The sequence below is a fragment of the Carlito syrichta genome, unplaced genomic scaffold (assembly GCF_000164805.1).
Source record: "Carlito syrichta isolate Samal-C Ts95f unplaced genomic scaffold, Tarsius_syrichta-2.0.1 Scaffold312313, whole genome shotgun sequence".
NCBI classification, from domain to species: domain Eukaryota; kingdom Metazoa; phylum Chordata; class Mammalia; order Primates; family Tarsiidae; genus Carlito; species Carlito syrichta.
Genome location: NW_007256409.1, coordinates 196,138 through 268,226, shown reverse-complemented (window position 1 = coordinate 268,226; position 72,089 = coordinate 196,138). Strand labels below are relative to the sequence as shown.

Below are 72,089 nucleotides of genomic sequence, written 5' to 3'. Positions count from 1 at the left end.
TATAAATTTCCTAGCTCTATTCACTAGCACCAGCAACACACCAATGAGACTGTTTCTTGACTAATAAATTTGGTGTATATATACCATAAATATAATTGCTATTTTTCACTAGATGGAGCCATCATCCCTTGGAGAAATGACTGACTGATTGAGGGCTGGGGCATAGAAAAAATAAGATGTAGTCGGAATGTTTTGTTTCAGAAAGCAAAGAAGAGCTCAAAGAATGATGTGAGCCTGTTACAAGGACACAAGGTTAGCATGGGCTCCCAATGACCAAACTGAGGCCAATATGAACATCAAAATAAAGGATGATAGTAACAGATGATAACCTATTGAATAAAATAGGAAACCATAAATGCATATAAATTCACAGAGAGCTTGATGAGGAAAAAGATATCTATATAATTTGGCAATACCTCCCTCCAAGATAGTTACTAATTACAAAGGGAACTAGAGTAATTTTATAGGGAAAAAGTCGGGTAGACATCACTTTAACCAAAAGTAAACTGTGTGCCGTTTGATATGGTGCAATGAGAAGACTGTCGCATCACATCTAGGATTTCTCTGCCAAAGATGCATAACCTACATCAAATCATGAGAAAACATCAGATAAACTCAAATTGAGGAAAATCTATAAAATAACTGCAGTGGTTTAAATGGTGCTCCCTTACCACCCCCCCTCAACAGACACACACACACACCTCACACACACATAATTCATGTCCATCTAGAATCTCAGAATGTGACCTTATCTGGAAATAAGCCTTTGCGGAGGAAATTAATTAGGAACTCAAGAGGAGATCATATTAGAGTGGACCCTAAATACAAGTGGTGTCCTTATAAGAACAGAAGAGGGCATGGAAATATACACAGGGAAGATTTCCATGTGAAGACAGAAGCAGAGACTGGAGTGATGCTGCCACAGCCATGGAATGCCAAGGATTGCTGGCAGCCACAAGGAGCTGGGAGACAGGCATGGAGTAGATGGTCCTTCAGTGGCTCCACAAAAAAAACCCAAAAAAACCAAAAAACAATCCTACCAATACCTTGATTTTTGTACTTCTGGCTTCCAGAACCATGCGAATGTATTTTGGCTACTTTAAGCCATCTACTTTGTGGTATTTGCTGCGGCAGTCCTGGGAAGTTAATACAATAACAGATACACAATCTTTCAATTCCCAATGACATTAAGTCAAGGGAAGCCCATGAACATGGTCCAAACTGAAGGAAAGTAAAGAACCATTACAACTGAGTAGAACATGTGAGTCTGATCTAGATTCTTCTGTTGTAAAATACATTGTCGGAGCAACTAGCAAAACATGAATGAGATCTGAGGATTCAATTAATAATCAATGTTAATTTCTGGTTTTGATTATTATATTGTGCTCATGTAGGCGAATGTTCTTGTTTGTAGGAAATACACACAAAAGTACGAGGGTGTTGGTGCACCATAAGCTTGGGGAACTAACTCTCAAATGATTCAGGAAAACTGTTCTTACTGAGCATCCAATATTTACGATTGTTTTTAAAAAGTTTGTTATTGTTTTAAAAATGTTTGTCAGTTTAGTCTTCAGGGAAATGCTAATTGAAACAAAAATTAACTTAGCAAAAAAATTTAAATGTGAGGATATCAAGTGTATGTAAGTAAAAATGCAGGGTGATAAGAATTTTTATTCAGTAAATATGTGTGAAATGCTTGCATCAGTTTGGAGAGCAGTAAGGAGAGTAATGCAGTATCATCAGTTTAGAGAGAAGTGCAATATCTACTTAAGTTGAAGATATGTCTGATGTGTGACTATGCAGAAATTCCTCCCGTGCATATGAGAGGGGACCCCAAAAAACCTGGAACTTATTTATTAAAAAATGTGTATTTATTCTTACATGTTAAAACTTCAGTCAGCTTCTAAGTACTCTCCATTTGAAACAATACACCTACTGAGACACTTTTTCCACTGCTCAAAACAGTTTTTGAACTTTCCATTTTGAAGCCTTTTAGTGTTTCTGACGTTCTTGTTTCACCTCTTCCACATTTGCAAAAGGTTTCCCTTTGAGGACTTTTTCATTCTAAGGAAAAACAGTCACTTGGAGCGAGATGGAGTGAATAGGGAGGATGGGACATGGGTCACATGCCATTTTTTGGTCAAAAGCTGTTGAACACTCAGCGCACTGTGGTGTGGGCAGGTGTGTTGTCATGGTGGAAGAATCGGTTACCTTTTTGCCACAACACTGGATGCTTCTCCTGCAAATCGTAACACAACCTTTTCAAAACTTCCAGATAAAAACTTTGGTTGACCATTTGATCTGGAGGAACAAATTCCGACTATACTACAAGAGGCCTGCTCTCCAAAAGATAATTCCAGGAATTTTTTTAATACTCCAAGTATATCCTTGAGTTTTGTACACAAATTGCACAAGGAAACATGAATAAATGATGCATCGATATGAGAGTTGAAATGATTGAGTCTGATCTACGTGTATCAGCAAGGATCAATAATGAAACAAAAGGTCAAGTGAGAAAACTGGGTTATAAAAGGGTGCCCACTGAATAATAACATTGTTTACATTTTAAGCAGCACACAAAAATATCCTGTTTTATATATATGTATGCAAGTTTGTATGTATGTTAGATATGTGTGGAGATAGATGAAATTATCATGTATGTGTGTGTGTATATATAGATGACAATTTCAAAATATTTGTTACCTTTGAGAAAAAGAAGAAGGAGAGAACGAGAGAAGAGGAGCTTCAGCTCTAAAATTTCATATTTTGTGTATTTTTAAGTGTTTGAAGCAAGTATGCTCATTGTCAACAGCTAAATTAAGGCATGGAATGTGTGGTTGTCCCTTTTAATGTTTTATGTATTTTTCTTTCTCTAGTATTTAAAAATATTTTATAGTTACAAAGAACATCTTCAAAAAGACAGTCCCCTTTGATTGAATAAAACGAGAAAAGGGTGGTGTTGTATTTACAAAGATGTATGGGTATAGATGTCAATCTCTCTGTTACTCTGCTGTGAGCATTCCAGACAATTCTCACAATGAAAGACTTTTACATTTGTTATTATTAGTTTTACTATTATTCATAATTTTGCATCATCTGTGCCAAAAGCTTATTAAACTAGACCAAGAGAAGCTTCTAAAGATCAATCTCAACAGACCACCACCACTAGACAAAACAAAACTACTGTGTCAATATCTTTAATAACATCTTTAAAACGGCAGTCACTAATGGTTGTGCAAGTGTCATTCATATCAAAGCTATTGCATATATGCATTACAATTACAAAAAAACTATAACTTCCCATCAGACAGCAATAAATCTCTTGAGGAAATGGAGGTTTTATGAATTCATTCAAAGGTACCACTGAGAACCAGGGTAGCATTGATCTTAATACACATTTTCCAAGGCCATCCCTCTTTTTACTCTATTGCACAATATTCTATTTATTTTTGTAATTTAATACAACTCCATTTTTTAACCTTGTTTATTTACTCTTTTACTTGTTACTCTCTTCTCACCTAGTATGACAAATATTTCATGAAGCCAGGAACCTACTCTGTTCACGTCTACATCTCAAGTATCTAGCACACATCCTGGCACATAGTAAAGTCTCAATAAATATTAATGGAATTGACCAGAAAGCAATGATTAAACATCTCTGTTGGGTCCTTCTAATGCATAAACATATTCTGCAAATCACTGATATTTTGAAACGCACATTAAAACTACATTGGTACCCTCTCAATCTTCCTGGTTATAGTCAATACTTTAATGACACAATTTAAGATGATATGGAGGTCAACTAGTGAATTATGGCTGTGAAGCAAATGTGATAGATAAATATAGAACATAAATTGTAGAAAGATCTTTAAGAAAAGTACTTTAAAAAGTTGATTCAAACTCATATTCTAACTTCATATGCATTCATTTTTAACAGCGAGTTAATTATATTTTACTGACAGGGTTAGTGAACGCATTGTAAAATACAAAAAATACAATATAGTGTATATTGTTGCTATGCAAAATAACAACAAATCTAAAATAAATCAATTGCAGTTTTCCCTACTATTAGCCTGAAATACTAAATTGTTCAAGGATTAATCTAGCCAACTAATTTTAGATTCATTGCTGCAAGGTGACACCTATATAAGACATACAGTATTTACAGATTTCAGCTATATCTATTTAACTACCTGAAAATCTACAAGGTGGCTAAAAATAAAGACTTTTTTGTCTATATAATGAATAGATTAATGAGTTTCATCATGGAATTACTATCACCATATTAGTAACCTTATATAGATAAAATTTATAAACTAAGACATTTTTATTTATAGCTCTCTAATGGCAGGTAGTAAAATATTATATAAATATCAAACAATTGGGCTTCTGAATATAAATTATTTCTGTGAGATAATCTATAGCCCTAAAATTAAACATATCTAAGTCTTAATGCTAAGAGGAGAAAGAAAAAGGAAATTATTTCAAATACAGTACTGATTATTTTGCTATGCCATTTTTTTTCATTAAAAAAGCCTTTTAAAAAAATGAAATACCTTGGCATCTTCCTAACCTGAGATGTGAAAGACCTTTACAATGAAAACTACAAAACACTGCTCAAAGAAATCAAAGATGACACAAACAAGTGGAAAAATATTCCATGCTCATGGACTGGAAGAATCAGCATTGTGAAGATGCCCATCTTACCTAAGACAATCTACAAATTCAATGCAATATCCATCAAATTACTGGCAACATTCTTCTCAGACCTAAAAACAACAACACAAGAATTCATATGGAAACACAAACGTCCAAGAATAGCCAGAACAATCCTCAGCAAAAAAAAAAAACAAAGCAGGTGCTATCACATTACCAGACTTCAAACTTTACTCTAAAGCTACAATCATCAAAACAGCTTGGTATTGGTATAGGGACAGGCATATAGATCAATGGAATAGAATTGAGATTCCAGAAGCAAAACCTCAATTTCTCAATCAACTCATCTTCGACAAAGCCTCCACCACCTACCACTGGGGAGAGGAGAACCTATTTAGTAAATGGTGCTGGGAAAACTGGCTGACCACATGCAGAAGATTGAAACAGGACCCCTATCTATCCCCATGCACAAAGGTTAACTCCAAATGGATCAGAGACCTAAATGTAAAACCTCAAATCATAAGAACCTTAGAAAATGAAGGACATACCCTCATGGAAATCGGAACTGGCATCCAATTCCTGAACAAAACCCGAAACCCACAGGTCATAAGAGAGAAGATAGACAAGTGGGACCTTAATAAACTGACAAGCTTCTGCAAAGTCAGAGAAACCATCAAGAGAGCAGGAAGACAGCCTACAGACTGCGAAAAAGTATTTGCCAACTCCAGGTCTGACAAAGGCTTAACATCTTGGATCTACAAGGAACTCAAACGTGCTGAAAAGAAAAGAAAAAAAACCAACCCCATTATAAAATGGGCAAAAGATATGAACAGACACTCCACAAAGGAAGACATCTGAGCAGCCAACAGACACATGAAGAAATGTTCAACCTCACTAATTATCAGAGAGATGCAAATCAAAACCACACTGAGATACCACCTAACTCCAGTCAGAATGGCCATTATCAACAACTCAAAAAATAACAGCTGCTGGAGAGGGTGTGGCGAAAAGGGAACACTTCTACACTGTTGGAGGAAGTGTAAACTAGTGCAACCTCTGTGGAAAGCAGTGTGGCGATTCCTAAAAGCTCTAAATATCAACCTCCCATATGACCCCGCAATCCCCCTACTGGGAATATATCCTGAAGAACTCAAATCACTCTATAAAAAAGATACCTGTACACGTATGTTTATCGCAGCATTTTTCACAATAGCAAGAACCTGGAAGCAACCATCGGCCCATCAAAAGAGGACTGGATTAAAAAAATGTGGTACATATACACGATGGAATACTATGCAGCCATGAAAAAGAACAAAATCATGAATTTCGCAGCAACCTGGATGGAACTAGAGTCTATAATACTGAGTGACCTCTCACAGAAACAAAGATCCGAGTATCACATGTTCTCACTCATATAATGGACCTTGAACATTCAATGTAATACTATAAGAAAATGACTGACAGTAGTGGGAAACTATGGGGGGGGGCACGGAGATGGGATTAACGGTAGCAAATATCTGTCTGGGGTTGGGGAAACACCTCTTATCAACAGGGTGCCTGAGTGAAACGTATTTGTATACCTAACCCTTAACTGTACCCCACAATATCATAATAAAAAATATTGATTAAAAAAAACACCTTTTAAGATAGAAGGTGACTAAATCACCCTTTTAGGGCCTTGTAAGGTAGTTAAATCATAAGGATGCAGCCCTCATGACTGGAATTAGCATTCTTATAAAAGAGACCATGGAGAGTTAGACAGTCCCTCCCAATATATGAGGATACAGTGGGAATGTGCCATCTATGAAAAAGTCAGTCTTCATCAGACTCAGAACCTGCAAGTGTCACAATCTTGAACTTCCCTGCCTCTAATATGTGAGAAATTTCTGTTGTTTATAAACCACTTCGTTGATGGTATTTTGCGATAGCAGCACAAACAAACTGACATCCTACATCTAGTAATTCATGACAGTCTCATTTCATTATGCTTTCACCTATTTTCCATTAAGATTATTTTGAGACAATTCACATTTCATCTCAAATAATTCAGTATGTATCTCTGAAATATATTATTTTCCAAAAATTGTATTAGAGGTACATTTTTAATTATGTTTGTGTGGTTATATGGATTACTTGATTAATGTTAGTCTTCCCCACAGGACTGTAAACTTCAAGAGGACTGGGACTGTACCTGTCTTTAACTCTCCTTGTATCACATCATCTAATACAATTTTGAGCAAACTAGTGTTTTTTCCAGCCTATAAATAAATGTTTCTTGACTTCTTTTACCAAAAAAAAAAAAAAAAAAGCCTTTTAAACACAAATTGAGAATTTTAGTGTCTGTGATGTTCTAATTTGGGGTTAAAATGTTTCTAAATTGTAGATTGTTACCCATTCATGGTTGTGAAATTATTTTAGTATATCATGACAATTTTTAAAAATGGAATAAAAACATCAAAAAATTTCATATAATGAGAGTATTGTTTCATAAAATTATCTTCATTTATCTATACATAAATATATTTACATATATCATATGCATTTATGTAGAGACAAAATATGTTCATACATTTAATTGATTAGCTTATAAAATAGGTCACATTCAAGAAAATTTGGAATTCATTAAAAAAAATGGTGTACCAAACATCAGACTAAACTGCTGGCTATAATATGCAACCAAATACTATTATTTTGCTGGAAGAAAAATACTTTTCATAGAAATCAGTTCAAATTCATTCTTGAATTCAGTTCTTAGTATGCAAAGAGGGAAATTGCAAAGATACAAAGCTAACAACAACTCCATTGTGAAATATAAGGAGTGACAATATGGCAACCATATAATCTCTTTCAGCTCCTTCCCTCAGTTTCTGAGTATTAAACATGTCATATTCAAAGGAGAATTTTCTTGTTCTTTTACACCACACACAAGTTCTAGTGAAGAACCAGATTCCTTATTTGGAGACAAGTGATGATACTCCTTATTTAAGATGCATGGTGAATCTACATATCTGTAACTAACAGCCTAATTGATGCATCTTTGTGTTTCCTAACTTGTTTATGCTTACTTAGATCTCATTACCTCAAAGCAAGCACAACTGTGCTGTCCTTCACAGATTTTTTAAATATAAGAAACTAACAGAAACATAACTGCTAAGGCCTCACATACTTTTTTTTTTTTTTTTACCAGCAGGTATTTAAATAAAGTTGGCCCTTTATTTAATGCGGCGGTTAGGTGTGCTGACCTCCTTCCCCTCTGAATGTACCCTTTTGACTCTCCCAAAACTTAACTACTAATAGACTACTCTTGACCAGAAGCTTTACTCGTAACATAGTCAATTGACATGTATTTTTATGTTATATGTATTATATGCCATATTCTTAAAGTAAGATAGAGAAAAAATGTTTTTAAGATAATCATAAAAATGAGAAAATATACTTCTTATTCATTAATTGGAAGTCGCTCATCCTAAAGGTCTTCATACTTGTCTTCTCTCTGAGTAGGAGGCAGAGGAGGACAAGTTGGTCTTGCTGTCTTGGAGGTGGCAGAGACAGAAAAAAATCTGTGTATAAGCATACCCATGCAGTTCAAACACGTATTGTTCAAGGGTCAACTATACTTTAACCGTATCAAAGTGGATCATTCAATAGCAAATAATGGACACTGGTCATCTTAAGACACACAGAGAAGGTAAAGGAAGGATATGATATGAGGGGCTCCCATAATTGGTAGTGGCTAGGGAAGCAGGCTTCTAAAGTTTAGCTGTCTTGCATCAGGTTGACTATCCCAGGTCTCTGTGATTGCCACTGCTCCTATATGTTGACTTTGTTAGTTCATTCTGCCTTCCATGGTGGCTTCCCATTCAGCAACAGGTTAGGTGATCGGAGACCATTCTCCAGCACCATGATACAAAACTTTAGTCCTGAGGAATCTCTATCTTTGTTTCTGTCATATAAGCTTGCAGTGGTTTTCTATTAACCCTTCCATTAGTGCTGGTCATAGACTGAATGACCAAAGGAGTTGCCTCAATTTCATGCACATTCCATCTTACCCTCATTATATAGCAGCAAATCAACCTCTTATTGATAGGTACAATAATGTTACCCACTACCACAATTCTGTTCAATCAGTGAAAGGAGCAATCAGAAGTGATGAAGTAGAATAGATCTTTTTCCTTGTTGAGAGTGATTGGCGCCAGTAACCCCCTTGGATTTTGGAAATTGCCATCAGATACTTCTGGTTGAGGCTGATTCATACACTTCATTTCTTAGTTCCAGGAACTAAGTTTTGGGAGCATTGCAAAACGTCCCTAATGTTGAAATGCCCCCAATGTCAGTAAGCCAAGCAACCACTGCTTGGGCAAATTTTACCCTTTCCTAAAGTAACTTCAGGATTTGAACATGTATTATCCTGAGCCTCTTCTCCAAGAGTTCTTCTTGGAAGTGGTGGGTGTCCAGGTGAGTGATAGGTGAGGGGGTGATGTTGGAGCCTTGAGGAACAGACACCAACATATCTTGATGGTTTTTCCTCACATCAGGACAAAAGGAGAGACTACCAACCTGCTCCTTCCTCAAGCTTCCTGGACTTTTTTCATTGCTCTTGTGGTTTGAATTATCTCATGTGCTTGTTTTCTTGGTTGCTCAGGTAAGCTTTGTGAGGCAGGGACCCATATGAGTATTCCTGTAGACTCTTTGTGTGGTTTCAGTCCAGTATCCTAAAGGAGAGTTATGAGTCAGGGACTCACCTGCAGGGGTGTGAGCTTGGCCGTAGTTGGAAAGACATAGGGCAAAGCCATTGAACCCATCAGGAGAGGACTAATATTACTCGATTGGCTGGAACTGTGGGGCATTCCACAAGGGGTAGAATACCAACATGCACTTTACTTGGTCTGCCACAAAAGTGAATTTGACTATAAAAAGGTTAAACAGCACTTGTAGACATGATGAAATCAAGCATGAAGTAAATGTTTCTTCATCTCTGCATAGTTAAAACATACATGCCTGTTTTTTCATGTTTTAGGTATGGACACATGCATACATATATGTGTATGCTTATTCATATTCACGTTTTTGACAAACAAGTTATCTTATATTAAGTTGGACATAATATTACTGTGAGTTGTACATGACTGCATATTCAGAAATGTTTTCCAGTAGTAACTAGCAGTATGGAACAAATTAAATCATATTTTCCCCTCTTTAAGTCAGTCAAAATATAACAAAATATATGTGTTAGCATTAAGTAAGCAAAACTTTGAGTTTGTCACGAGAAGCAAAATGAAGGGCAGAGCTGAGCAATTACATGGTGAATTCAGTCTAAGTAAACTGTCAATTTATAAATAAGAATAATAATAGTTGTTTTTAAATCTGTCCACTTTTCCTGAACTGCAATAATTACTTTCTCTCCTTTGACTTATGTAGATAATTACTTTAATTTTTGATTTTATTTGCTATTGTGTAGATAAAGTTTAGGCAAGAAAACTCTTGAAACACTAAAGTTCCATAATGGTTTCTTAGCTGTAAATGTAATAGACTCTATCTAAAAAATTGTATGACTAATATTTGTAAATATAAAAAAGTTTCTATATAATTATATTTATCTGTTTTAATTATCTGAAAAAAGTTAAAGGCAGAATCATTGAAATCTGTGCATGCTCATGCTTGTTTAGAATCATAATCCAATGCCCAGAGCTCCATGACTATTTCTTTGCAAGCTCCTAGTTCCCCCAATAATTTGAAGCCAGAATGCAACAGAGTTTTTTCTTTCTTTCTCCCTTTTTAAAAAAAAAATGTATGGCTTGCTCCTTTAGCATTATTTAGCTTCAAAACCAAATCCATTTTCTCTAATTGTCAATGGAAGCAGTGGGTTACCATAGTTACAAAGTAAGGAGTGTTATTGAAAAGAAGGGAAGACTAATGAAATTTTTAATGACAGATTCAAAGATATAAGGAAATTGCCCCAATAGGGAATTGGGAATTTATCAAGCTGCCAATCACAGTAATTACCCTGCAAACATATCAGTATCGGGGTCAGAAAGTCTTTTCAGACTTTCTATATACCAGTTCACAATCCCTCAAAATTTTGATCCCAATTGTGAGGCAGATCCTGTCGTGAATGCCTGTTTTCAATTAGTATGGATGCATGAGAACACACTTCAACAAAGATAAGCAGAGCATGCTTGGTGACTTGCCTTATATGAGAATTTGGTGTGGCTCCCTGGAGAAGGCCTGGTGTACATCAACTATGTGTTTCATTACATCACCATTTTCCCCTTATGTTAGAGAGTTGCTGCAGATTCATCTGTCAATGGTCCTACGGTATACTTTAAGAAAAGTATCATCCACCCACATGTTCAAAGACATATGTAGATACAAAATACTTGAAAAAAAGTTTAATACAGTAAGATTTGTGTTTACTGGGGGTGCATCAATAAAGAAGATATTGAAATACAGTGTATCATACAGATAGAATATTCACATAAAATAATAAAAGGAGGAGGTAAGGTGAAAAATCTTAGGCAAAATTGGAAATTTATCTAGCGAATAAAGGGACACAACAATGAATTGAGAATCCATCCACCTCATGTCACTTATTAAGATTTAACTACATGTTTGCTAGAGTAGGAAAAGTATATACCCCAAGGACCATCACTATTCTAGAGAGGGTCTGTACAGAACTCCTAATAGGCCATAATTGCTAAAAACTGTATTTTAGGCTTTTGAGAACCATAAAATTGATTTAAAGAATGGTTTCAAAGGGTAAAAAGAGAAATGCATGACAATTAAAGACATGCAATTAAATTAGTTTGTCTCTAACTGCCTCTTAATAATTAAGAGTTCATGCTTGGCAAACTCCCATAAAAATAGATTTAAATTTAAGACAGTGTGAGTAAACTAGTAGAAACCCACACATAAGTCCTCAAAATGATGGACAACCATTCAAAAAGTGGAAGACCCAGGATCAGTGAAACCTAATTCTAAATGATAAGTGTATGATTATTCTGGATTTAATTTATATTTGCTGGGTTACTTGGTTTTTCCCATTTAGTAGTATTTTAAGAGTATTCTATTTATTTAAGTTCCTAGAGTAGCTATAGTATATCCAGTATATAGACCAATAGTTAAACACTCCTAGAGGTAATAAAGCCTTGTATGAATGGAGAGGGAGAAAAAAAAAAAAGGAGCAACAGCTCAGGTCAGGTTTTGGAACAAGAATTCATCAATAGAGCCTAATAATCCCCCATGCTGGCAGGTGGGGTTTAGGGGAGGAAGATGAGAAGGGAATAAGCCTCTATAGATGGATAAGAAAAACATATCTAGTTTCAAAACTTCCTGGGCTTCTTGATATTCAACTCCTGCTGCACCAGGAGCATTGCATATACCTGCGGAAAGCAAACCGTTGTTCCTCTGGTTCTGGTCAAAAGTCTTTAAGCATAATGCTGCCTATTCCTACAGATCCTTCCTCTCCCAAACTGTGGACCTGATCAGCCTAAGAGACGGGTTCTTTCAGTGCTAGAACTGCGGGAACATGGCCAAGTCATGGAAAACACCCACGCTTTATGTCAAAATCATGCCACACATTCTCCACAGCACCTAATTGGTGGCCCTGATTTTCAGCATTCCGCAGTTTACACAAAAAATCCATTTTCCTACATTTACCAAAGGGCATGACTGTTCTTTAAAAATGATTCCTAGCCGGGCTCGGTGGCTCAGCCTGTAATCCCGTGCCTTTGGGAAGCTGAAGTGAATGCACTGCCGGAGCCCGCGGGTTCGAGACCCGCCTGGGCAGCGAGACCTCATCTCTACAATAAATCAAAAAATCAGCCGGGCGTGGTAGCGCATGCCTGTAATTCCGGCTACTTGGAAGGCTGAGGCGGAAGGATCGCCGGAACCCAGCAGGTCGAGGCTGCGGTAGCCGGGAGTGGCCACTGCACTCCAGTCTGGGTGATAGAGTGAGACTCCAACTCAAAAAAAAAAAAAAAAAAGATTCCTTATCACATCAGTGTATCCATAATGACATCGCCAAATTATAATAAAATGCCTGTTATTTCTTTGAACTAAATAATAATTTAAATATTAAAAATAAACATAAATATTACAAAGAGTAATAATAAAATTGACAGAGTCCTGATAGATCTTAAAAAAATAATAATTTAATTGGAAGCCTCCATCACAACTGTCTGAAATTTGTTTTTGCATTATAAACTTGTAAGCATTTTACTCAAACCAATTTTCTTTACGTAAAAACTTAATAGTGTCATCAAAACCACATTGATACAGGGATTCCATTTTTCTCTTGCTTGGGGGAAAAAGGGCTTGGTTAAGCCTCACCAGGTTTGCCAGAGACAACTAGAATAGAAAGACAGAAATTTAAGCTGTAGGATATTACCATACTGGTAAATGTATGCTATTTTTATAATCTAAGTTTTCTTATCATAGACACAATTAGTAAGAACAACAAAAAATCAGTAGAAAAATGTAAACTTAAGAAGTTACTTCTGCCGGGCTCGGTGGCTCAGCCTGTAATCCCGTGCCTTTGGGAGGCTGAGGTGAGTGGATTGCCTGAGCCTGTGGGTTCAAGACCCGTCTGGGCAACTCGGCGAGACCTCATCTCTACAATAAATCAAAAATCAGCCGGGCATGGTAGCACACGCCTGTAGTTCCAGTTGCTTGGAAGGCTGAGGCGGAAGGATCGCCAGAGCCTGGCAGGTTGAGGTTGCGGTGGCCAGGAGTGGTCACTGCACTCCAGTCTGGGTGATAGAGTGAGACTTCAACTCAAAAAAAAAAAAAAAAGTTACTTCTACCCATAGACTATAGAAGGGTTTCTCCGTCTTGGTTCTATTGATATTTTGGACTATTACTTTTCTGTCATGGAACTGTCTTGTGTATTGCAGGACATTTAACAGTATCCCTGGATATGCCAGTAAAATCCCCAAGATATGACAACCAAAAATGTCTGTGTACAATACTGCCCCATATTGAGAACTATTAGACTAGATTAGAGGAATCAATATTTTTATGTTAATTATTCATTTGAGTCTAAGTTTTCCTTCAATATTTTAAATATTTTGCTACTCCACATTTCTGAACAAATAAATGATCTAGTTTAAAATCACTCTGATAGTCTATCAAGTTTATTATTGTGAAAAATAAGTGAAGACAAAGAAAATATTACACAAATTGACAGTTAATCAGCAGCAAAAGGAATTTATACTGACTGTCCATAGGCACCCAGGCCTCTATGCATGATAAATGTTGTAAAGTATAAAAAACATGCTATTGAGAAGATGTAGTCATACACACAATTACCAATGAGCTTCCAGTGTTTGGAAAACATGTTGAATTCCACGGTATTTTTAGTAGATTAAGACTCTACGAATATCACTAAACATAATTACTCACCATTATATCCTGTTTGGCAATATTAACATACAGATCCAGCTGCCCTTTCTCCTGTGGGGAGATGTCCAGTCGTCCGCTGAAGGGGGAGATGGTCACTGTCCGGCCAACAGGCAGGATGGGAAGGCTATTGGTGAGGCCCCCATCCACCCACTTCTGTGGGAAGAAACACCCCAATTACACACATAAATGACATGTCCCACACGAAGAAAAGGAGTGTGGCTTTCTCAACAGGACTTTCCTTCTAATAAGAGCCATGCCTTGGATATGCTCTTAAATTACTATTTCTGAGGACTAATCTGACTGGGAGTCTGTTCTGGGGGCAAAACAAGCCCTCGTACACAGATCATGTACAAATACAAGAACAAATCTTGATATAATAAGGATATTGCCCAAATAAAAAACAAAAATTAAAAATAAAAGCTTTAACTAGATTATTATACATAAGATGTGCCTAAATTCTTACTGATTACAGTGCATGTCTAAGAAATGATTTATAATTAGGTTGTGGCTCATTATTTAATCAAAGTGGAAAGTCAAGTTTACTGTAGGCACTGAACAAAACATCCACAATTAGAAGTAGTTCCATTTTTAGTGTAAGAATTGAAAATTGGCAAACTTAAAAATAAATACAACAACCAGAAACCTTTCCAGTTCCAAAGTGGCTCCCATCCATGCCCATGACACAAGGGGAATATGCTGAAGCCAGAGAGAATGGGAGTGCTGTATGAAAAACAAACATTCCTCAGAAGGGATTTGGTGCTCTCAAACCCACCCCCAAAGGAGAGTGATGGAAGGAGAGAAGAGGAAAGAAGCCTCCCCAGGAAGAAAATACAACAAGGTCTTGGGGCAGTGAGGAGGAATGATGAGACATTCAAGGTGTGTGCAGCCTCGACCCCATACTCTAGAGAACTATATGCTGAGAGATGTTGACAGAAGAACCACAAAGACAATATCCCTTCAGCTATCTATTCCAAGGCAAAAAAATCTCAACATATCCAAGAGCCTATGTAGCCACACGATTAGCTGTAGCAAACAAAAAACACACACACAGAAGTGAAGTCCAAATTCTCTAAGTTATAGCTGTTACTAAAAATAGTCTTCAAATAAAGTATTTTTTTAAAAATGTCTGGTAATGGTTGAGAATCTCTCATGCAAGAGTCTTTAGTAGAGATGTTTGTAAACTGAGTTTCACTTGAATATGTGAAGTACAAAGTAGGTAAAGTTTTGCTCTTCAATGTGAAGGTGGAGTGAGTAGGGAGAAACAGGTCAGTATAAAGTACTCTCAACTCAGTTAAAAATAATTCATTCATTTCTTCTAAGGCATCTCTTTTCATGTCATTCTTTCTTGTTTTTAATGTCTAAAACTGCTAATGAAATGATTGGAATAACATTATTTACAAAGGCCTTGGCCAGCCATCAACTCCTCCAAAGGAAATAAAAGGTAAATTCATAAAAAATAAAAATGAGTCGAAAATTTCTTTTAAGGGAATTACATTTTGGTGGAGGAGAAAGTAGATTGGATTAAAATAAAACTGACCTGGATAAATTGTATATTGTCATTATTTTTCAAGGAATATAACATAATTATAATATATTATATATATTATATGGACATATACTTATTCATATTTATATCTGTGTATACATATATACATGTTTGTGTACATATATGTTTCTACATGTATGTATATACACACACAAATACACATGCATAGCAGATTATATATAAGTGTAATCTAAAAGAGGGAGATTTGCAAAAAGAAGGCCTCAAAATATTTTATTCTGTCCCAGAACTTGTTTTCTTTGACTTGATTGCTTTATATATAATACCAAATTCTGGGATAGGATAATACCCAGAGGAAAAGAAAGACACCTTTCAAAATTATCACATAATGTCAATAAGAACCTGTTATCAATGATGTGAAAATTCACATAGGTTTCATCAAGGAGAATTAAACATATGTCATATAACTTTAAATAATAGCTCATCTGACTTATTCAAATTAATGAAAAGAAGGGCAATCTGCCTCATTAAATTGAAAAGTGTTCTAATTTACTATGGTGTTAATGACTGCTGTTTCAGGGAATCAAAAATTCTTTCTCCAAATTCTGTTCACTCTTGTTAGCTTATTCTGATTGGATAAATGATGAGAGAAAATATATAACTTATCAAATGACTTGATTAAATTTGCAATGATACTGGCTCCTCTACAATCCATGATGCTGTAACCCCACCAGCTCAGATAATCTAAACGTGGTATATCTTAACTCTTGATTTATGCTGTCATGAGCTGTATCATGCAGAACAACCACACATTCATTCAGGCATGCAGATTCTAGCAAAATTTCTGCAAACGACAATCACTGCAACAAATATTCCTCAACTTCCAAATTAAAAGTAGAAACATTTTAGATCTTGTGTTCTACTGATAGTTTAAAATCTTGCTTATTAAATATACTGTCCATGAATTTTCTGGCTGTTGGCATCTAGCGTTGCAAGTCATTTCCACATTATAGCCTCATGGGCAGCATTCTATGTGCAGGTAGCTACTGTGAACAAGCTTCTATGATTCCAAAATTGTCCTTGAGAGAAATAATGCTGCCCTACCCTGATAGAGTTTTGCTATGTATTTGCTAGTTTTCATCACATAACACCACCATCCTCAAAGGAAAGGGGGAGGCAAGGCACATCAAAATTCCAGGGCAAAATGTGTTTCAAAATCAAATTGGCTGCTGATCCTACCGCTACCATCTATCAATCCCACTGCTTGTCCTACCATCTTTTCTTCAATCTCTGGCCATATTCTAAGCATGCTCCACATTAGAGTTAACACCCGAGTCCAAAGAGTTATAAATAAACAGCTGCTCAATAGAAAAAGAAACTCATGCCAAATTTTGAGGCAGATGTCCACTGTGACTCTGTCTAAAAATTACAGCAATGAAAACCCCGATTCAGGGAATTACTTCTAAAGAGACAAGGGTAACTGTTATACCTAAACAAGGTAGATTATTCATCTGTCTGTACTTGTTAAATTTTGGTTTATACACTGATGTATTTTGGGTACCTATTAAGAACATGCTTTATGAATTCAAGCAACTATTACTATATAATTTAAACAAAAAACAACTTTAAAAACCTGAGTAGTTAATCTGTAGGCAATGGGCCTACTTTTTCATTTGGCAAGTACTCCCTAAGTATCCAGCATGTGCCTGGATGTGTGTTAAGACACTGTGGATGTGTTCATGATAGAACCTCAATGCACGACTCAACATCCTTGAGGTGTATTTTATTCAAAAAACAAGTGAATAGAAATTACTTTGTTTAAATAATGAATAAGACATTGTTATCTATAATTATAAATACCATGGCATAGGGCCTGATGATTTATAAAGCAATTTCTCATCTATCATTTAATTTGATGTCTTAAAGAGCCCTGTAAGTTAGGAAGGTCGTGCTGGTTTATTCAGTTCCCTCATTTTACAGAAGAGGAAATTGGGACGTGCAGAATTACTTGCTGTAGGTCAGATGTTGGTAAACTATGGTCTGCCATCTGCTTCTGTAAACAAAGTTTTACTGGCACACAGCCATGACCTTTTGTTTATGTATTGCCTAAGGTTGCTTTCCTTCTACAGTAGCACACATGAGTAGGTATGTAATGCTGAAGGTATTTAGTATCTGATGTTTTATAGGTAAATTACAGAAAATACATTATTTACTGTGGTACAGCATACCATTCAATTCATATTCGTTCAATTCATATTTGTTTTCACATACAGTAAAATGTAGTAATGCTCTCTGAGGGCAGAAAAAGTCTGAGTTGTTTTCTAAGGGTTGAAGGAGAGGTGAATGTGGTTTGAAAACCAGTTGTATATTTGTAAACATATCTTTGTTGCTTTCGTGATATAGGCTACAAATAGTCATGGCTAACAGAACATTCTTGATTAGCAATTCTTAAAACAGAGGGGAGAGTGAGAAAGAAATAAGAAAATACCCACCTACCAGGACATAGGTGAGAATCTCTCATAAATGGTGGGGAGAAGACACAGCTGAGATTTTATAATCATAAGGAGACAAGCTAACATATAATTCTAAAAAAGAAGTTGAAAAATCCTGCCATACTAACCTCTAATAAATACTGATTCTCGGTACATTGCTGGTTTTCTTGCTTTTTGAATATCTGTAGGTTGATCCAAAGCAATGACTCTTGATACCCAATTTTGAGAAGACTCTAAAGAGTGATTTGGCAGCTGACAATCTATAATCACTGCAGAGAAATTATTCCCTGAAAGTCTCACATGTTGTTTTAAAAAAATTAAATAGATAATAAAAAAAAGTATAAAAAGTCACTAAAAAGTAAGAGCTTCTATTTCATAGTAACTATAAATTGATACCCAGCTTTTCATCTAGCCAAATCTAGCTGGTAGTGAGGCCAGCAACCACTGCTTCTATGACAGCAATGGAGCTAGGTTTCCATGTGAAAAGTTTGAGCCACAAAGAAAAATGGAGCCAAAGGACCACAGTAATAACTTTATATAAAAACACAATTACACAGAGTATTCCACAATTCTCTTCCCTATAGATATGTAAGTAATGAAAGGATTAAAAATCCATAATACCAAAGCTTCAATGGACTAGGATAATACAATGAAAATTTTCTGTATACGTTCTTGTAACAATATAGAGTTAAAATATTACTTGAATTCTAACTCAGACAAAAGAAAACAACACAAAATCTTGCAACTTTTCTTTTGATCTGCATATATCAGTTCTGGAGATGATTCTAATATTTTAGTCACCTGCCAATGCTAATAGTGTCTCTTAACAAAATTAAGTAAGAATTCCTCTTGAAAATGTTCTTTCTTGTTCCAAATTGATGACAAGAACCTGTGAAAACATGGCCTAAATGTGTGAACATTCCTATGGCTCATTCTATCAGTTGAAAGAGTTCATATGGACTGAAAAATATTCATTAGTGAAAAATATAAGACTTCATTTTATTTCCATTCATTCATTGATTCAGCTATTAATGAGTATCCACTACAAGTAAGGTGCTAAAATAGTTATAAGATAAATACAGAGAAAGCTATAAAAACTTTAAAATCTGGTAACACCAGATGTGGAAACATGGAGGTCTGTGTTAAATACAAATGTCACAAGAGAGGAGAGTGGACTCTGCTCCTCTTGGCCATGGCCCAGTGTCTCTGCCTTTTGTGACTCTGTCCAGAAAAATAAGTAACACCAAGCCTCTCTCTCCCTCTCTGTCATCTTGACCTTCCTTGCTTTAGAAAAAAAACCAAAGCCAACAAACAAATCAAAACCTGAGCTCCATGAAAACATTAAAATCTAGAAAATGAGAGGTTCTCAGCATGACTGAAATTTTTACATAATTTAAATCATATAAAAAGCTTATACTCACAGCAAAACATTGCATTTAAAGCAAAGTTCGCATTTCCCTGAAAATGGAAAGGAAAGATTCTAGAAAACAACTCGGCGTGGAAACTCTATTAGACTGTGGGAGGTGATAAGGCTTATAGAGAGTCAGCAGAGAATGGCACTTGTAACTGGTCATTTTCTGGCATTATAAATGATGCAAGTTCTCTGTGGCTCTCTGTCACTCATTATGTGCATGGAGCCCTCTTATTGCAGATTCTATTGAACAACAAAGGAAAACGGAATGCTTTCAGGAGACATAAAGTTTAATTCAACAAGTAATTATGATGTGCCTTTTATACACAGACACCAAATGATCAGCAAGACATTGTCCAAGGATACTGTCCAGGGTCAAGGGACATTAGTGGGATGGTTTTCATCTTTGTCACAGCTCCGGGCTCATGTATTCCCTTGTTTAATTATGGCCATCACTCTATGTTCATGTCCAAAGTATTCAATTACATAATAGAAAACTTCACAGAAATTTCTGATTCCTCCTCTCACTTGACCATTTTAACCACTGCTAATCTTCCTGTTACATATCCAAGACATGGAGGGTGGGGTTGAATAAAAGGAAACGAGGAACGGATTTTTTGAAAAGAACAGACAGCAAAGTAGAGCAAAAAGCACAGCAGAGATAAAAAACAATAGAGATCATCCTAGGGAAGTTCCTAGTTGAGTGACTTCAGTGAAATAGATTAATGCCTCCATATCTCAATTCTTTCATCTGTAAAGTTGAGAGTAACAATATTTACAGCAGATAGATTGGATCCTGGTACGTGAAATAAATGTTTTATTGCATATTTTTGTGGTAAGAAGATATTACTGGAGAGCAGACTGCTAAGGCAGACTCTTCCCCACAAAATCATTCAGGACCCAAGTCTTTCCAGCTCACTATTTAGCACCTCTAGGGTGTGATCCTTGACCTGATCATCCATAATAGTTGCTGGGGCTCCAGTCATTACATAAGAGTTTTAGGCAACTGGAGAGAAGGAAAGATATACAACTTTCCTTGTACTGTAAGTCCCACAGTATTCAGGTTACAGTACATTGTCAAACAGTTAAATAAATGGCCATATATAGCTTCAAGGGAAGTTGGGAAATATAACCTTCCAGCAACACAATAGATCCAGCAAAAAAATTAGGATTCTGTGACTAAGGAAGCAGAGAAAAGTATACACTGAAAGAAAACTTGGAGCCTCCACCACCTGCCCCCCCATCATAACATTGTTATTAGTATTTTAAAAAAGGAAAATGCTTAACATAGTCTTAGGTCATAATGGCTTCTGGGATTCAGCTATGTTCTTTTATTCCATTCTCCCTGCTCCCATATCACACCTCCTTACTATCATTTAAATATCATACTACACCCCAACTTCTTGGTCACTACCTCTTAATTTATTAATCACATCAGCAATTCTTATGACTTTTGACCTCCAAGCCCCCCTTTCATGATAATATATAATATCATAAAATGCACCAGGAATTTTTTTACCATTCTGCCATTTTGGTTATGACTAGAGTATATTATAAAGCAATAGTTTAAAGTAAAAGTTATTTTTGATTTCAGATCATTACTAAATTTAAGTTCTTAACATAAAATTGATTTTGATAGCATTTTTAACCCTATTCAACATTTACATGTAAAGACAAATGTTGACTTTCCTCATGTAACAAGAGAGAAAATGATACTTACTTTCAAATAATTAGGAGTAAAAGTGTGATACATTTCAAATATAATTTTAAATAAGAAAATAAATCAGAGATAGGGAAGATTGTGGCAAAGCCAGTCGGACTGTGGGAGTACTGGTGGGAGTGAGTGTATGGAAAATTTTGTGTACGTGCTGGTGAGTGAGTGGGCATGTGAGTGGCTGAGAGAGTGAGGGCTAGGGAGCTAGCGGCCAGGGTTCTCCTGGTGCAGCGGCTAGTGTCGCAGGTGTTGGACTTGGACCCTTGCGATTCCTGGGATGCAGAAGCTGAGCACCATTTTTTAAAAATGAACAAAACCCTCCCTGGGAAGAAAATGCTGGGAGAGAATGACTAAGTGGGGGCTCATGAACAAGTGGCCAGGGCCCTCATGCAACAGCTGGTGCTGCAACTTTTCTGCTTGGTCCCTGGCTCTTCCCAGGTCGTAGAAGCCAAGCACCATGTTTTAAAGCAGGATTTATTGAGAGGACAGAAAAAAATCCCAGAGTGGGAAGGGACCTGGGGGGGTTGCCCCTTTTTTTTTGAGTTGGAGTCTCACTCTGTTGCCCAGACTGGAGTGCAGTAGCCGCTCCAGGCTACCGCAGCCTCAACCTGCTGAACTCCGGCGATCCTTCCGCCTCAGCCTTCCAAGTAGCCGGAATTACAGGCATGCACTACCACGCCCGGCTGATTTTTTTTTTTTTTATTTATTGTAGAGATGAGGTCTCGCTGCCCAGGCGGGTCTCGAACCCACGGGCTCAGGCAATCCACTCACCTCAGCCTCCCAAAGACGCGGGATTACAGGCTGAGCCATCAAGCCCAGCACCCCATTTTTTCTTAACAGACAAAAGTTTTCCTGTGAAGAAGCGGCAAGAAGAGACTACCACCCCAGACTCCCAAACCACTGCAGCAGGAGAGACTGCTGACCCCAGGTTTTGCCTCACCACTTCAGTGCCTGGCTGGGCACTGGCAGCAGGGGCAGAGGAGGGAGCCTAGAAGCAGAGTCCCATTGCAGAGGACTAGAGAGGCACCCTACCACCATCTTGAAGGCGGGGAAGGAAAGTGCTTCAACTTGCTCACCACAGAGCAACAGACCCGATCTCTGCAACTGGCGGATAAACTACTCATGGGTTGACTGTGACCCAGAGGGAATATCCTGGAAGCACAAACTTCAGAGGGACCTGACGAGTAGCTGAGTCCCAGGAGCCCCACATTCTACCCTGATCCAGCTACAGGACAAAGGGTGTGGACAGAAAGGATGAGGAAGAACACCAAAGGGATCAGTGGTGAGTCTGGGGCTGACCCAAACCCCCTCCTCCCCAGCAATCCTCTGAACGTCAGACCTACACAGCTGGGCCACAACTGAGAGGAACAAATTCAGGCAGAGCCGGGACATCAGTCGCAATAGGAGAACTCTGTTCCAGGATAGGCCTGGTGGGGGCTCCCACTGCAAGTATATACCTGGGGAAGAGTCAATCCCACACCTCCCCACTGGAGGAGATTGCTCTGACCATAAGAGAGTGGGAGGGGAGGATTGCAGCCCCACCTACCTCAACTGCCCCTCCTCCTTCCCTGCTCCAGGCACTGGGGAGAGAGTGAAAGAGGTGGAAGCTCTGCAGGAGAAACCAGATTAGAGGAACAATTACAGAGCCTGCCACAGGAGGGCAGGTTTTTTATTAATTTTAAAAATTTTTTGCCTGTTTGTTCATTAATACACCTATTTTAAAAATATTTTTCCTTTGTGCATGAATGCATATGTGAGGGCTTGATCTGCTTTCTCACATTTTTAATCCTTTTTTCTTTTCATTTTCTGTTTCTTCTTTTCTTTGTTGTTTTTCCTTTATGCGTGTATGTGAATGATTGAGTATTCATCTTTCAATTTTGTTATTGTTGTTAATTTGTTTTTGCTCTTATGTTCTTCTGAGTTTTTTATTCTTATTTTTTACAGTTTAAGGTGTGTGTCAATATATGTGTGAGGATTCAATCTGAATTCCTTTTTTTTCCCCTGGTCTTTCTGTTTTTCTTCACCATTCACTTTGTGCTAGGCGTGTGTGTGTGTGTGTGTGTGTGTGTGTGTGTGTGTTCAGTTTTCTTGTTTTTATTGTTGCTGTTGTTTGTTTGGTTTCATTTTGTTGTTATTCTAGTTGTGTGTGTGTGTGTGTGTGTGTGTGTGTGTGTGTGTGTGTGTGTGTGTCTGTTCAACTGTTTTTTGCATTTGTTTCTGCTTTGCGTAATCATATAGAGTGGTGGTGGGGAGTGGGTCTCAGGGAACACATACCACAATCAGTGAACATTGTATTTTGCAAGTAGTTTCTGAATCCTAGAGCCCCATCCTCTAACTTATTCAACTTTCAAAAACTAAAAGAGACAGCAAAGCTTCCCACCCATAGTTCTATTGCAAAACAGAACAAATCCAGAGCTTGGATCAGGGAAGAACAGAGGGCTGAGCAAACATCAGAAAGGAAAACCTCTCCCACTGACACTGAATGACAGAACTAAAGAGAAAAACAAGAGATCTGTCACAAATGAGGAAAAACCAAAGGAAGACCACAGGTAATTTCAAGTGTAACAAAGAGAAAACTCCTGAAAAAAATCAGACCTTGGCGCCCAAACAATGGAAGTCACCAATGACTGGCCCCAGAATATGACAGGAATTAGGGATTGGATGTAAAGAGTCAATAAGACTCAAGAAAGACAAGATGCAACACTGAAAGAACTTGTAACACAGATTTTGGCAATAAAAAATTTCATCCAGGAAATAAATAACAAGATGACAAGCATGGAAAGCAGAATTAATCTAGCTGAAGAAAGAATCTCAGAATTTGAAGACCAGAACATGGAATTAATGCAATCTGTAAAAAACAAACAAACAAACAAACAAACAAACAAAACACACACATAGAAAGGAGACTCAGAAAGAAAGAACAAAGCCTATAAGAGAAGTGCAATTATATCAAGAGACAAAACCAATGCCTGATTTGTATCCCAGAAGAAGAAAGAGAAATGGAGAACAACTTGGAGCAAGTATTCCAGGAGGTAATCCAAGAAAACTTGCCCCATCTCAGAGATGTGACCAGGCGAGCACAAGCGATACAGAAAACCCCCACAAGACATCAAATGAGAAGACCAACAACTAGATACACAGTAATTTGCCCACACAAAGTAGGCACAATGGAAAAAACCCCAAAGGCAGCAAGAAAGAAAGGTCAGACTACCTACTGGGGAAAACTAACCAGAATAGCAGGAGATCTATCGGCAGAAACACTACAAGCAAGAAGGGATTGGAGCCCTATGGTCAAAGTCCTCAAAGATAAAAATTTCAACCAAGAATTTCCTATTCAGGCAAGCTCAGTTTCATCAGTGATGGAGAATTAAAATCCTTCCCAGACATCCAATCCCTAACACATTATGCAGATTCCAGACCAGCTCTAGAGGAGATACTTAAAAAGGTATTAAGCACAGAATAAAGAAAAAAAAATGAATGACCACACACTTCCCAAGAAAATAGCAGAGCACAGAATCAACAGAGAATACATCACAAAAAGAAACTTGAAAACACACACACCCATCTACCCCAAAGCCAAAAGACAACAAGCAAAGAAAAAAGTTTATAAGAACCTCATGACAGGGATAAACAATCACATTTCAATAATCACCCTGAATGTGAATGGACTATATGCACCACTGAAATGACACAGAATGGCAAACTGGATAAGAAACCATGACCTAGTGATTTCCTGCATCCAGGAAACTCATTTCACCACAAGGGATGCACACAGACTCAAAGTTAAAGATGGAAAACAAGTTTCCAGGTAAATGGATCATAAAAGAAGGCAAGAGTCACAATCTTAATATCACACAAAACAATCATCAAGCTATCAAAAATATCATAATAAAAAATATTGATTTAAAAAAAAGATACAAAAGGACACCACATAATGATAAAAGTTTCAATCCATCAACAAGAAATATCCATCCTAAACATATACGCACACAACACAGGAGCACCAGCATTTATAAAGCAACTAAATAAACTAAAAAAAGACAATGACATTAACACTATTATAGCAGGGCACTTGAATACCCTACTAACAGTCCTAGATAGATCATCAAGGCAAAAAAATCAACCAGGAGATCCAGAACCTAAACTTGACACTCGACCAAATGGACTTAATAGATACCTACAGATTCTTCCACCCAACAACCACAGAATATACATTCTACTCATCATCACATGGAACATACTCCAAGATCGATAACATCCTTGGCCATAAATCAAGCATAAACAAATTCCATAAAGTTGAAATCTTGCCATGCACCTTCCCAGACCACAGTAGAATAAAAATGAAATAGCAACACCAACAAACTTCCCCCAAAGCCCACAAAGACATAGACACTAAACAGAATGATGTGAAACAACTACTGGGTCAACACTGAAATCAAAGCAGAAATTTAAAGATTCCTGGAAACAAATGAAAATGAAGAAACATCTTACCAAAGCCTCTGGGACGCCATGAAAACAGTTCTAAGAGGGGAATTTATATCTCTACAAGGAGACATCAAGAAAATGGAAAGTTCACAAGTGAAGAGCCTAACAAATCACCTAAGGGAGCTGGAAAGATAAGACAACGAAAACCCAAACTTTAGCAGAAGAATCCAAATCAACAAAATAAAAAGAAACCAAATACAGGACATAGAAGACAAAAATATCTTAGAAAACATCAACAAAACAAAAAGCTGGTTCTTTGAAATAATTAACAAGATTGATGGACTCCTAGCCAGAATGACCAAGAAAAAGAGAGAAAAGGTCTAAATAAACCAGAAATATAAAAGATCAAATCACAAATGACTCCGAAGAAACACAAAAGATGATCAGAGATGATTATGTACATCCATATGGAAACAAACTTGAAAACCTAAATGAAATGGAGGACTTTCTGACATCACCCAACCTCCCCAGGTTGAAACAAGAAGGCATTGAGACACTAAATAGACCAGTAATAACCCAGGAAATTGACTCTGTCATACAAATACTACCTACAAAAAAAAGGCCCTGGACGAGATGGCTTTCTAGCAGAATTCTATAAAATGTACAAGAAGGAACTGATACCAATCCTATTGAAAGTACCCCAGGGAATTGAGAAAGATGGAATTCTCTCCAAATCATTTTTCAAAGCTCAGAGCACACTGATATCTAAACCGGGTAAAGATCCAACAAAAAAAGAGAAGTACAGGCCAATATCCCTTATTAACATAGATGCTAAAATCCTCAACAAGATTCTAGCAAATAGGATCCAAAAACACATCTCAAAAATCATCCACTATGACCAAGTAGGTTTTATCCCCAGGATGCAGGGCTGGTTCAACATTTGCAAGACCATAAATGTAATTAAATACATGAACAGATGTAAAAACAAGAACCACATGATTACATCATTAGATGCAGAAAAAGCTTTTGATAAAATCCAGCATCCCTTCTTGATAAAAACCCTCAAATACCTAGGTATAGAAGGAACATACTTCAAAACAGTAAGTGCCATCTATGATAAACTCACAGCTAACATATTACTAAATGGGCAGAAACTGGAAACATTTCCCCTGAAAAATGGAACAAGACAAGACTGCCCACTCTCACCCCTCTTGTTCAACATAGTGTTGGAAGTCCTAGCTAGGGCAATTAGACATGAGAAGGAAAGCAGGGGTATCCAAACAGGAAAATAGGAAGTCAAGTTATTCCTCTTTGCTGATGATATGATCCTATACATTGAAAATCCAAGAGAATCTGTCAAAAATCTGCTTACACTGATAAAGGACTTTGGCAAAGTCTCAGGGTGCAAAATGAATGTGCAAAAGGCAGTTGCATTCCTACTCACCAACAACAAGCAGGCAGAGAATCAAATTAAAAGCACAATCCAGCCGGGCTCGGTGGCTCAGCCTGTAATCCCGCACCTTTGGGAGGCTGAGGTGAGTGGATTGCCTGAGTCCGCGGGTTCGAGACCTGCCTGGGCAGGCAAGACATCATCTCTACAATAAATCAAAAAATTAGCCGGGCGTGGTAGCACACGCTTGTAGTTCCAGCTACTTGGAAGGCTGAGGCGGAAGGATCACTGGAGCCCAGCAGGTCGAGGCTGTGGTGGCCAGGAGCAGCCACCGCACTCCAGTCTGGGCGACAGAGTGAGACTCCAAATCAAAAAAAACAAAACAAAACAAAACAAAAATAAATAAATAAAAGCACAATCCCATTCACAATAGCCACACACAAAAAAGAGTAATACCTCAGCATCTTCCTAACCAGAGAAGTGAAAGACCTTTACAATGGGCACTACAAAACACTGATCAAAGAAATCTAAGTAGACACAAAAAATGGAAAAAATTCCATGTTCATGTATAGAAAGAATCAATATTGTTAAAATGCCTATCCTACCAATTCTACAGATTCAACACAATATCTATTAAATTACCAACATCATTCTTCTCAAAAATGAAAATGACAATACAGAAATTCATATGGAAACATAAACGACAATGAATAGCCAGAACAATCCTTAGCAAGAGAAACAAAGCAGGAGGTATCAAACTTCCAGACTTCAAACTTTACTATAAGGCTACAGTAATCAAAACAGCCTGGTATTGGTACAAAAACAGGCATATAGACTAATGGAACAGCATAGAGATTCTGGAAGCAAAGCCTCAATTTCTCAACCAAGTCATCTTTGACAAAGCCTCCACTAACAACCACTGGGGAGAGGAGGACCTATTTAGTAAATGGTGCTTGGAAAATTGGCTGATCACATGCAGAAGATTGAAACAGGACCTCTACCTAGCACCATACACAAAAATTAACTCTAAATGAATCAAAGACCTAAACATAAAACCTCAAACTATAAGAATCTTAGAAAATGCAGGAGACACCCTTACGGAAATTGGAACTGGCAAACCAATACGTGATCAGAACCCTAAGTGCCCAATACCATAAGGAAATAAGAGAGACAAGTAGGACCTCATCAAACTGACGAGCTTCTGCAAAGCAAAAGAAACCATCAAGAGAGCAGGAAGACAGCCCACAGAATGGTAAAAAATATTTGCCAACTGTATATCTGACAAATGGCTAACATCTAGGATCCACAGAGAGCTCAAATGTACCGAAAGGGAAAAAACAAACAAACAAACAACCCCATTAAGAAGTAGGCAAAAGACATGAATAGACACCTCTCAAAAGAAGATATACAGGCAGCCAACAGATACACGAAAAAGTGCTCAGCCTCACTAATCATCAGAGAAATGCAAATCAAAATCAAATAGAGATACCACCTAATCCCAGTAAGTATGGTCATCATCAATAAAAAAACCAACAACAGATGCTGGCGAGGATGTGGAGAGAAAGGAATGCTTCTGCACTGCTGGTGGTAATGCAAAACATGATCCTCTTTGGAAAAGTGTGGTCATTTCTGAAAGAGCTAGAAATTGACCTTCCATATGACCCAGCAATTCCCCTATAGGGAATATACTCAGAGGAACTCAAATTATTCTACAAAAAAGATACCTGCACACATATGTTTATTGCAGCTCTATTCACATAGCAAAAACATAGAACCAACCATGCTGCCCATCGAAGCTGGACTGTATAAAAAAAAGTGATACATATATACAATGTAATATTATGCAGCCATAAAGAAGGACAAACATATGGACTTTGCAGCAACTTGGATGAATTTAGAGACTATCATATTCAGTGATCTATCACAGAAACAAAGAACAGAGTACCATATGTTCTCACTCATAAGCAGACCACGAACAATAATCACAATACTGAAAGAAAGGAATTGGCAGTAGTGGGAGACTGGCAGGGTAGGGGGGGTGGGACTGGCAGTTCAGGGAAATTGCTAGGGGAGGGAGGAGCACACCTCATCAACAAGGCTACCTGCATAATGAACATCTGTATACCTAATCCTGCATTGTACCCCACTTCATTAAAATAAAAAAATTAAAAAAGAAAAATAAAAAAAGAAAATAAATCACACTTGCTTGAAAACTGAGTATTTATTAGCTCTGAGAGATAGTATCAAAAACAGAAAAAATATAAAAGCTTAATCTGCTTTACATGAGCTGATGTTTAAATTATTTTGTTGCTCCTAAAAAACCTCAGGAGATGCTTTGTTTCTAACTGGCCACAAAGAGGGCCTTGGACTACTATTATATAAGTATATCACTGAAAAGAATATATAGTTTTTTAATGGCTAATAAATAGTCCAAATTAGACATAATAGTCACCTTTTGGCTCTGACTCTCTATCAACATGGCCTTCATCCAGTTATTTAACCTCTCTGTGCCTTGAACTTCTCATCTATCTCTTTAGACAACCATTCCAGCATAGACTGGTTTGGTCCAAGAATCGTACAGAAAGAACAAAAGAACAAAAAAGAATTCAGAAGACAAACCAAGCTCAATGAAAGAAAATCATGAGGACTGACAATCAGAGCAGGAACATTTCCTCAATCATATTAGCCAAGGAGTTTATACAAATCAGCTCTTTTGAGGAATTGAGATCGTCAATTCCTTAAGCAAGGCTATGCTCAAGGGATGCTGGGTTTTCAAAGTAAGTGGGTGAATGAATGAATAAATAAATAAATGATTATAAAACACTTTGTATGTGCTTATTTATGAATAAATACACATCATGTATATATAAAACAAATGTCATTTATTTACCCATGAATATAAGTCTGATCTCTGGTATATGCTAAATACTCTATTTGATATTCTATTTGATTATAAAATATATGTCTTTGGTATGTGTTAAGCAGATACTGTATCTGGTTTTAAAATTTATATTTCTGGTATTTGTTAAACGGATACGGTATTTGATTAAATAATGCATATCACTGGCATGTGTGAAGCAGACACCATATTTGATTATAAAATGAACATGCTGAGCCTGTGGTCATGTGATAGAGGAGCCACCCAGGGTAGAATGGTGAATGCTGAGAACAAATACTGTGTAGAATGAGGAAAGAGGCGTGCAAAGAGGTCACTGGGCAGTGCTAACAGCAGACTTCAGATGGAAAGCCAAGTCTAAATAGTCCTGAAACATGTCTTGATGACATGTTACCACAGCCCCTTGTGTTTGATTTTTTTCCATCTTAAATAGAAACAAGTTATTTGTGAGGAGAAAAAAACATATAAACTGAATTGGAGCCAACAGAATAATTATAAAATTAGATCTTTCAAAAGAAACATACTGACATGGGACTTAGGGTAATTTCTCAGTTATAACAACCTTACCTGCCCTTTGTATTCCACTGGTTTCAGTCCTGCATAAATGGGCACAAAACTGCTAGCTAAGAGAACCTGGATGGATAAAATAAAGATACAATTCATGAATACAGGCATTAATAGTCAGACAATAAATTTGATGTATTATTTACTATAAAAATCTTATTAAATGAATAAGTTCCATATATTTTCAAGTGCACACTGCACATACTTGCAAAAAAGTTAACATTTTTAATATCTGAAAAGACACTCTCTGAATCAATCAATTTCCCCTGAGTAAAAATAAGTATTTTAATTGCAGACAACCAAGTTATTACAAAATTAAGTTTAAGGTAAGTCTAAATTTCTGAGTATGTACAGGTTCCAAATAAATTATACATAATATTCTATCATATACTGTAAAAATCATTTTAAAGTTGTACTCATTTTCCAGAGGAACAAACCCCCTTGGTTATGACAGAGGAGATTAGACTACAGCTCAGAGATGTTCTAATTTATGTCACCAGGATGTACAAAGGAAGCAACACATTTATGTTCTAGCGACATGGTTGGGATATAAATGAAACTCTGGCAACTAGGTACACCAATTATACTTTATCTTCCACTTAAAATGTCGAAAAAGATTGTCATTTAGGATATTACTATTCCTTGCATCATAAGAAGTTAGGTTTTGATAGCTTTTCTGAAATGTAAATGTTTTATTTTGCTGTGTAGTTTCCAAATAACTAATGTTCTATTTGAAAACATACAGCATTAGATACTGAGTATTTTTTAAGCTATAATCTTTCAACTGATAAATGAAAGACTCTATGAATGTTTGTTGTCAAAGATTTCATGAGATTCTTTTTCAACATACATTATTCAGAGATAGATTAAGGCTCAAACACTGATTTGTAAAGCATTCATTTAGAATTACTTAGAACTTAGAAGGCATTTTCCCCAAAAAAACAATATTATAGGTATGGTTTTTAGGTAAGCCCTCAAAAGTCTGTTTATTCTGAACTGCAACTAAATTATAGACCCACTCACCAGTGTGACACGTTTTCTACAGAAAAATCCTCTCTGAGTTGTGGCCTCACACAGCTGCAACCCACTCTTGCAATGTTTATTTCCAGGCCGTGGGCATGGAATTTGGCATCGCTTTCTTGTGTAGTAGCTCTTCCTTGATCATATTTCTTCTGTCTTCTCATTACCAAAAACCCACTGAAGAAACAGAGACTTGTGTCTCTCTCCTGGTATGTCAGTCCTTCACAGGACTGATACTCAACAAATGCCTGTTGGGTGTCTCTCCCTTCTCCATGGTGAGACTGAACACTCCTGACACTCCCCTCATTCTCACTAATCCTTGACATCAACAAGGATTGTCCCATGATGTTGGTGGCATGTTGGTGCAAAGGGACGGGTCCTGGTTGTAACAGCACCTATAGCAGTAGGCTCCTGATAGGTAGCCAAAGATGCTTCTGGGGCCTCAGATTTCAATAGAGGCAAATTCAAAGGCAACAGCACAACACAGGTACTCCAACAGGAAAGAAGACAGGAAATAGCCATGCGTAAAAGTGTTCTGTTGCACCAGGCTGGTGCTGGATGGCGCTATATAATTTGGTGGCCCCATGCAAAATAAAAATGCAGGGTCCCTTGTTCAGAAAGCATGAAGAATTTCAAAATATTGTCAGCAGAGCATTAAACCAATGGTGGTGCCATTTTGATAGGGAAGGCTGGTGCAAAACATCTAGGTTGCACACCCATGAGGTAGTCCCTGCTAGGTACCTTCAAATATAATGTCTCATTTAATTCTCTTACAAATGCTTCTTAAAAAGATGAAGTCACTTGCCTAAATGTCTTTCCGCTAATAAATGGTTCAGACTGCGTCTAGACCTGGTTCAATTTTAATATGACATTTGTTCACATGTATTGTTACCAGGGCCAACATACACAAGTCAGATTTCTTACATTTGGTTCTTTTTTGTCTGTTGCTTTTTCAGCCAATGTTAGGCACATCTACCTCAATCACTTGGTTACTGAATTACTGAATGCATACTAATTTGCAGCACTATTTCCCAGAGGAAAGCAGACACTTTTATTTACTTTTTATGTAATTGTTTGCTTATTTATCACAAGGTATAATAACAACCTCACAGAAGATCTGTCAACCTTCTACAAAGAGTCAATGAAGACATTCCAGCACCAAGGCATTCGTCTCAAAATCTCAGCTTTAAATGTGCTGCATAATAGAACAGTGTGATATTACATCAAACACGCCCATTCCACAAAGAGGCAAGGCAGGAGTATCATTTTAGGTAATTTGTTGAAGATCACTTAACAAATCAATAGGAAAGATAGGATAGAAAGCAAGCATCTTCAGTTCTCTCTCAGCTCTCCTCCCTACCCCGCCCTGCCAATGCCTCTCACCCCATAGTAATGATATCATCGGCAGTTGAGTATTTTTCAGAGAAAGGTTGTTTACAGTTAGGGCACTTGCATTCATCCTAACTAAATTTGACCCTATCATCAGTTAGCTACTTCTTTAAAAAAGCAATCACAAACCCTAGGTATGTTTTGCAAGCACAATGTAGCTACTTAATGAGGTTATTCAGCAAATACAACACTGTACCATGGCAATAACTAGAACAATTTGTGGATAGCACACATATTGTGAAATTACAGTACTTAAAGATCTTTAAAGGACCAAAGACTCTCTATAAATATAACAGTTTACTTCATTATGCCACAGAGACATATGTAGCCTACAAAAAGAAATTATTGCGCTTAGAACCAGAATTATGTTCCTTTTTTCTTCCCTCCTCTCAATGTCAAAGTATAATGCAGTGTTCACAGGTTAATTCTTAGAACTGTTTTGAGGTATTTAGAGAAAAAATGCTATCCAATTACTTTCCTACAGATAATAACAGTAAGAATCCTCCTGAATGTGAAAAGTGCAGCGAACAAGAAAATACCTGTCACTCCTCCAAATCAATGTATTTGTTCTTGTCATAGCTTACTCTCCCTTTATATGGACTGGTGATTTGTATATCAAACTGAATTTAGTGGGAAAATTAGCTTTAGATAGTTAAGAACTAAGTGGCTTTTCTTACTCGTAGTCGGCTTACTGCCATTTTATTGCAGACAAATAGGATTTTCTAAGAAAAGAGACAAAAACTGACATTCTAAGGTCACTTAATAAAATATTATGCTTAAATATGTGCTTTTAGTATATCTGAGCTTGCAGTGTTCCCAGTGAAATTCACCACCAATAAATCTCAATACATCTATAGCAGTGGCTCTCAAGTGGGAACGATTTTACTCCCTAGGAACATTTAGCAGTGCATCTGTGACAACATGAGGTAGGGGGTGTCCTGCTGGCTTCTACTATGTAGAGGCCAGGGATGCTGCTAAACTTCCTACAAAGCAGAGGACAGCCCTCACAACAAAGAATTATCGGACCCCAGATATCAATAGTGCAGTGGCTGTGGTTGTGCATGTTGATGTAGAAAGCAGGGGTCGACCTTTCACACCCCTCACTTGGTAAACACTTTAAACATTATATATATGTGAAACCATTTATTTGATTTTTGTCTTATTCTTTCTAAATACATAAAGATAAAAATGAAAGTTGGTGACTTCCTGTTGCAACAGTATAAAATGCTGCCAAGTGCATATTCAATACACGTTCTAACTGGCTCTTTTCATTTTAGATTTTATAGAAAAGAGGTGTTTAGAAAATTACATGGCTTGGCTTCCTTAGGGAATAAATTCTTAACAAGCTTCGTTTATGCCTAAAGTTTACAGTGGACTTTAATGAGAATCTAACTGTTTATACAGAATCTGCTGGTATAGTTGAAATTCTAAGACGGATACAAATTTATCTTCCCTAGTTTTTTCAACATAATGACCAATCTTAAATTCAGTCCTTATTTCACCTACCCAAGGCTAAATGTGAGAAGATGGCAAGCTTTAAGAGCATTCTTACTATAAGCAAAAAATAAATAAATAGATATCAGGACACAGTAGCAACAGAGACAGAGTAGGCCTTCCCCAGAGGGTCAGGGACACCATTCTGCATGAAAGTCTTCTTGGGTATCGCTGTCAAAAAGCATTCAGAGATGTCAAAAGACTGTTTCAGAAAACATGTGTGCATCACTTTTCAACATGAAAAACGCAATGATTTGCACCAACTCAGGAACTAGAACTCCAATGCGCCAAGGAACTGTTGATTAAAAAAATCATTTCTGCTCAACCTTAGAGGTGATACGTAGCTTTCTTTTAAAGATAGGACTTACCTCCATAGTTATGTTAAGCTGAAGGCTAATATTAAAATGGGATTGGATTTCCTGGTTACATGTATGCTTCTAAAGAAAAATATACCAGAAAAAAAATTGGAACCTAGAATGAATGAGTTGGTATGCAAAATGCACACACCTGGATATTCAGGGAATAGTGGTCGAGTGGTGCACCAAGATAGAAATCATTAAGGAATCATGCCACAGAATGAAGGGTGTGAAGGGATGGATGTCAGGAGGGTGGAGGCCCTAAAGGTGGCTGTGTATGCCTGGTAAGTACCTAAGAGTTGAGGAAGCGTGTTCACATATATTTCATTTGAACAATGTGAGGTGGGTGAGACTGGATTTCATTTCACAGACAAAGAAACCAAGGTGCTGAGTAGTTGAGACTGGCCACAGACTTCGCAGTCCACCAACAACAAGTGTTAGGTAGGTATACACTGCTCCTTCAATATTCTTTCCCATCCTCAAATAATTATCTGCATTTACAGAAACTATTTTTAGTTTGGTGTTGATCTGTTGATGACAACTGATCCAAAGACATAAAGGATAGGTGGATTTGATTCTTAGAGGGAATATTCTTCCAGATGTGGCACCCAAAATAAATCTCTCAAACTGATGGGAAATAAAGGCAAGATAATTGAATGAGGGGACATTCTTGGGCTCTGGTTGAACTTTATATTGGGCTCTCCCATCTGCAGACCACCTCAAATTCATTTGGCAGCAAATATCACCTGTGTTTCCTTGTCTCAGCATAGTCACTATTGGGGAGGATTGGTTGGCATCAATCAATTCTGGACAAAATAATGTCTGAGGGCCATGCATCTGTTTTATGTTTTATAACAGGGGTGCACAAACCTCACGCCATGGACCCATACTGGTCTGTGGCCCGTTAGGAACTGGGCCACACAGCAGGGGGTGGGCAGTGGGTGAACAAGTGAAGCTTCACCTGTATTTGCAGCTGCTCCTCATTTCTTGCATTACTGCCTGAGCTCTGTCTTCCATCAGATCAGCTGCAGCATTAGATTCTCATAGCAGTGTGAACCCTATTGTGAACTGTACATGCGAGGCATCTAGGTTGCATGCTCTTTATGAGAATCTAATACCTGATGATCTGAGGTGGAGTTGAGGCAGTGATGCTAGTGCTGGGGAGTGGCTACAAATACAGATTAATATTAGCAGTGAGGTTTGACTGCACAGAGACCATAATAAATCAATTGCTTGCAGAATTTTATCAAAACCTCATCAATGAGTGACAAGTGAGTTGATGTACTTCAATTGTACAGTTGCATCTGGTGGCAGGCTTTAAATCAAAATCTGAGACTTACTTTAGTCTGCATGTGGGCTATTTATTATTTTATTTATCACTTCTGTCCACAATTTTTTTAAATGGTGAGTTGTATAATTATTTCATTATATATTACAATGTAATCATAATAGAAATAAAGTGCACAATAAATGTTATGCACTTTAATCATCCCAAAAGCATTCCCACTTCCTCCAGTCCATGGAAAAATTGTCTTCCATGAAACTGGTCCCTGATACCAAAAAAGGTTGAGAACCGCTACCTTATAAAGTAGAAAAGACTGAGTCAAACCACCAAGGATATAAGATTCAGAATTTTATGGAAATCCAACTCCAAACAAAGGCATTTTGAGGGCACACAATTGGGCAGCAGGGCTTCTCAAAAAACAATCAACTAGCATTGCAGCTATCAAATAAAAGAATAGCTTTCCATTTACTAAAGGTGAAGTTAATTAAGACAATTTAAGTATGAATTATCAAACAAATTTTTTTTAAAGAAGGCCTGTAGTGCCAACAAAATCAAATGCCTAAAGGTGACCAAAAAAACTCAGTAGTAATTCATTTCCTGAAATATTATAGATAGAGTTTAGTATCTTGTTCATGAAAAACAAAGGTGATAAGGGTTAAAACATAAAATTGATAAGAAGGGGTAAGGCCAACTCAGCCTGAAAAAATAAAGTTGTAATTTAAGATGGCTTTAAAGTTTCAGGACAGATTCATACAGGGGTGCTGAGCAGTGGTATGTATGAGTTATCTTATTCATTCATTATTTATGAAATATTGGCCCTAGTCAACATGCATATGGGGTTTTACCATTTAAAACACTTCACATACTTTATTTTATTTGTTCTCCATAGTAGCTAGAGTTACTGTGCTAATGATTCCATTTCACAGATGAGAAAACTGAAGCTCAAAAATAAGTCTAAGAAGACAGGATCAGGAAATGCTAGAGCTAGACATGATCACCAGAACACTCATATAAAACAATTAATCATCCCAGGAAGTGTTCAAAAATGACCTCAAAGTATACACAAATGCACACCACCCAAACACACACAGAAACACTAAGCTACAGGTTTCTAGTTGGATTTTCAGGTCCATAAACATCCCGACTATAGTAAAGAATAGCAGTTAGCTGGTGAATGATAAAAAGCCAAAGCTTTTTAAAAATTCAACTAGTAAGAAACAGAATAAATGAATTAATGATAAAAGTAGATAGAAAGTGGTAGACTTAAAGGAGGTCAAAATTATCAGTATTTATTATTTCATTATTTTCCCATGTGCCTTTACTCTAACTTGAGTTTTATTCTCTCTCTCTCACTCTCTTCCTCCCTCCCTCTCTCCTTCCCTCCACCTTCTCGCCTTCTCTGTGTGTGTCTCTCTCTCTTATTCACATCTACAGAATTTCCAGATATTGGCTTGTAGACCAAGGTTCTGTGTTTAGAGCCACATATACAAAGCCCTGGGAGGCCTGGAGTTGCGCATCATCTACACATTATTGGGCACCTTCCGCTCCTGACTGCAGAACCCAGAGCCTCCAGTCTCCACCAAAGGGCAGCAGTGCTACCTTTAGACAGCTTATACCCCTTCTCCCAACCAAAAAGGTCAGAACAACCATCCTCCACAGCACCAGCTTGGACAACATCTGCCCACTGGTCTTCTCTTTCCCAAGAATATATAAACTTGATCGTGTTGATTTTGGCAGGGGATTATTTTATTTCCTCTTCACACTTTTTTCTTTGCTCCCTCATGCCTAATCTCCACTCATCCCAGCCTTTTCCAGGCATAGATTTCATACAGTTCTATAGACATCATCCGCTATCAAGGAACTATCCATTCTTCCTTATTTTTAGTTCTAAGAAATGTTAAAGCAGCCTAATAAACATTTAGAATGTTTCTTGCGTAACCTAGAATAAATGCTGATTATTCAATATTCTCTCACAACGTATTTCACATATGTGTCAACTATTTCTCTTCTGCTCATTGAACATTTCACATGTGTCAACTATTTCTCTTCTGCTCAATGAACTCAAGCAATTATACCAATTCTCTGAATAGTTATTATCTAAAACAAAGGAAATAGAAAAACATTGTGTTTACTTAAAAGCCATAGTTTACTACTGCTGTTATAACAAATTACTACAAAATTAAAGGCTTAAAACAAGACAAATTGATTATCACACAGTCTAAAGATCAAAAGTTAGGTACGGGTCTCACTGGGCAAAATCAAGGTGTTGGCAGGGTTGTGCTCCCTTCTGGAGGCTGTAGGGGAGAACTTCTTTCCTTGCTCCTTCAGGTATTAAAATAACTCAATTCCACATGGTTGCAGGGCTGAGGTCCCTTTTACTGACTGTCAGTGGGGAACGGCCTTTCTAAAAACTTCTGTGCACTCCTGGCTTGTGGGGTTCCTACATCTCAGAACCAGTAATGGTGTGTGTCAAATCTAGGAGAGGTCTCCATTTTTAAGGATTCGTGTGTTAAGTTTGGGTAATCCCAAACTTGGATAATCCAGGATCATCTCCCAATCTCAAGATCTTTAATTTAGTCACATCTACAAAATTCCCTTTGTCATGTAAGGGTACATCTGGAAACATTCTGGGAATTAGGGTAAGGACATCTTTGGGGCCATTCTTCTATCTACCACGCTCCCAAATAAGAGGAATAGAGAGGATGACCATTTTATCCAGTTTGGAGTATAGTTAAAGCAGGATGCTAAACACATGGACTACAGACCTGACTGAGTTTTAAGTAGCTGGGCTTTTTTTGCCTAGGTCATTGAATAGGGAGGGCCCAGATTCTTTGTTAATTTCTTTCATTTTAAATTAGGCCATGGTAGCAGATGCCACCTTGGTTCACATTCATTACTTTCGCACATATTGATAAAGTGCCTACATTGTGGCTATGAGGTTCTGGGCTGTAGTAATGGGCAACCCAGAGAAATCCCTGCTTCTTGGGGCTTACTATAGAAAAGGAAGATGAACAGTACAAGCTATATTAAAAAGTAGTAGAATAGTAGTATATAAAACAGCAATAAGTAAATCAGGATGAGATGTAAGAAGACAGAAACTGAGAGTTCTGCCATTTTAGACAGAGTAGCCAGGGACAGGCTCCATGAGAAGGGGAGAGCTGAGGGAAGAATTCCTCCTTTGTTCTATGACACAGGAGCACACTGTGTCCTATACAAACCAGAAGAGGCATGCTGATCCACGGCAAGGCTTATGTGTCTGCATTGGACAATGACAACTTGTGACCATTTAGGCATGAGTTGACCAACTCTTCCCTTTGTATTGTCACGTCGACATAATATTATAATAAGAGTATAGAAAAAAAAAACTTTTTCTAAATAGAAATACTTATTTTAAAAGCAAGAGACTGGCATAATAGGTATATCGAGTGTGTGGTAATTTTATTTGTCAGTTTAACCTTTCATTAAGTATTTCAAATTACAGCATCCGAACAGAGTAAAAAAAATAAATAAATCAATGCATGTATCATCTAATTCAGGTGGAACTTTTACTACTCACCTCAACGCATTACTTGCTACTATGTCAAAACATACATTCTCCAAATTACCTGAAGCCACGATTTGTTCAAAAGGGAAAACAAAAGCAAATTCTAAGAAAAGTACACCTTTTCCAATTTACAAATATTCAGTGCATTACCACAGAAAGTACATTGTTGTTTGGAAATCAATCAGCTAAAGTATTTCCCAGAGATAATGAATTTTCAACCAACCAACTTTCAAATGTGTTTGGATAGAAAGGGATCAAAACAAAACAGAAGAAACAAAATGGAACATTAGATTGGAAAGTTAAGAGACCTGGGTGCTAAAATCGGTTCCCACTGGCATGCAGGGTAACCTTGGTTATATACATACATCACATAAAACCTTTCTATCCATTTCTTCTTTGATAAAAATATGAAAGGGCCATAATAACACCTGTCTTACCTGATTTACAGAAGGACTATTGAAGGATTGAATAAGAGAGTATATGTTAAAAGCTCTACATAAACTGCAAAGTATTAGCTACATAAATTTAAGAAACTATTATTGCTACTAAACAGCATCACTGACTTGTTTCACATAATAAATGTGAGACCTGGGCATCAGCAGGAAAACACTGAACAAGTACAAGAAGCTTCTGGATCACAGTGATTCTTGAGGAGGCCTCAGGAGGGATCTTGGTGATATTTCATCAAACACGTAATATACTGAGCACTTAACCATCTAACAGACTTGATATGAGACACAGGATCTCAAGAACATGGTAATGCTCATTACTTATATGAAGTATTCAAATCAGCACTGGCTGATTTCCTCAAACAGGAAATGCAGCATTGTTACCTTAATGAGGTCTTCCCTGGAGGAAAAATTGGAGACTAAGTAATTTTCTCTGGTTTTAGTGTTGGTGATGGATACATGCAGTCGATTCTGGGCCAGGCTGTGAGCGTTGGAAGGAAGAATTGACTCCATACCACTTCTACAGAAGAGAAAGCGATCTGCATTATTCACCTTCAATTATTGAATGCCTCATAAATATTTTAGAAGAGTGAATGCTGAGCTTGCCACAGTTTGTACAGAGGCATCAACATTCTGTCTTCAATACTTTGGGGCAGAATATACTCTCTATATACCTCAGTCGGGCCATGAAGTCATAACCAGGCGTCACTGCCCCAAAAGACTGTCTTCTGATTTCTTCAGCAAACTTGTATGTAAATTGGTTGCATTCCTGAAAAAGAAAATTAATAAGTAACCCTATGTGTTGTTAGAAAAAAAATCCACTTCCAAAACTCAGTGCCCATCACACAATGCTCTGGATTCTATACAGCCAAACCTCAGACTTAGGGAGCCACACTGTTTCACAGGTGAGCAAAGCACCCACCAGGCGTGGGCCTCACCCACCATTCTCAGGCCATCTGCAAGTTATATGTTCTCACAATCTCAATTCTTGTATTTTCTTTTTAAACTACCTTAAAGGGCCTGTGCTCACATCGGAAAAATCCTTGAAGGTTCAATTTGAATTCTAATTGAGCACATTCTTCAAAAGATTTCCTCAACACAATTAACTTCCTTTCCTTCCCCAATTCTGTGGCCTCAAAAGCAGTTTGATTAAAACTCTGTAACAGAGCTAATTACTAATGACACCACCAATGACAGAAGTGGTGATGTCTATGGTTTGCACGGATTAAATCAGAGTTTTGGAGATTAGTCTTGGGCACTGGTATTTTACAAACGTCCCTCAGGGGGTGCTTGTGGGCACCAGGACTGGGATTCACAGAGGCTGATTCTGTCAGTTTTTCTTCCCATAACCCTGCAAGGTGGGTTTAACCATCCCATTTGACAGGTAAAAGAACTGAGGCTTGAAGAGATTAAAAACCTATTCTAATATCTTGCCAAAAAATGATTGTCAGAAAAAATAAACCCAGGTCTATCTTTTATTAATTAACTAATTAATCAATTAATTCCAGCAACTGACTGGGCCACAGGGCTACTGGGCTAGTCACTGGGCTCTGGGGGAAGCAAGAGAGAGTCCCTGTTCTCATCTCCAAAAGCAGATTACAGAGTGCTGTGAGAGTCCCCATGAAGGTGTAGTAGGAAGAATCAAGGCCTCTCCCCTCCCCTCAAAGATGTTCATATTCTAGTCCCTGGAACCTGTTACTATGTGAACTTCCATGCCAAAAAGGACTTTGCAGATGTGATTAAGTTAAGGATCTCGAGATGGTAAGATGATCACAGATTATATGGGTGGGCCCAATATCTTCACAAGCGTTCTTAGAAGGAAAAGAGGGAGGCAGGAGGGTGAGAGTCAGAGAGATTTAAAGATGCCGTGCTTATGGCTATAAAGATGAAGGATGGACCCAGGCGCCAAGGAATGTGGGCAGTTACTAGAAACTGGACAGGGCAAGGAAGCAGATTTTCCCCTAGAATCTTTGGAGAGAGAGAGCATGGCCCTGCTAACATTTTAATTTTAGCTCAGGAAGACTTTTTCAGACTTATGATGTCCATCACTGTAAGATAATAAATGCCTGTTATTTTAAGCCACTAAATGTATAGCCATTTGTTACAGCAGAAACAAATACCGTGGGTATCACCTTCGAACCTCAGGGGTTGCCAAAGGCTTCTCTTCAATTTGACATCTGGGTTGGAATCTAAAATTTGCATAGGAGCTAGACAGGGGATAGAGATGTAAGAGGACACAGTAAAAACAACAGCAAGAAAAACCCACAGAAGGGCACAGAGCTGAAATGTTTCATGGAGAATTACAAGTAAGGCTATTCCACACAGGGCCTTGTGATGCATGCTGAGAAAACTGGGCCATACTATCAGAAGTCAATAGAGTTCCTGTGGGGAATGAGATGCTCAGATTTGTACTTGGGTAATATTATTCTAAGTGCTTCAAGGTGCATAGACTGTAGGAAGCTGCAATGGATACAGTTTAACCTAACAGGAAGCCACTAGAAGCTTCCAGGTGAGAAATGAGGACAGCCCCCCAAAATAGGGTGTTTGTTCTACTAAGTTAGACTGTCCATCTAGGCTATTTCCTTGTATGAATTTTAGTTGCACATACATGTATTATATTCCTGACCAGACTGCAAATTTGTTAAGGAGTAGACTTATTCATCTTTGAGTTCCCCACTGTGGCTGGCACCATGCCTTCCTTGCAAATTGTGAGGGCAGAGGAAAGGTTTGCAGCATTGAGCTCTTACATATCAATGTCTAAATTTGCCTCCCACCGAAAATATGCCCAGAATCAGGTGTTCCTCTTAATTATACATGCATAAGCTCGGAAGAAGATTAATTACACACGTATTTGTCACAACAGTGAAAAGCTTGAGGAACTTACCCCATCAGTGAGAACTGAACTAACACAAATTGAATAGGTAGAAAAATTTGCTACAAAAACTCAAAACAATACTACAAATGAATTATTTCAAATGCTATTTTAAAAGAAATAAAATAACCTTAAGTTAAAAGGCTATTGTGGCTGAAAGATTATTTTGAAAAAGGAGAAACAAGGATGTCCTAAGTAAACAAAGAGAATAATTTCCCACCTTCCCATGGAAGTATCTGATAAACACTTAATTTTTTCATCACACCAACACAATAAGACAATACAACTGAGTCTCCAGTTTAGTGCAAAAAATAAACAACAGGTAGTTTGAGTTGAAAATGATTATATTAAGTCTTAAATACAGGTAAATTATTCAATATCTTAACATTGCAGAATTTCAGTTAAATGGCTGCATTTTGGCAGTATATCCAAATCATGTTAATTCTAAATCACACAAGACATTTCTAAATTTGTTGAGGGTTGGAAGCCAAGTCTACCCAATTCCAAAGCTTAGTATTTGCCCTAGCTAAAGGCAAGACTGCACTAAAAAGGAGGAAGTGACTCCCTAGAAGCCTGCTGTTTCAAAAAGGAAACTTCTGAAAAGGCGCTAGCTTGCAACTGAAAGCATATGATTCTGCTAGTTTAGGGGGCGTTTTCACACCTTATTTATACTTTTCCTGACTCAAGATTCTCATCCTGTGTAATCTCTAGAGTTTTTAATCACTTTTCTAGTTCCCTGTAAATCAACCATAAAAAGAAAGGAAGGAAAGATAAGTGGATTTCTGAATAACTGGCCTCAAATCCAGCTTCCATTTGATAATGAGCTCACAATAGATCTGAGAATGAGATTCTGATGTTTAAAACTGGGTAGTTTTGAAAATTTAAATGTGACTGAAATTTACTTTTGGGCATGAGTGTGTTAAATTGCTATTTTCTTATTGTTCAAAGTCACTAGAGTATGTAAGTAATTAACATATAATATTCTCCAACTAGCTCTCACAGTCAGCAAACAATTGATCACTGTCTAGATAGCAGAAAACAGATTTTTAAAAATAAATTGCATTAAATAAAATACCTAATGAGGGCTTATTTTTATTATTTCTGGATAAATTGCTTGGAACTCAGAGCTTCCTCTTACTGTGAGGATTAAAAACAAATTAAATTCTCATACCATTCCACTTAATAGAAATTTCATGCCCACATTTTAATTTATATATCTATTTGTAAATAGCAATGAGCAGAGCATTGTAGGCCACATGTTCAAGGCCTTGAAAAGAGGCCCTATGTTTTCTCATCATTACAGAAAGAAGAAATGTCCTTTGCTTGAAAAGGATCAGACCTGGAATCTTAAGAATAAATAAAAACTCAAGACATTTTATATCCTTATTTCACTGTCACCCCAAATAATCTTCTATTCCACATCCAGGGTACATATCCCTAATGATTAAATTTTAAAGGAAAAGTCTTAACCTTTTCTGTTTCCCAGGCAAAGGATTATTTCTCTGTAGAGATAACTTAATAGAGTCAATACTCATGTTTTCTGTTCACTCTTAATTTCTTGATGAGGAGCACAGCGTAGTGACTACTTAATTACCTCTATTTTTTCTGGTGCTGTTAACAGGACAGAAGCAACCAAAGATCCCGCAGAAGCTCCAGCAAAGGCCTTGACATCCTTCAGAAGCTTGTTGCCATGTCTGCACAGTGCAGATGCTGCCCCCAAGTGGTAAATGCCCAGAAATCCACACGCTGCAAATGACAAGTTGATGTGCTTCATTCTAGCTGCGGAATAAGCAATAAAAAAAAAAAAGAAAGAAAAAGGAATGCTATAAGTTGGTATAGTTTATTACCTATACCACGTAGTCTTGTGCTGATAATTGTTCCAAGGCTTTCTTCTAATATATCATTCTCTGTTTTAAGCACAATCGTTTCAATTCATTCTAATGAAACACAGGAACCTTTCAAGAAAAACTTTTCCATCATCATCTTGACCAAATAGTCATATATACATTTTAAATTATAACAGTCCATATTTGTTCATTACATAGAATATGCAGCCTGCTATTTAATTACTTAGAAAGAAACAGATGTATAACTTCCAACTGGCAAGGACATTTGGTCTTTTTTCTTGACCTTTTGAAACTTTTTGTGGGAGAGTAGGGTGCTACTATGGTGGGAACAGAAAATTATTCGAGATTGTACCAAATTACAAATAAATAACACATTTACTCTTCGTAAGTGTACTAGAAGATTTCAAATATAGGTCCCTGCTCCTGTCCCTCACTTCTATTGTGAGCATCCATATGTTTTAAAACACTACCTACAATCACTCCATAATGCAATAAAGTTATTGAACAATGAAATACATTTCATTGTCAAGTGCCTCAAGACAAACTGAGGTCATGACTGGCGAAGTCAACTGAAGGCTCCATGAAATGTCAGCCACACAACTTTATACTTGCAACACATCTATATACAAAATGCTACGTTTTCCTGTGCCTCGGTGGGCACCATTTGCTCACGTGAATGAAATCATGACCCCACACGGCTCCCCACTCTGAGGTCCTCAGAGTTTCCTCGGTGATCCATAGGCCCTCATTCAGAAACCCTGAGATCAGACACATGGCCAGGACCTCGAATTTCGAGACCTAAAACTGCTTATTCTGATGCACCTGCCCAAGTCCGGGTTTTGATTCCATTTTGGCAGATGAGGGCGGAGAGGGGATCGGGTGGTCAGTTTCCAGGTGGCCAGGCCTGACCTGCGCAGGGGCAGTGCCCGGCGGCTTGGAGGAGGCAGGGCAGAGGTTGCAGCCGCATCATCCCCTAGGCAGCACACTCTGACCCTCCCGACCCTCGCCGGACCCCGGTGTTCCGTCGTACCAAGTAGTCCTGAGGTACTTCCGAGTTGAGCGGTCCCCTTAATCAGAAGGCCGGGCCTGACCGTCACTCAACGAGGCTCCGCCTATCAGGGCCGGGCCACTATTGCTGGGAGCCCGCCCAAGAAGGTCCTACAGTGAGAGTTAGCACCGCCTCCCCGCGCAGATCGACGACGTCATTGCACCGACGCAGGTGACCGCCCCGGTCTCGCCTGCTGTATTTAAACCTCTGGACGCAACATGGTGGCGCCCGCTCGGCCGTCGGCCGCTCGACCGAAGTATCGCCGAGTGCAGGCAAGACTTTCTAGTGTAGAATCACGCTGTCTTCGGACACCTGGAGAGGCGTTTTAACCGCCCCCCTGTGCCTTTCAGCTTGACTTGCCGTTCTGGCCCTCACCTGTGAGCCTGCTGAGTTTTCATCACCCTCATCGGCTGTGCTCCGGAAGTGCCTGCCCCTTTCGGGTCTGTTTTCCGGAAGCGGTTCCTCTCCATCCGTCCCTGCTACCCGCCTGGGCGGTCCACTTGCCCCTGAGGGCGGAGTCCAGGGGCTACTTGGGGGCAGGCCACCCTGCTGCTTTCCAAAGCCTACCTTTGGTTTTTCCCTACTTGTCTTTTGGGGGTTTTTTTGTTTACTTTCTGAAAGTAAAAAAGGTTTATTTTTATTTTATTTATCAGTATTACACATACAGATGTTTTTCCTTAAAGTGATTGAAATTGTATTCAAAACAAAATATTCATTTTAAACTGTCATGATTTAGAACAGAAATATACACATACTACCTTAACCTCAACGTTTCTATTAACTGTGTAACTTTAAACAATTCATTTTTAGTTCCTAAGCTCATCTGTGGAATAAAGTAATAAATTCAGCCGTTCTATCATTTTTTATTAAAACTATAAAATTCCCTTAAATTGATAGGTATGTGAAAAATACACCATTTTTAGTATCAATTTTACATGATGCTTGCAACTTTCATTCATTCACTAAATGTAAATGTATTTATAACCTCCTACATTTTTTAACAAGTAAGTCTGTGGAAATGAAAGACCTATGCCTTTGGGCCGCTTTCACATCCTCATTTGGCCTTCTGCTGTATGACCTTGGACAAGTAACATACATAATCTCTGGGAGCTCCCCAGGTGGTCCGTCTGCAGGATGAAAATGATAGAGCTCCATGTAAAGCTCATGCCACATAAGGAGCCCTCAGAAGATAGTCTCTGCTCCTTCCTCTGGTACCTCTGACTCTGGTCAGACTTGAGAAGCAGCTTCAATAGTAGCCAAAATGCCGGACATCTCCAGCCAAATGTAAAGGACTGACAATTCACTCTCTCTCCATGTAGTGTCTTCCCCATCTAATCCTAATAACCCAGCCTGGAGGAATCTCAGGCTTCATGACTGAAGTTCTCCAGGTCCATGGTTTAAGGACAAAGATTTATTCTTATTGAAGCTATGAAGGAGAATCAGATGCGAGTGTCTCTACCTTCAGCAAAACAGGGAGGATGGGTGGAACTCTCCAAACTACCTCTGCCTTGGGCTTTTTCTCCCTCTTTTGGAGTGCTACCTCTGGCACACAACACTTTCTGTAAGTCCTTGACATGATGACTAAGGAAGAAATTTAGTTTTTAATTCACATAAACTTCCAAAACAGCCAATCCTAGAAACACACTAATGCCTGAGCATAGCATAACTGTATTACGCAGAATTCTTTACTTAAACTAGAATTTAGTAAAGGGAAGGAGAAGCGTGCATCAGGGAAATACAGGAGGACATACTCTTCAGTCCTTCAGCCTTTCTCTGTCCTCAAACTCTTTGTGATTGAGTGTTATTCTTCCCATATGAGCATCCTCCAGGAAGCTTGTGAGAAAAGAAGAATCCCAAGCCTCCGCTTAGATCTACTGAATAAAAATTTGCATTTTACCAGAATCCACCTGGTATTGCTATGCACATTAAAGTTTGCAAAGCACTTGTCTAGCTCCTGTACTGGAGTTACGGTATGTTTCTATACCTCCAAAATTCACACATTGAAATTCTACCCCCCAAGTGGTGGTGTTAGAAACCGAGGCCTCTGGAATGGAATTAGGTCATGAGGGTAAGAACCTCATGAATGGAATTTGTGCTCTTAGAAAAAGGAAACGAGAGAGCCCTCTTTCCACCACATAAGGACAACAACAATGAGAACATGGCAATCTGCAACCTGGAAGACGGCCCTCCCCAGAACCTGGCTATGCTAGCACCCCGATCTCAGACTTCCATCTTCCATAACTGTGAAAAATTTCTTTCTTTTAGTCTATGGTATTTGGTTAAATAGCCTAAATGGACTAAGACAGGTCGTCTGGCTTAAAGTGATGTAGTGGCATCAAAAGTTTGAGAGACTAAATCCACAGAATCACAATCCGGGGTGGTGGTGTTGGCAGAGCAAGTATTTCTTGCATTTGGACACTGCTAACAGATTGATTCAGAAGACAAATGAAAAGTTTATCACTGGGCAGTCTGGATGAACACCACAATTTTGGTATCTTTTGCTTAAAGGAAAAATAAGGACACCTGTTAATTTTACACCTGGCTGACAGACTGAGAGATCCTACCAAATGTAAATCTCATTGGAGCACCAAAATGCTCCATGATTTAACTTTGAAAATTTTAAACTTGCTTCTTTCTTACTCTCTTCTACCTCATATCATATTTCCATGTAACTAGTTAAGAAGTTCAGCTTCCTAATGTAAGGAAGAAGATTGAATTCATTCGCATTTGTCTTTGTCATCTTAGTGCCAAGCATAGTACTTGGCACATAGTATATGATCAATTAATATTTGTTTTGGATGTTGGATTTAAGTAAATTACCATTGTGATCTGAATATATAGTAATTTAATTGCCCTTTAAAACATTTTTTGGTAATTAATTTGCTTATTTTTTGCTTTTCTATTTGTCTTAGTAATTTAGTTTTGACGTGGTATATTTAGATAGCCATTCATCACATAGTTATTAAGCATTTATTGTATAGCAAGTGTGTAGAGCAAGTATTGTGTTGATACAGGGCATACAGAATTGACAAGAATTCAGCCCTTATCATTAGGGATGCAGAGTCCAGCTGGTAGGGAGACATCTGAAGTTTAATTACAGAAGCATAATGATGTGCACTTGCAAAGACACACACAGGTGCCCTGTGTGTGCACACTGAGCTAGAGAATAGCTCTGGGAGACATCTATAATAAACAAAGTGTCCCATAAACAAAGTGCCCAAGCCTCATGACTCCTTTTACTGTTCAAAGCTTCCTCCTGTAAGATTTTATCATGTATTCCCCTTAAAGAAGGAAAGAGGTACATGGATAAGGGATGCTTGCCCAACCTCTGACGCAGGGGCAGGACCTTATTTCAGAATCTTTAAGTCTAATCTCTTCTTCCAGTCTACTCACCTAGTACTGTTGTTTCATTTTTCAATCTTGGCATCTTAACATATTAATACTTCTTCTTGTCTGGCTTTCCATCATCGTCACTTCAATACAGTACCCTTATCCTCTCTCCTGTTTACTATATCCTCATCTTTGTCACCTCTTCCCAAAATCTTGCAAACTGAACTGGATGAACTGTAGAGATTGGATGCATGCGTTTTAATTCCAGAGGAATATGGTCACACTGTTGGAGCACATGGCACTGCCCTTTCCCTGGGGCCTCAAGGTAATAACTCATGCTGGCATGTCCTCTGTGCCTAGTTTAAGTGATGTCTTGTCTTGAGACCACCATGGAACTCAGAGAAAGGGACTTTTACAATCTTGAGATAGAACTCCCCATCTGAAACCACAGAGAGAGGAGCTGCCTCCTTCCCACAAATGGATATCTCTAGGGACAAAGTGAGAGAATATGTGCAAAAGGTAATCAGCGAATGCCACCATGTGGTGAGAGCCAGCATGAAAATAGAGGCAGCTTAGAGGGAATCTGAGCTGACAATTGGGGAAGGGGGTGAGTAGGGGGCAGACCTAAGCCTAGGTGTGGTGACAACTCTTGAGCCTGTAGATGCAAGTATAATATACATTGAGCTGAAAAATCAAGAAGGTAAAAATTTCCTGAGTGTTTCTATTGTTGTATTAGAATTCCTTAATTGTAGTGCTTGCAGCTGATGTGTTCTAGGTAAGTGTAAGAACAGGTAAGCTTTCAAAGTATTCATACCTAAACTGTATATTCTATATTCCTGACTCACTTCCCCCACTGAACTCGCCCATTTCTATTTGCTTTGCTTAGTTAGTTGGTTAGTTAGTTAGTTAGTTAGAATTGGGTTTCTAAAGTTTTCAAGCCTTGCAAGTTTATATTAGTTCTTACTAATATAAGTGCTTTTTACAATGCATGGAGTTATTTTCTCTCTAATAGAAATATGCTGCAAAAACTGGTTACTAGCCAGGTGTGGTGGCTCACATCTGTAATCTCAGCATTTTTGGAGGCATAGGCAGGAAGATTGGTTGAGCCTAGGAGTTCAAGACCAGCCTAGACAACATAGTGAGTTCTCATCTCTCCAAATTTTTTTTTTAATTAGCTGAGTGTGGTGGTGCATGCCTATAGTCCCAGCTCCTCAGGAAGCTGAGATAGAAGGATCGCTCGAGCCAAGGAGTTTGAGGCTGCAGTGAATCACAATTTTGCCACTGCACTGCAACCTGGGTCACAGAGTGAGACCCTCTCGAAACAAAGCAAAACAAAGCAACCGATTACTTAAAGGAATGCTGAGTTAATCCTTTCTAAATGAAACATTTTTTTTCAAAAAAGTATGTGTTACATATATATACCATATTGTATTACATATTACTGTTATATACATGCACACATATTTATATAAAAGATTTTTCTATGCTAACTATGTGCCTTAGTCCATTTGGGCTGCTATAACAAGATACCACAAACTGAATGACTGATAAACAATAGAAATGTATTTCTCACAGTTCTGGAGGTTGGGCGTTCCAAAATCAAAACAGTAGCATATTTAGTGTCTGGTTATCTGGTTGGTTCATAGATGGCACCTTCTTGCTGTGTCCTCACGGTGGAAGGGGCTGGGGAACTCTCTGAGGCCTCTTTTGTTAGGGCATTAATCCCAGTCATAAGCCTCCACTCTTATGAATTAATCACCCCCCAAAGGCCCCACCCCCAACACTACTGCATTGAGGGTTGGGTTTCAACATATACATTTGAGTGGAAGGGCACACACATTCAGACCATAACAATCTGAAAACATAATTCAAGATAGACATCCTTAATAAATATAATTTATTTTTATTCACTATATCTGATGGCATGGTGTTGAAACTAAATCTCAAACTATTTCTATGAAAGAGAAACTTTTTTTTATATGTAAGACTTACTGGGCAACCCTCTTTCAGATCCTCTCCCACTGCAGGAGCTTTTCAGTATTCTTAATAAATTCTTGCTTTCTCAAAATAAAAAATGACTTATAAGTTTCATTTCAATTTAGTATGTGAAGGATTTCAAATATAATATTATCCATTGTTTTTATTTGTATATTAGAATTATTTAATTACAATGCTTGCAATATAAGATAAAACATATAAGTTTTCAAAGTTTTCATACAGTATAGTATATAGAAAACAAGTTCAGGTTTTGGGTAGCCAGGTGGTGAGGATGGGGTATCAAATGCATTACCTAGTCTTACATATTTTTAGAAATCCTAAATCAAAGAAAATCTGTGTTCTCTGCTCTATGTACTTTGTCACAAAACAGCTGTGCCCTAGACATGGCTGCTCATCGTCCCCCAATTGTTCAGACATAAATAATCCTTTCTATTCTTCAAATAATTTTCTTACCATGGACAGGATTATTGGGGAAATAATATCAATGTTGAATAAGTGATAAAACAGGTGGACAGCTTCAGTGCCTTACGCTTTATCAAACTTGCCAAAATACTCTTTTAATTTGGAGTATAGGATCTAGTATTTTCTGTCATAAAAAGTAGTACTCTAGTTACTAAAACATTCAACTATCTAATCACCTCATTTCAGAGACAAAATAAGGATTTGGGTCTATTTTGTTTTATAAAAATTCCTTGTTTTTCTGTGTACCTGCTCCTATTTACTGGAATCTTATTATTAATAATTAGTACACTTACTGTCTGCCTGCTCTATGTCAAACTTTTATATACATTGTCTCATATCACTTTTACAGCATGATGAAGGGTAGAGAACTATAATAGATGAGAATTTAGAGCTTGAATAGTTTTCCCACATCCACACAGAGGAGGCAGATATTATAAGGCCAGGTTTCCCTGATTCTAAAGCCTTTGCAAAGACCTCCTTCCCTATGCTCCTTCAGAAATGACTTAGCATTGTGTGATTTGGCTAGTACAAGTCTCAAAATCTTACTTCCTTCAATTCTTTCTCTGGAAAGAATTTGTAATTGGTATTAAAATTTGGATACTTACAAATTTACTAAAACAATAAGTCCTTAATAAATGTAATGTATGAATTCATAGCATTTACAGAACTTACTCATATTTTGAAAAGAACAAAAAAGCAAGCCTAGGAATGAATTAAAGCTACCCTTCTCAATCAATCAATTACAGCAGAAATGCTTTGACTCCTCCTTTTCCTGGAAGCTGTGTCATAAAGTAGGTGATTGTAAAGCAAACATAATTTCCATTAGGAGCAATGTTATAAAATGAGATTATGCTATTGACTAAGATCTTAACTCCAAATAAATCATATATCTAATCATTTGTCTTCATGTCTTAGCTCTCTCATTAAATAAAACTTAATGACCATCTAATATGTGAAATGACCTGAGCTAGGCATTAGAAAATATATATTTTAAAATCTTAAGATAAACTTTTATTTAGTTCACTGTTTTTTCTTGCTACAATGTCCTTTCACATTTCTCTATCCCATTAAGCCTTACTCATTTTTCATAACCTAAATCAAAATCTACTTGTGTAATATATTCAACCACCTCTGTTCATCCAAACCACACCCTCATCTTTGTTACTATGCATACATCATTGCTATAGCATCTCTCACCGTTTATTTCAGTAAGAGATGTGGTTTGTGATTGCCACCACTTTCTAGGTTCAGAGTTCATCTGGAGCAGGGATTGTGTCTTGTACTTCTTGACTTTCTTCAGCATCTAGCAGTTAGCTAAAGCATAGTAGCTAGAATCTTTATTCTTCATGTTTCCGATTTCTAACTGGCTTCAGAGGGGAAAAATGTGCTAGTTTAAATAATCGAGGAGCTAGAGGTAGGGCTAACTGCAGATATGGCACTCAGTGAATGCTGGAGGGCCATTATTTTGATACTTCCTTTCTGTGTTTCTTTACTTAGTTTTTGTACAAGCAGGATATCCTCAAGAAGTTGCTGGCAGCCCCATCTTCTACTCTTGTCCGTGGAAAAGCCCTTTCATTGTCTACCTCCCAAACTTAGAAAAATACTCCTGCTGGTTTGATTTTCATTACATGTATGTCCTTGGGATAATCAATGTGAACAGCAAATTATGATATATGATGGTTTGAGCCCATGACAAGATGAGTGCGTACCAGGCAGACAGTGGGCAAATATGAATGGACGTACTACAGGTTCATAGACTGTTGGGTGGGGAAGCCTCCCTAGGAAGAGGCCTGGCAGACTAAATCAACTTGTCCATGCCAGTATTTGATAAATATTTGTTGAATTAAATGACAGCAAAAAGCAGCTATAAGCTTTATATAAAACAGGACAATTTGTTGTAGTCCTTTAGATATATGGTACACATTCCATTAACACACAACAACAGGAATGCAACTGTGATGTTTGGTGCATTGAAAAACTAGTTGCAGTCCGGGCTCGGTGGTTCAGCCTGTGATTCCAGCACTTTGGGAAGCCACGGCGAGTGGATCGCTTGAGCCCGCTGGTTCAAGACCAGCCCAGGTTAACTTGGCGAGAGCTCGTCTCTGCAATATAACAAAAATTAGCCAGGTGTGGTAGCACGCGCCTGTAGTTCTGGCTACTTGGAAGGCTGAGGCGGAAGGACCACCGGAGCACAGCAGTTTGACACTGAGGTGGCTGTGAGTGTGCCACTGCACTCCAGTCTAGGTGACAGAGTGAGACTCCAACTCAAAAAAAAAGAAAAAGAAAAAAGAAAAACTAGTTGTGATATTAGATATGTTCAAATGAACAGCAAATATTATTTGGCATCATTGTTACCCAGCATTGAATTAACTATAGTGTTGTTTAGCTTCTTTGAATTTTTTTTTTTCTTGCTCTTGGTATAGAATTTTTTAAATTTAAAAGTACTACTGATATGGATTTTTCAGGTCAGCCTGGCTTCTTTGAATTTTATGGGCTGTTTTGGATGTGAGAAGTGGCATCCAACTCTTGCTTGCCAAGTCTATGTAAGTGGATGTGGACGTTTTGCTGTGATAAATTTTCCTGTAGGAAGCTGTGGTACTTTGAGCCATGGCAAGAATCTCATCTCACACATAGGGTGAGAGAAGTAGATGCTAAGTTAATGTTTGTTTTTCACATCAGTAACAATAATGATAATGTTCTTCCATCAAAAACTTCATAGAGTAGGAGGATGCCAAAGTTCCCTCCATCATCTTTTTTTTTTTTACTGTTTTATATTTTTATTATACATTATACACTTTCCCAGTCTTGTGGGGCAGGGGAGGAGTTACATATAGCAGAAAGAACAAAGATATGTTGTAAGAAAATAGAAAAAAATGTGGCTTTCTTCGAAAAGAGAGCTATCTTTAGTTCTTTAACAAATTATTTCATTGTGCATTGACAGTCCCCAGGACATATGATGGAAAACAGAAGAGTGACGAGATGAAATCGCTTTGCCTTATAATAAAGAATTTTGAGATTCCTTGAGCAGTGAAGGAGCCAAAGAGAAAAGTGAGGGAGCCAGGAGCAGGAGAAAGGACAGAAGACTGTGGGAAAGAGAAAGGTCCCATTCAAGCAAAGGAAGCCTAGGACCTGGGAAAGAATACCAGGGAGAAGTTCCCAGCACTGATAATTTCTAAGAGATATTTAAGAACAAGAATGACTCATATGCAGTCTTATGCTGTTTGCCATGTGTCCTGCCAGCCCATAATGCAAACCCCTTTCCATTACACTCCTTGATGTTAGTCAAATCTCATCCATAAAAACGCCTGTATGAGTTGTGTTTTTATTAAACATTTTATTTTAAAATTGTGGGGTACAGTTAAGGGTTAGGTATACAAATATGCATCGTTCAGGCACCCTTGTTGATAAGGGATGTCCCCCCGTCCCCAGACAGATAATGACTACCATTATTCCCACCACCCTTGCCCTCCCTGTCCCCCCCCCATAGATTCCCACCACTGTCGATCCTTTTCTTGTATTACGATATATGTTCAAGGTCCACTTATGAGTGAGAACATGTGATACTCAGATCTTTGTTGCTGTGAAAGATCACTCAGTATTATAGACTCTAGTTCTATCCAGGTTGCTGCGAAATTCATGATTTTCTTCTTTTTTATGGCTGCATAGTATTCCATCGTGTATATGTACCATATTTTTAAAATCCAGTCCTCTTTTGACGGACCGCATGGTTGGTTCCAGGTTCTTGCTATTGTGAACAATGCTGCGATAAACATACATATGCAGGTAGGTATCTTTTCTATAGAGTGATTTGAGTTCTTCAGGGTATATTCCCAGTAGGGAGACTGCAGGGTCATATGGGAGGTCGATATTTAGAGCTTTTAGGAATCGCCACACTGCTTTCCACAGAGGTTGTACTAGTTTACACTCCCACCAACAGTGTAGAAATGTTCCCTTTTCACCACATCCCCTCCAGCATCTGTTATTTTTTGAGTTATTGATAATGGCCATTCTGACTGGAGTTAGGTGGTATCTCACCTAACTCTTCTTGATGATTAGTGAGGCTGAACATTTCTTCATGTGTCTGTTGGCCATTCATACGTCTTCTTTTGTGAAGTGTCTGTTCATATCTTTTGCCCACTTTGTAATGGGGTTGTTTGTTTTTTTCTTTTCAGCATGTTTGAGTTCCTTGTAGATCCAAGATGTTAAGCCTTTGTCAGACATGGAGTTGGCAAATATTTTTTCCCACTCTGTGGGCTGTCTTTCTGCTCTCTTGATGGTTTCTTTGACTTTGAAGAAACTTGTCAGTTTAATGAGGTCCCACTTGTCTATCTTATCTCTTATGGCCCGTGCATTTTGAGTTTTGCTCAGAAATTGGATGCCAGTTCCAATTTCCATAAGGGTGTGTCATGCATTTTCCTGCATTTTACATCCAAGCTTACCATCAGAGGGCATTTTGAAAAACACATTTAGTGGCTGTCCTCTAAGGTGTCCCATATTTTGTTTTAAAGCCATAAATATACTATTGACATAAACTTTCACAAATCTTCTCTACAATGTCTTCACTGAATTTCAAACACAAAAATAACATAATATCCCAAGTTATACAGATGTATTCCTTGTTTGGAAAACTACAAAATGAGTAGGTAAGAATGGGTCAGAAGTCTGAGATGGAAATCACAGTGAAATTTTGAAAGGACTCACATGTAAAATGTGGCTGTAATTTCAAGGTATCTTACTGTGACTTGAATTCTCAAAAAACGAACAGTGAAGTAGGAAACTAATAAAATAGGAAAGTACTGTGGGAAAATATTTGTTGAATTGTGTGGACCAATTCAGTTATTCCTGGGGGAAAAAAATTCCCAAGTTCTAGTGAAATGTCATAGATTCCTACAAGCAGATAAATTTAAAATAATAAAGAATATAGAATTCACTCTCTCTGAAGGAAAGAGATGACAAGATCAAAGTTGTCGCAGCAACATTAATTACATAGGGAAGCCTATCTCCAGGTATACCTGTCTAAGATTAGTTTTCCAATTCTAAATTTCCAGGTGGAACTTGGAGAGCCATATTTATGTCCTTTTAAGCACCAAACTTTCATTTCTCTATTTTATTCTCTCTTTCTTCACCTTGGGGGAATATGATCCCACTCTTAAGATACATAAGAAGTGCCATATTAAGAAAGTAAACTTTTCATAATACTGCCATTTGAGTAGTCGTATAACACATTCACATTCCACTTTAAAAGCAACTATAAGCCGGGCTCGGTGGCTCAGCCTGTAATCCCGCGCCTTTGGGAGGCTGAGGTGAGTGGATTGCCTGAGCCTGCGGGTTCAAGACCCGCCTGGGCAGCGAGACCTCATCTCTACAATAAAATCAAAAAATTAGCCGGGCGTGGTAGCGCGCGCCTGTAGTTCCGGCTACTCGGAAGGCTGAGGCGGAAGGATCGCCGGAGCCCAGCAGGTAGAGGCTGCAGTGACCGGGAGCAGCCACTGCACTCCAGTCTGGGTGACAGAGTGAGACTCCAACTCAAAAAAAAAAAAAAAAAGCAACTATAAAAGGCAGAACACACTAAATATCGCATGTTTCACGTTCTTTGAAAGGCTCCTTGCCTTTCTAAAACTTAATTTTCCCGTATCTTCATATATATACACTCCAAAGTTTAGAAATTTATCTGGACTCCAAAGATGACCACATTTTTCTAAATTCATCAGAGAAAAAATAATCAGATTCTGTAGGATATAGATACATTCATAAGATAACATTTTAAAGAGAACTGGGCTTCATTTCATCATTCTATGAACACAGGCAAAAAATTACAGTTTTTGTTTTATTTCTGTTAAATGAGAAATACCTTCTATCAATGTAGATAAGCACATCGGTTCAATTTTACACAATACTCCAATTTTACTTATACTTAACATCCACCCAGGCTATATTTTCATTAGCTACTGACATGTGATTTTTGAAATTGTGGGCAGTTTTCATTATGTATTTGTTTCTTATATATTTGTTTCTTTGGCCAATGTTTCATTTTTTTTAACCTATCTTAGATTGGCAAATTATTACTGTAACTTATAAAACATAAAGCCTAATCTGTATATACTTTATTTTCTTCATATTTTATGTTGTTAGAGGAAAGAAATAATGACAAATGTATGTTTATCTTTATTAACACACACTTGCATGATGTTGACTGCGTACCCCTTTCTAATCACCTTACAGATATCAATGCATTTAATATTCCTAAGAACCCTGTAAGATAAGTACTACCCTGACACTGGCATTTTAAGAATGGCTAAAAGATCCACAAAGAGGCTAAGTTGATCATTAGCAGAGCCAGGATTCATTTCTTAAGTCCTTCACTATGCTGCCTCTCCAGTGGCAGAGTCAAAAGTAGACCCCTACTCTTGGAGTGTTTACAGCAATCATTTTCATAAAGACATTGATAAGTGAAGTGAGAAGTGATGCTGTTCAGCGGCACCTTTTCAGGATCTTGAGAGGCTCATCCTCCTCCTCCAAGTCATTAAAAACTTGAGTTCTTAAGACTTAAACCTGGAGTCTCTTTTGTTGTATCAACCAGGTGATGCCATTCCCACAAACACTTTGGTGCAATCTCTGGGCCTATGGTGTTGTGATGATGTCAGGTCAGGTGATGTGATGGCATGGGGACTACTAACTCTGCCTAACTGTGGATAGAGGGAACTCAGGATGTAATTAAGGGAAAGTTCCTACCGAGCACAGTTGAGGACTGGAAGAAGGAAAGAGGGATATTGAAGCAGAAAATTGGTGAATTGGTGTGCTACTCCCCTCATTTCTCATGGTTGTATGTTGGGAGAAGGTCTAGTGGACACAAATGGAAAGGTAAAGAGTAAGCCCACTTTGGCAGGCATGGCCTTATGGGGCTGTGATACTATCATACAGTGGTTCTCAATTCTGCCGCTTTTGATGAGTCTAGGATGGAGCCCAGGCATAAATGTTATTATTGGGAGGTGGGGGGAGCCTCCCAGTTGAATCCGATGTACAGTCAAGATAGAGAACCACTATTCTTAGAGAAGTTCTCTGGGACAGCATGGCACCAGAGCCATAATGTGGGTTTGGGAGAGTTGTCTGCCTAGATTGAGAACCTGAGCTAACAATGCCTCAGCATGATGTTCAGGGGATCTAGAAGATTCTGCACATTCTGACGACGAATCACAGAAGGGCTGAGAGAGTTCAGGCCAGCCTGAGATTAGGATGCAGCCCTGGGGGTACAGAGAACAGAGACAAAAGGCCAGAGCCATGGAGTCCAGCATCATAAGCACAGCTAGTGCCCCAAAATTCCAGATGCCACCTCAGTGAACATTCCAGCAACCAAAATGAGACCAGCACAGAGCTTTTTGCTGCTTAATCAGACATCCCATCTCCTCCAGTCCACAAAGTCCTCAAAACTGTGCTCGAAACACAATTTGAAGGGACCAGTGCAAAAGGAAAAAGCAGTGGGGAAAAGTGCTGTTAACGGCTTTTCCTTACTTCCATGGCTTATCTTCCTCAATTTGTCACAGAGTAGTGTTTTTTTTGAGTTGAAGTCTCACTTCATGGCCCAGACTGGAGTGCAGTGGCACGCTCCCAGCCACCGCAGCCTGGACCTGCTGGGCTCCGGCGATCCTTCCGCCTCAGCCTTCCAAGTAACTGGAACTACAGGCACGCGCTACCATGCCTGGCTAATTTTTTGATTTATTGTAGAGATGAAGTCTCGCTAAGTTGCCCAGGCGGGTCTCGAACCCTCGGGCTCAGGCAATTCACTCACCTTGGCCTCCCAAAATGCGGGATTACAGACTGAGCCACCGAGCCCGGTCTGTCATAGAGTTTTTAATTTGCTATTTAATTCTAAGTAAAGACAAATCCAAATTGTGAATGACTAGCATAAAATTTTACCAAATTGTGAATGACTAGCATAAAATTTTACCATTCATGTTTATATGGAATGATGCCATTTTAAATGACAAATATCAGAGCATGTAAGGAGGAAGTGGGAACATCAAAATCACATAATCCATATTTTATAGCCCATTAATGTATACGCATTTCATTCTGACCTGAACAGTGAGAACGCTATGGAAAACCAGCTCAGCTGTATTGATTCCTCGTCTTCATTGGCACACATTGTACTGATAGTCTCCACCTGATGAGTAAGGACAGCCTGAAAGAAAAAGGAACTATGGGCATCTCTATTTTTTGCTTTCCTGTTGTGTCATTTTCTTTTGCTGGCCAATCCCGGAAAGTAGTTTGAAAACAAAAGAGTATAACTTGCTTTCTTGGTTGCGTGCGTTTCTTAGTATACATTTACCTTCTTTCTGCATTTAAAGAAAGGTCTAGTTCAAATGAGATCTCCTGTGAATCATGGGTCCACTGTTATTCCGTGCCCATGGGGCATTGCAGACCCTACAACAGATTAGTACATTGCTGGCGTCTTCTCTGCTCATGTGTATAGGTCATTGTCCCACTGAATGTCACTTATAAAACACAAGTTCAACAATAAAATTCCTGCAAATTTCAAGATGGTGACAACAGAGCGTTAATCCAAGTACGGGATCCTTCTTAGCACCGGGCCCTGTTCGATTTCACCAGTTACATGTCCAGGAAGCTGACCCTGCTCAGGGATGCTTTCCTAGGTATCATCTCGCAGAAAATGGGGAGAGAAGAAACTTTCTGCTCTTTTTGAAATTAGAATGTCATGGTTGTTGAATACTACTTATAAAATGAAAAAAAAATTTAACTCTCTTTGCTTTTTTGGTTTTAAGTCTCTATTCCTGAGATTCATTGCCTTAGCTAAGACTGCTTTGGTTACTCAGAGAAAAAGCAAAAAACATTGTGTGTGAATAAAGACAATTATTATTTGAATATACTTGCTAAAAGAGTAGATTTAAAGTGTTTTCACCAGAAAAAAATGATAAGTATGTGAGGTCATGCATCTGTTAATTTGCTCAATATAGCTATTCACATTTCAAAACATCATATTATACATGAAAGATATGCATAATGTTTAATTTGTCAAGTGAAAAAAAGAATATAGAACTCAGGGAAGGAGGGAAGCTAGGGGATTGGCTCTAGAAATGGGAAAACTGTCAGAAACCATGCTTTGTCTTTGGATTTCCAGGATCTTATGGATTCTCATTTAGTATCTTTACTTATCTCTTATCTTATTCTTATCTTTTACACGGCAGACCTCTGCTCTGGCATTTACATAACCTGAGTTCATGCCAATGGTACAGATATGTAGAGTCTCATTCCTCCTAGCCCATATTTCTGGTAGAGAGAATATGATTGGGCAAATGTCGCTGGTCAAGATGAATGGTGAGGGCTGAGGGGAAAGGACTTGGAAGCTTATGGGCTAGACAACATTCCTGAAGTTTTCCACGACATTCTCTGTACTTAACCAGATTCCTTTCTAATAGACAAATCATAGATCTAAATCTAAGTCTAGATATACGGTTTCCTCTGACTAATCTGTATATAATTGTTTTGAAATTGGATCACCACAGACGATGAGCACAGGTAGCAGTGACTGAGTTCACACTGTGTGCCAGGATCTTTGCTAATCATGTTGCATTCATCATCTCAATGTCCACAATAAGTTCTCTGGTGGTAGGTAAAGATACTCGTCTCAGGAACACTAAGTCACTTTTCCCACGTGGCCTGGGCAATAAAGGAGCAGAGCCAGAGAAGAAGACCAGGTTCAAAGCAGAGCTCAGAACTTGTACTCCTAACTCTTTTACCAGAGAATAAAAAACACAAGCTGGGTTGATTATATACTGTGTTGAAAAATTATTGTCATTATCATCATAGCTCCCACCTTTCCCCTACTTATTCATTAACCGCTGTCAGAGTTGAGAAAACTTCTGATCTTTGATTTTTTTCAGGGAACTCAATTAAAAAGATAGCAGCAATTAAGCACAGCAGATTCTCAGAAATGTTTGCCCTTAGTTAACAAGTGACTTTCAGAATAGCAGTAGTGTGTCCTCCAAGATTACATGAATAATCCCACAGAAATTGATACCCGTTTGGTCTGACCTGCACTGAAAATAGATTTCTTATGTTTTCAAGATGTTTATTTTCTATAACTGTTTCTTGTCTGCCCCCTGCTGGCGGATGAGAATTGAACATCGCAAATCACAGACCTAGGTAAGTAAATACCAGCAGGAAGTTACAGTTTCCAGGATTAAAGACAAGGAGATCTCACTTTCATGAGGCCTTAGTCCAGTTAGAAACCAGCTGACTCCCACTACCTGCATTTTACCATTTCTCATACAACTTCAGGGAGAGAGGTCAGGAAGTTTTCAGATGAAATTTTTATCATCTGCTTGAAGCTATGCGTGGCAGCATGGCAAGGGCTGCTTTGTGCTTCTTACCTGAGTGATGATTGAAATCTCAGTGCAAAATTCAATTTGTAAACATCCGAGCCAGGCGCGGTAGTTAATGCCTGTAATCTTACCACTTTGAGAGGCCAAGGTGGGAGGATCGCTTGAGCCCAGGAGTTAGAGTCCAGCCAGGGCAACATAGCAAGACCTCCTCTCTACAAAAAAATTTAAAAATTAGCCGGGTGTGGTGACACATGCCTATACTCCCAGCTACTCAGGAGGCTGAGGCAGAAGGATCTCCTGAAACCAGGGGATCAAGACTGTAGTGAACCTTGACTGTGCCACTGTATGCCACCCTAGGCAACCGAGTCACACTCCAACTCAAAAATTAATTAATTGATTAAAATTTTAAAAAATGTAAACATCTAAACAAGAGTAATATTGCTCATTTTTGCCCCTCTTGTCTCATGCATCCTTTAACTTGACTCTCTGGAGTACTTATTAATTATAACATAGATTAATTTGATTTTTTCCAGAATAAAAAATCGAATGATCATAGACTATAGCTACTTGCTTAGAATATTTTTTTTTATTTAATATGTTCAGTGGATTATCAAATAGTCATTGCTTTTAGTCTACTTCATGGATTCATCTTTTTGTAGTGAAGCAGACTAAAGGTGAAAAATGAATATAAGACAATTTTTACTGGCATAATTATCTATTCATTAACTCTCAAAATTCAAGCTACTGCTAAGGTAACCTCTAGGGCATAAAAATAGACTTTAAAATTATATTTGTGTGTAGATATGCACACAGTCAAAGGGCAATATTTATGTCACAAAAGAAGTGTACGTTTTTTCTATTTCTTTTGGAATATTTTTTAGAGATAAAATATTGTTCTTATTTTCAAAGAAACATGTATTTCTTGTAGAGCATTTAAAATATACAAACAGAAATGAAAAAATTGACTACCCATGTAAAACTCTATGCATGATATATTCATACCCATATACATAAGAGTAATGTATAGTTTACTTTGTAGAAATTTCTATCTCAAATTTTAATACAAAGCATTATATAAAAAACCACCAATATAAGATGGAATGTAATTAAATAACAGCCAAGAATTTAAGTTATTGTATAGTCAATTGTTTAATATTATTAAATATACACAAGACTCACATTTGCCTAGTTTGCTCCAGGCATCTTACCAATATAGACTCATGAGTACTCCATTTTTGCACATAATAGTTGTGAATAAGAGACCAAAGGTTATATTAGATATTGATATTTGATTATTTACTAGGAATCTAAATGATTCCTTCTCATCCACTGTTTTTAGCAACCATGCTCTTGGAATTTGTGTAATAAATGTATACATTATGACATGCCAGTGGCCTCAATACTAGACATATTAAATGCATAAATGTCAAGGATGTTTATAAAGTTTTATATATATTAATTCACCTATCAGATCTCATACTTTCCAGCAAGTGTTTTCTTCAGCATAGTCAGATTAAGAGTTTATGAATGGTCTCCATAATCTATGAATGTGTTTCTATGAATGCATTTAGTCAGCATTGCCAACCGAGAGTGCTCTGTGTGTTCACATTTTCATAGGCACTGTAGATATGATAATGAATAGCCCAGGTAAGCTGCAGTCTGATGAAGGGAAAGTTTGCAGCACAGGAGTCCAAGCCTTATATGGAAGGTGGTACAAGACAATGTGGGGTGCCACCCAACCTAGTCTTCGGGAATAAGGTCACATGTGAAAGCAACATGATTCCTGGGCTGAATCCTGGCCAGTGGAATACCAAAGCATGACTGAAGAGTTGAGAAGGTGCATAGTGCATTGTATCTAGTCCCAGAAAAGGAGAAAGTTTTTTGGAGATGCCTTCAAAGGTTTAGGATATTTTGTGGAATAACCCACAGAGACCAACAATTGACCAACATTTCGGGTAATTTGGACCTTTTAATAGCTCCAGGGTTTAGCAGAGAAACATGCATGCAGTAGATGCTCAATGAATGCTTATGGCTAACTGACTATAAGAGGTCTGACAAAATGATTGATGCACAATTGAAAAATTCTAGTTCTAAAACCAGATGGGTCTGAGTGCTGAGACTAATTTTCTCATGTAGCTTTCTAATTGATTATATTGCTTCCAGGAACTCTTCAGCAATAAGACTCATTTGAGCAAGTGAGGGCAGGCTGCCAATCTGATTATTGGCAGCCTGAATATGCCTTGATATTCAAGGTGAGTACTTTGACAAGGGCAGTCCCCATTTGGATTCTAAAGCTCAGATACATTTGTTTAAATCTGTTTACTTTATATTTATTTTAGTTACCCTCTGCATGTGCATTTACACATTTACATATTTACACACACTTGTCGACTACAAGTTTAATTGATATGATTTAAGATAAGTCAGCATTTATTTATGTATTTTAAATTCAGGGGGTAAACATGCATATTTGTTACATGAACATATTGTGTAGTGGTGGAGATTGAGTCTCAGGTGCCCCATTTCCCAAATAGTAAGCATTCTGCCCTGTAGATAGTTTTTGAACTCAGCCCCTCCTTGGTGGCTTCCCCAGTGTTTCTTTGTGACCATTTAGCTCCCCTATATGAGTGAGAACATGTTTGGCTTTCTGTTTCTGAATCAGTTCACTTAGGGTGATGACCTCCAGCTCCACCCATGTTGCTGCACAGGACATGATTTCATTCTTTTTCATGGCTACATAGTATTCCATGGTGTGTGTGTGTGTGTGTGTGTGTGTGTGTGTGTGTGTGTGTGTGTGTGTATCACATTTTCATTACCCACTGATCAGTAGATGGACATCTAGGTTGATTCCACATCTTTGCAATTGTGAATTGTGCTGTGATGAACATGTGGGTACAGGTGTCTTTTTTTATACAATGACATCTGTTCCTTAGGATAGATACCTAGTAGCAGGATTGCTGGATCAAATGGTAGATTTACTTTTAGTTCTGTGAGTAATCTCCATATCACTTTTCATAGAGGTTGCACTAATTTACACTCCCACCAACAGTGTATAAGTGTTTCCTTTTCTCTGCATCTGCGCCATCATGTATTGCTTTTTAATTTTTTTAATAATGACCATTCTGACTGGTGTAAAGTGGTATCTCATTGTGGTTTTAATTTGCATTTCCCTGATTAAGAGCGATGTTGAGCAATTTTTCATATGTTTGTTGTCCATTTATATATATTCTTTTGAGAGATGTCTGTTCATGTGGTTTGCCCACTTTTTAATGGGGTTATTTGCCTCCTTCTTGCTGATTTGTTTGAATTATTTGTAGATTCTGGATATGAGACCTTTGTCATTTGTATAGTTTGTGAATATCTTCTCCCATTCTGTAGGTTGCCTATTTGCTCTGTTGATTATTTCTTTTGCTGTGCAGAAGCTTTTCAGTTTAATTAAGTCCCACTTGTTTATTTTTGGTTTTGTTGCATTTGCTTTTGGGTTTTATCCATAAATTCTTTGCTTAGGTCAATGTCCAGAAAAGTTTCACCTATATTTTCTTCTAGGTTTTTATGGTTTCAAGTCTGACCGATGTCTTTAATCCATCTTGAAATAATTTTTGTATATGGGGAAAAAGAGGGATTAACTTTCATTTTTTCTGCCTGTAGTTATCCAATTTTCCCAGCACCATTTGTTGAATAGGATATTCTTTCCCCAGGCTATGTTTTTGTCAGCATTTGTTTCTCCTGCTTTCATGCAGAGTACCTGATTCAAATCCAGGCTTTACCACCTATGACTGTGTGACCTTAGGAAGGTTACCTAACCTCTCTGTGCTTTAGTTTCTTTATATATTATGGGTAATGATTTCACCTAAATTATAGTTGATTTATGTGGCTAAATGAAGTTATATATGTAAGAAACATAGGATACTATTTGTTATGTAGTAAGAACAGTTTATTGTATTGTTATTATCCTAAATCATAACAAGATTAATATTAAAAACATTTAACTTACTAGATCAAAATAATCAATAAAATGTATGATAAGAGGATAATGATTATACTTAGACTTTAAAATATTTATATGACTAAATGAGCTAACATATGCAAAGAGTGCAGAATAATGTTTGTCTCAGAGTAACTATTTTATTGTTATGATCCTTAACCTTAATAATATCTACATTAAAAACATTTAGATTACTAGATCAAACTAATATTTTCAAATAGTTTACAATTTAGCGTGAAGCTTTGGGATTATTTTTAATGTTTCAAACATGTTGAAAATAAGAATTACTAAAACAAGAATGAAATTAAATATTTAAAATGAAAAGACAGTAATTTAAAACACCTTTTCTCTCTCCACATGAGAGATATATGCTCAAGAAATCCAAGTCCTTGGAATGGAATAGATTTCGAAATTCTAATTCATTTTTCTTGCAATTTATAAATTTTTTGAGCTGGTGTGGCTTAAAAAATAATTTGAAAAATAAAGATGACCTGACTAGAGCATAATCCTAATCACTGTTTTCATAAGTTCCATGTGATGGGCACTCCATTAAAAAGATAGAAAAGCCAGTCTTATGTAACTCCACAGAACTTTCCAAATAAATAATTAGAAAATTATGAAAATAACAGAATTTTAGAATAAGAAACCTCCTCAGAATTTTTTTTTCATTACTTCTCTAGTAGAGAACCCCTTCCCCCTGTGTTGTTTAAAATGTACAGGGGTGTGTTGGGCTGTTATATTGGACCTGGGGGCCTTTACACCTCCGTGCAGTCTGAAACTTGTGAAGGGATAGGGGAACAGGGGGAGATTGGGTAGAAAGAACCTCAACTGGCATGGCACCCCTGAGAAGGGTTCAGCCAGCTATAGAATAGCAACAAAGAAGGCAGAAACTGACAGACCCTAGTGTTGGTCACCATGCTCCACATTGGCTAGGGTCTCCCCCAAGAAGAGTGTGGCCTCTGTAGAAACACAGCAGCAGAACCCGAGGTGCTGCAGCTGGAGGCTGTCAGTCAACTGCAGTTCTTGCAGTTAATCAATGACTTCTTTCCCTGAGGGAGCTTTGAACGGCATATCTCTAAGGCTGCCAGTCACTCAGTTTCTAAATTCATTTTAGAATCTATGTAGAGGCGGATCCTATGCTATATATGCCAAGGATTGCCACAGTGTAATATTGCTACATTTCTAGGGGGTCTGCTTTCATATAGTATCTTATTTGAAGACTATTCATGCTTAGTTTGTTTTATTTGAGAGTGTGTGGGAGGAGGGTAAAGATAGCTCAAATGGCTTCATTGTAATTGAAGCTTGTTTAGTTGAAGGGACACTTGCTCTGCCTATAACAATATCTTAGTTCATTTGAGATGCCATAACAAAATAACTGGGTGGCTTATAAATAACAGAAATATTCTTTATTACAGTTCTGGAGGATAGAAGGCCAAGATCAAGGAGCCAGCAGATTCAATGTTTGGTGAGGGCCTGTTTCCTGGTTCAGAGAAAGCACCTTCTCACTGTGTCCTCACATAGTGGAAAGGTCAAGAGAGCTCTCTGGAATCTCTTTATAAGGACACTAGGCTCATTCATGAGGGCTCCACCCTGATGACCTCATCAACTCTCAAAGGCCTTACGTCCTCATACCATTGTTTTAGGATTTCGACATTGGAATATGGAAGGAGGGGATACAAACTTTCAGACCATAGCAAGCAGGAATTATTTTACTAGTTCTAATAGTTGTAGAAGTGATTAGAGTAGTAAAAGGAGGGAGAAAAGGTGGAGGAAGCATAATATTAGCTCTAATGACAATAAATTGGTAAATATTCATGTTGGCATAGTATGAAGACCTTTTATGTAATATCTCATGAAATACTGACAACACTATAAAGCAAGTATTAGTATTATTTTAATTTTAGAGATAATGTTTTGAGAGGTTAAATAGATTGTTTCAATGTGTTGAGCTCATAAAAGATGGGGTGGAATTCAAGCCCATGTAGGAGGCGAGCTATTCACCTTCTTTTATCTAGTACCATTCAGAATGAAGACATGGGCTTGATTATTCCATTTTCTCTTTGTGTAGCTTAAAACGATGTGCTTAAACTTTCTTTCTTTTTTTTTTTTTTTGATTTAGAATCTCACTCTGTCGCCCAGACTGGAGTGCAGTGGCCGCTCCCAGCCACCGCAGCCTGAACCTGCTGGGCTCCGGCAATCCTTCTGCCTTAGCCTTCCAAGTAGCTGGAACTACAGGTGCGCACTATCACACCCGGCTAATTTTTTGATTTATTGTAGAGACGAGGTCTCCTCAAGTTGCCCAGGCGGGCTCAGGCAATCCACTGGCCTCGGCCTCCCAAGGCGCTGAGATTGCAAGCTGAGCAACCGAGCCCGGCCGGTTAAACTTTCTAAACAGTTTCCTCACCTATAAAATGTTGATAATAACCAATATGGCTTTTTCATGGAGTTAATGTTACAATTTTAAAAAGGATGATATCAAGAAGGTGTTTTGTAAACTGTAAACTCTTCATAAATGGATGTTGGTTATTATCTTACTAGTATTCAGTATTCTGTGTTCTAGATATGAGAATAGCATGCAGATATACAACGTTGCCAGTAGCAAGTGCTAGAAATTCATCCTCAGGAATGATGATTTCTGAATTTGAAAGTTGGAAAAGGCTTTGGAGATGATCCCACTCAGTGATTCTCAGCCAAGCTGCATATTTATATCACTTGGAGGACTTTTAAAAATTGTTGATGCACCAAATGCACTGCATTTTCAGAAATCTTATTTAATTGGCTTGGAGTAGGACCTAGACATCTCTGAACATGCATATGTATATATGTGTATATAGGTAAATGTGTGTGTGTGTGTGTGTGTGTGTGTGTGTGTGTGTGTGTTTTCTCCCAAAATGATTTGAATGTGTAGTCAGGGGACAAAAATGACTGATTTGAACCAACACTAGTCTTTCTGATAATTAGGGTCACCAAATGTTTACTTAGGGCATTTATACTTGACACCTATTGCTCAGTATTTCATCCTATAGACCCATTCACTCTCAGGTGTCACCATTTAGATAACAAATTGTGTAGTTCATCTGCTGATGATAAACTGAGGTTTACAGAGGCTGTTTCTTGCTAAAAAAGAAATTAAATGTAGTGTCTGACCGGGGCTTTCTGGGATTACTTTGGAGTCTCATTGAACACCATGCAGGTATGCAGGATGCTTCTTGAGATTCTTAAGCTAAGAGAATTTCTTAATTTTTCTATGATAATAAAAACACTTTAAAATAGAAATATGGTGTGTTTCTGTGTCACCCAATTAAGTGATGCACTACTGAGATCTCTCAGCCCACCTGATTCACTTATGAGGACATTTAATCATTGTTTACAATTGCTGAAAGAATCTTCTCATGCATGCTATCAATTGTTCTTTAGGAAATTCAATTTATAAAACAGATCAAAACCTTTATCATCTGCCTCAAGACTAGGTTTCCAAATATCACATATGGCAATGTGGATTCTACCGGATATGACATGCTTAATGATGACATTTAATGAAATCTCTAACCAAAACAATTGACCAAGATATTTGATCTATAGTTTCTCTGATATATAGTGATGCAATCTTCTTGGTTGAAACTTTTTTTTCTTTGCCAGGAAGCAGCGTTTATTCCTGCCAGCACCAGCTCAGTGGATTCGCATCCAAAGGCTGAGCCAGTTGAAACTTTTACAGCCAATGTCAAATTTGATTTTGTCATTTAGGCCATCATAACTATCCCATTATATGAATGCCCAGAATAATTAAGACACTTTTAAGCCAGTACACAGGAAGTCTATATTCAGTATACATAGAAAAATGTATGGATGTGGGCATAATTCTATGATAACAGTAAGGATTTGTTTTCATCATTGGGCATATTGTTCCAGCTTGACCCAATCAGAAGTAAAGATCTCAAAAAAAGATTTGCCTCCAGGGATGTTGCCATTGAAATCCATCAGAATAAAACCCTGAAGGAGACTAGAGTATTCCTCAGTCTTGCCCATCTGGGATCATGAGTGAAAGTCAGAAATTGATTGTCAGTATCAGAGATTCTTTCCATTACAAAGTCTCACAAAACCCTCTGCAAACTATGTTGAGAGTTGTTTTTATCTTAGAAGTTCAGTGTCCACACTCTTGCTGTTGTTGGGAACTATATTCTGGCTGTGCAAATGACTCCTCAACAAACAGATGACTTTTGTTATTTGCTAAAGCAAAGCATATTTTATAGTATTGGGATTTAGAGTTCAGTACATCTAGATTCTTACAATTACCTATTTACAAAAGAAAGATCAACAGATTTCCCTAGATATGGAAGAAATGGGACCCTAAAAAGTGACATTAGTGTCATTCCAAGTGTCTTCCCTGGTCTTTCAAGACTTATTGACTGCCTTTCCTCTGCTTTTTTAGTGTACTGGGTACATTTCTTTATCATGATTCATAGCACATCAGAATATAATTATCTGTTTATGAGTCTTTCTCCATTTGCATCCCCCAAATTTAGTAAAGAAATTAGAAAACAGTGTATATTAATAAACCTTGAGTGACTTAATAACTGATCACAAAATGAAGAGCAACCTGAGTATCCAATAAAGCAGTGTAACCTAGGGTCCTCATACACACTCAGAGAGCTGTAATATTTAGGCTGAAACCAAAATGGCAAAATGGAATTTCCTATGAGTAAGGCACTTAAACTTATTCACTATTTGGAGAGAATCATCTCTTTACTACACCTGCTTGGAAGAGTGAGGGAAGTAAGGAGGCCTTATCAAAATTTGGTTTTGCTCAAATGTATCAATTTATTTTAATGACTCTACTGAGGATACTGAAACAGTCATGATTATCAAAGTTCAGTTTGGGTTATTCCAATTAGTGTAGAATATTTTTTAATATGGAGATGACCAAAGCTTCATGGAAACACTTTTTAGAGCAATGTGACTATAAGCTCAACCGAGGATTACCTAATGGAAAGATTTTAAGAAGTCCTAGAAAATTCTGGCTCATTATGTGAGTGAAAATCACAGTGTACACAAAAAACGAAACTAAGTTGCTGATGCTACCATCCCTGCCTCATTAGTGACAACCCTTTCCAAAGAGGCAGTTCAGCTGTCAACTCCAAAATGTAAGAACTCTGATCCTTCCTGAGTTCATTAAACTTTCAACATGTTTTTCTTACATAAAAGTGCCATTTTTAAGTCATTGTATCCCCTACATGATAAAGAAAACAAACAGTATATAGAGTTGGACTCCTGACCAGAAAGGTACATTCTGTAATGTCAAGCAGTTACTGATTTCCAAGTGTGTATTCAAAAGGGTATAAACCACCTGGCTGCATTCGGTTGTGCCTATCCATAAAATGCCAGATGGCCCCGAGACACCAGCTTTGCTTACTAATCAAAAGCAATGTCATGTATATACCAGCATAATGTGCAGATTGATAAAGTTATGCAATTATCGTGGGAGTAAGGGAGTTTTATAACCACACCAGCTTCTACGCCTTCACAATTTGTAATGTTTACAGGCTGCTTTGGGGATTTTTCTCCAAGGATAAATCAATCCCTTTAATCTTGTTACCATCTATACATCACTAAGGTATTTTGCTCTGTGCTTTTGCCAGTTTACAGAATATTGGAGCTCTTCCTTCTGGATACCAAACCAACATCTGATGCAAAGAATTACCAAGCAACCTCAGTTTCCTGGGGGCCCCATCACACACAGAGCTCTCTAACCCCAACCCACTAACACTAAAAACAAACAAACAACAACAAGGATCTGGAACTGTGTTGTTGTACAGATAACGAATTTAGAGAAAAATTTCCCTTGAAATTAGTCTTGAGAGAGGTGGCAGAATTGTCTAATCCATCTCCACTTTCTTTAAATATCCTTTCTCTGCCTTTTTGCTTGAGAGGGGGTAGTTGATATTTACTGTTATCTACCATCCCTCTTAAAAAGAATCTTGCCAATAATCCACTTCACATTTTACTGATAACAGAAACTATTTCATATCATGAGGATTAAAGTGATTGTGTTTCTATTTTTCTAAAAAAAAGGAGAGACCTTAAATTGTAATAACTTTGGACAGCAGTATTATTTTAACATGAATGCAGTGAAATAATACTTATCTAATACATTCATCTGAATATTATTTGTCTCATTACTTCTATGCTTCAGTTCTTCTTTATATTTTGGATATTTTAAAA

General features: G+C 37.8%; 1 protein-coding gene across 1 annotated transcript; it reads right to left on the bottom strand.

Moving 5' to 3' along the window:
• Positions 1 to 12,843: 12,843 nt before the first annotated feature.
• PNPLA4 (patatin like phospholipase domain containing 4) lies at positions 12,844 to 46,157 on the bottom strand. Its single transcript, XM_008069887.1, has 7 exons — positions 46,131 to 46,157; positions 44,455 to 44,635; positions 40,663 to 40,757; positions 40,373 to 40,508; positions 30,455 to 30,520; positions 14,056 to 14,208; positions 12,844 to 13,002 (listed from the first exon to the last, which is right to left on the bottom strand). Exons 1-7 carry the CDS (start codon positions 46,151 to 46,153, stop codon positions 12,871 to 12,873), a joined length of 786 nt encoding a protein of 261 aa, XP_008068078.1. The 5' UTR covers positions 46,154 to 46,157; the 3' UTR covers positions 12,844 to 12,870.
• Between the last annotated feature and the right edge of the window lie 25,932 nt (positions 46,158 to 72,089).

What these genes read in the sequence shown, in the direction of transcription:
- PNPLA4 (XM_008069887.1), bottom strand. Translation starts at nt 46,153, where the DNA reads ATGAAAACTCAGCAGGCTCACAG. An exon ending in AAAACTCAGCAGGCTCACAG is followed by an intron (nt 44,636 to 46,130) that starts GTGAGGGCCAGA and finishes TTCCGCAGCTAG; the next exon opens with AATGAAGCACATCAACTTGT. An exon ending in CAGTGGAATACAAAGGGCAG is followed by an intron (nt 14,209 to 30,454) that starts GTAAGGTTGTTA and finishes TTCTTCCCACAG; the next exon opens with AAGTGGGTGGATGGGGGCCT.